This window comes from Scyliorhinus torazame, chromosome 6, assembly GCF_047496885.1.
Source record: "Scyliorhinus torazame isolate Kashiwa2021f chromosome 6, sScyTor2.1, whole genome shotgun sequence".
In the NCBI taxonomy this organism is placed as follows: domain Eukaryota; kingdom Metazoa; phylum Chordata; class Chondrichthyes; order Carcharhiniformes; family Scyliorhinidae; genus Scyliorhinus; species Scyliorhinus torazame.
In genome coordinates, this window is record NC_092712.1 from 69,836,251 (window position 1) to 69,908,339 (window position 72,089).

The window sequence follows — 72,089 nt, forward strand, 5'->3', positions numbered from 1 at the left end:
GGCCATGATAAATTGCCCTTAGTGTTCAAAAAGGTTTAGATGGGGTTACTGGGTTACAGGGATAGGGTGGAGGCGTGGGGTTTAGTGGGGTGCTCTTTCCAAGGGCCGGTGCAGACTCGATGGGCCAAATGGACTCCTTCTGCACTGTGAATTCTATGATTCAATCTTCTAGATCTTAAGTTCTGAAATGTCCTCTGAACCCCTTCACCTTACTCTCCTTCTTTAGATCCTTAAAATGTACTTCTTTAAACAAGTTTTTCATGACCTGCCATAATGTCTCTTTTTGTAGTCTGGTGTCAATCATCTGATAATGCTTATGTGGAGCAACTTGAAATGTTTTTCCACTTTAAAAATGTTATACAAAGGCCAGATAGTGTTGAATGCAGGCACAGAGGCGAACTGTGTGTGAATTCATGGTCTTGCTACCTTAGAATCTCTTGATGCTGACACTGAGAGAGTAAAATTCATCCATTTTCCGCCACGATTATCACTTATTTTATGACCACACACTCAAAAATGCGGTGTATGGATTTGGCACTGGACTAGTAATCCAGAGACCAGGGATAATATTCTGGGGATCTGGGTTTGAATCCCACCATGGCAGATGGTGATATTGGAATCCAATAATAACTGGAATTAAAAGCCTAATGATGACCATGAAACCATTATCAATTGTCATTAAAAAAAAACACCTTGTCATGATATGCAGATATGTAACCAAAGAACACTCAGAATAGGCCACAACCAATGGGCAGTCAGGCACCCAGAAGTGGCATCACCACAAGGGGGCATGACATAAACACTCTAAAAGGGATGAGGCACTCACACTCTTCCTCTTTCCACAGACAGACATCTAGAGAGTTAGACAGGGTTGATCAGCAGCATCACACCCCAGCACGTGGCTTAGAGCAAGCTGGTACAGTTAGACTGAGTTACTACAGTTAGATTAGCAGAGAGTCGAACTCATTTGAGAACTGTGTTAATAGTTCAATAAACACGTTGAACTCATTTCAGAGTCTGGAGCATCCTTTAGTTAAGACTGCATCAAGTAGCAGCCTGTGTTATCTGAAGCAGCATAACACAACACACCTGGTCTGGCCGAAATGTGACTCCAGATCTACAGCAATGTGTGATTGACTCTTAAGCACTCTCAGAAATGGCCCAGCAAGCCAATCAGTTCAAGGGCAGTTAGGAATGGGCAATAAATACTGGCCCAGCCAGCAACACCCATATCCCATGAGTGAAGAAAATAACAATTGATGGCCAGCGAGCAAACCATCGTATTCATTGCATCCAGGTGACAATTAAGAATTGCTTATCGGGATCTAATGTTGATGAGACTGGGAGCCATTTCCGTCAAAGTTTGGTGAGTTACATTCTGTTCTCAGAACAAACTGCATATGTAGGAAGTTATGTAGAAGGCTGCCTTTGAGACGAAGGAACGAGTGTACAGTGTATCATGTTCATTCCAACCGTGACCTTTTTTCCCTTCACTCATGTCAAATATTTGAACAAGAAGCAGATGGTATCTGACCCATCTGCAATGCAGCTTGTGAAAGGTAGATTTAATGTACAATAGAGCTTGATTGTGGAAACTGAGCCAGGAAAAGGGCAGACTGCTCTGCAGCTAAAGGTTACTGGTGATTTCGAGAGAATCTCAGACTTGGCATGACTGCTGCTGGTGAAGAATCTATGAAATATGAATCAGGGTTATGATGTTTAATCTTGTGAAATAAATGACTGATGCCCTATTTCATGGCAGGGATGGTGACAAATTAAACAAAGAAATTTTCATTCAAGCACACAGTTGTACAGTTCCGACACACAGGGGCATTTAAGCATCGGATTAATGGTTCTAATATCAGCCTGTGACAAATCATAATCTGTCATTTGTTCATCTAAATGGATCAGTTTAGTACCTCGCAATTCACCAAGCACCAGGATTTAGCTTGCGTAAATGGTATACTTAAGTTGTAATACAGTATTTACAAGGCAGTGCTTTTAAACCTAGCTTGTCCTCAGAATGCTTTATATGTATTCATGTACAGCACACAATATATGCGAGCGTTCAATTGAATTCAGCCTTTATATTTCAGAGCTTCTTTGAATTTGAGCAAACAGCCCAATTATTAAGAAGCAAAGTGTTCTTTTCCCTGACTGTGCCGACCTTGGATATATACTCACAGAATAGGGTGTTGTCTTGCGCAATAAATGCTGCACCAGCTGAAGTATACAAAAGGGACATGTGCAGATTTCTGATTCAACAGGGGATGGTGAGCTATTCATTGAGTCAAGGCTAAATTCTTTGTTGAGTCACATTTCTGCAGGGAACAGTCAAGGAGAGGCGTTAAAACCATCCCGAGTGGATATCAGAAGGGGAGGGGGGGGCTGTGGTGCAAGTAACCAATGATTAAACCCGGCAAAACGGCCCCTCTGCCAGTCAGGAACGTGTGACTCTGACAGGACGGTGAAAGACAAGTTCGGGAAGCAGCAGATGAGGAATCAATATCGGTAGAAATAACTACAACGAGAAAAAAAACACTTTTGTCAGAAGCATTTTAAGTTTGTATTGGAAAACAGTCAAGCTGAATTAAATTCAGGTTAGTACAATTGCAAACTTCAAAGTGGAAACGGCGCCGGTGTTACAACTGCTGTGGATACTGAGGCATTTCCAATTGGGAAAGAGGCAGCAGTTCATAGCAAAATTAACTCTGAGAAACATCATCCAATTCTCAAGATCAGAACAAAATCATAAATGAAGCAAATCACTGAACCCCTCTTAACTCACCCGTCCAGAAAGACCCTCACGTTCCCCTCACTCATCCCTTCCAATTGTTCCTTAAACGATTCCGCATTTTTGCATCCATTATCCCTATGCCAGACGTTAGTCACTCTTTGCATAAAATGTTTGTGTTTATAAATTTCCCAATATTCAGGTGAAGCTATGCTGGGGGAAACAAAGGTGTCGCATGTCATGATATGTAGACATGCAGATAATGATCTACAGACAGGCACAGACAGGCAGCTAATGAACACAGAGAACAGGACATGACCAATGAGCAGGCAGGACACTCAGGGGTGGTATCTCACTATAAAAGACATGAGGCACTCACACTCGGGCTCTTTCCACTGATGAACATCTACAGAGTGAGTCAGAGTGTATTTACAGTATCAGACTTCCAGCACATGGCTAAGAGCTAGTCTGGTTCAGTCAGACAGAGTAACCACACTTAGGTTAGCAGAGAGTCGAACTCATAGAAAACTGTGCTAACTGTGCTACTGGTTCAATAAATCAGATTGAACTAACTTCAAGGTCTGGAGTATCTTTGGTTAAAGCTGCATCCAGTTGCAGCCTGTGTTATCCCAGAGTACATAACACATCACCGCATAGGAGACTGTTGAATAAGTTAAGAGCCCATGGTGTTAAGGGCAAGATCCTGGCATGGATAAAGGATTGGCTGACTGGCAGAAGGCAGAGAGTGAGGATAAAGGGGTCTTTTTCAGGATGGCAGCCGGTGTGCCTCAGGGGTCTGTGCTGGGACCACAGCTTTTCACAATATACATTAATGATCTGGAAGAAGGAACTAAAAGCACGGTTGCTAAGTTTGCAGATAATACAAAGATCTGGGGCGGGATTCTCCAACCCCCCGCCGGGTCGGAGAATCGCCGGGGGCTGCCGTGAATCCCGCCCCCGCCGGTTGTCGAATTCTCCGGCACCGGTATTTGGCGGGGGTGGGAATCGCGCCGCGCCGTTTGGCGGGCCCCCCCCCGGCGATTCTCCGGCCACAATGGGCCAAAGTCCCGCTGCTGGAATGCCTGTCCCACCGGCGAGAATCAAACCACCTCTCTTACCGGTGGGACAAGGCAGTGCGGGCGGGCTCCGAGGTCCTGGGGGGTGCGCGGGGCGATCTGGTCCTTGGGGGTGCCCCCACAGTGGCCTGGCCCGCGATCGAGGCCCACCGATCCGCGGGCGGGCCTGTACCGTGGGGGCACTCTTTTCCTTCCGCCTTCGCCATGGTCTCCACTATGGCGGAGGCGGAAGAGACCCCCTCCACTGCGCATGCGCGGGGATGCCGTGAGCAGCCGCTGACGCTCCCGCGCATGCGCCGCATGGCAAAGTCAGTTTCGCGCCAGCTGGCGGAGCACCAAAGGCCTTTCCCGCCAGCTGGCGGGGCGGAAATCAGTCCGGCGTGGGCCCCTCAAGGTTAGGGCTCGGCCCCTCAAGATGCGGAGGATTCTGCACCTTTGGGGCGGCGCGATGCCGGACTGATTCGCGCCGTTTTTGCCGCCGGTCGGCGGACATCACGCCGATTGCGGAGAATCCCACCTCTGTAGAGGGTCAGGTAGTATTGAAGAAGCAAGGGGACTGCAGAAGGATTTGGATAAGCTCGGAGAGTGGGCAATAAAGTGGCAGATGATATACAATGTGGAAAAGTGTGAGATTATGCACTTTGGAAGGAGGAATTTAGGCATAGACTATTTTCTAAATGGGGAAATGCTTCAGAAATCAGAAGCACAAAGGGATTTGGGAGTCCTTGTTCACGAGTCTTTTAAGGTTAATGTCCAGGTTCAGTCGGCAGTTAAGAAGGCAAATGCAATGTTAGCATTCATGTCGAGAGGGCTAGAATACAAGACCAGGGATGTACTTCTGAGGCTGGATAAGGCTCTGGTCAGACCCCATTTGGAGTATTGTGAGCAGTTTTGGGCCCCGTATCGAAGGAAGGATGTGCTGGTCTTGGAAAGGGTCCAAAGGAGGTTCACAAGAATGATCCCTGGAATGAAGAACTTGTCGTATGAGGAACGGTTGAGGACTCTGGGTCTGCACGCGTTGGAGTGAAGAAGGATGAGGGGGGACCTTATTGAAATTTACAGGATACTGCGAGGCCTGGATAGAGTGGACGTGGAGAGGATGTTTCCAAATGTAAGAAAAACTAGAACCAGAGGACACCACCTCAGACTAAAGGGACGATCTTTTAAAACAGAGGTGAGGAGGAATTTCTTCAGCCAGAGGGTGGTGAATCTGTGGAACTCTTTGCCACAGAAGGCTGTGGAGTTCCAAATCACTGAGTGTCTTTAAGACAGAGATAGATAATTTCTTGATTAATAAGGGGATCGGGGTAATGGGGAGAAGGCAGGAGAATGGGGATGAGGAAAATATCAGCCATGATTGAATGGCGGAGCAGACTCGATGGGCCGAGTGGCCTAATTCTGCTTCTGTGTCTTATGGTCTAAGTCCAGGCCTTGGCCTTACAAGACTCAACCCAAATGAGACAGTCGGTGCAGAACAACAATCAATTGGCCAATGGAATGTTAAGTTAGATGGCTAATTCAGTTGAATATAAGTCGCAGGAACGAATGATTTAACTTTATGGAGCTCTGGTCAAACCAAAACTTGAATAGCACATCCAGTCCGAGTCACCAGAAAACAAGGGATTAATTCAAATACAATACAATACAAGCAACGTCAGATCACTGCCTGGTTTTAAACAGCCACAATTATGAGGAAAGAATGGGAAATTTTGGGCTTTTTTGCAGACTAGAAAGGAAGCGATTGGGGATGATCTTACAGAGACATTGATGATTATCAAGGCACTGTATAAAGAAAATACGGAATCTGATTTTAAATTAAACAGCCAGGCTGGAACTGTAATAACAGTTCCTTAATCATAGAATCCCTACAATGCCATTCGGCCCAGCGAGTCTGCACCGGCCCTCTGAAAGAGCACCCTCGGCCCAAATCCCACACTATCCCTGTAACCCCACCTAGGGCCAATTTAGAATGGCCAATCCACCTAATCTGCACATCTTTGGACTGTGGGAGGAAACCGGAACACCCTTGGAAACCGATGCAGACACAGGGAGAAAACTCCACACAGACAGTCCCCGAGATCAGAATCAAACTCAAGTACCTGGCGCTGTGAGGCAGCAGTGCTAACCACTGATTCTTCAGTACATAGAACATACAGTCCAGAAAGAGGCCATTCGCCCCATCGAGTCTGCACTGGCCCACTTAAGCCCTCACTTCCACCCTATCCCCCAAACCCAATAACTCCTCCTAACATTTTGGACACTAAGGGTAATTTAGCATGGCCAATCCACCTAACCTGCACCTCTTTGGACTGTGGGAGGAAACCGGAGCACCCGGAGGAAACCCACGCAGACACGGGGAGAACGTGCAGACTCCGCACAGACAGTGACCCAGCGGCAAATCAAATCTGGGACCCTGGAACTGTGAAGCCACAGTGCTAACCACTGTGCTACCGTGCTGCCCGATGATTCAAATGATTCAGATGAAGAGGCCTTTATTCCTTTTCGAAAAAAGTGTCATAAATGTCATAGTGGTAGATTTTCCTGGTCAGCGTGTGCACAACAGCGCATCAACAGTAGTACACAGGCACACTCTTGTGTTTTGGACACGATAGATAAATGCAGCAGTTCAAGGCAGCAGCGCATCAACACCTTCTCAAGGACGATGAGGGATGGGCAATAAATTCTGGCACAGCCAGTGACGTTCGCGGCCCACGAATGCATTTAATAAAGGATAATAAAGCAGATATGCAGTAACTAGGAGAGAACATGCCAGAGATAACATTAAAGCACTTCTAACCTATGCAAAGAAAAATGTTGGATTCCACCCTCTCAAACAATGTGGATTATCAGCAGTCGTCAAGTATTTCTCAATTTACTGCACGTGTGTTTACCCGAAGAAAACCTCCTGATTTTTGACTTTGTTATTGCTAAATCATAATGCTCAAAATTGGAAGCAGTGGTAGGTAATCTATGCAATTGCTTTGAGTTGATATGCCGCGAGAATGAAATAGAGAACTCCCAAGAGCATTACTAACCACTTACATTTGCGTAACCCTCTCGAGTGGTAATTTCAACTTTAAAAAAGAAGCATATAATGTTCACCACGCGTTATGAATTGTGAGAATGATTTTCCACCGATTTCCGGTGCTATAATTAACACAGCAGAATTTGACATACATCTTACACCTTATTAGCAATTACAGAGGGAAACATTGGCCCAGAGTTTGCAGTCAGTGGCGAACAAATGGTGCCAGCTATTCGTTACACTTCCAGTCACCCACAGATGTTCTGTGGGCTTATGCACTGGAACCTGCTGTGGTTTGGAAGCCATTGAGCACAGCATCCTCGACAAGTGACCTGGGGCCTGTGTGAAGAGGGCACACAACCATGTATCTCCTTAACCAATCAAATTGAAGAATCTTTACTTTGACAGATAAATTAGATCTGCCCCCAAAACGATCGCATGGATTGTGGTACGCGATTAATCTGCACCCCTTCATCCCAATGGAGGCAATATACAAACTTGGTGCTGTTGAATGGCAAGTTCAGACAAGGCGAGCACCATTTAAAATTATCCTGTACTTCCAAAGGAAAACCAGCAGGCCTTAAAGGGGAGGTGCGTTCTGGCTGGAACTGGTTCTGGGCATGGTTGGGGAAGAATGTCTGACCTGTAAGAAGGTTGACTACAGTTCAACAGGGGAAAGTAAGGTCTACGACGCTGTAGCAGAGCTCCAGGGGCTGGTTTAGCACAGGGCTAAATAGCTGGCTTTTAAAGCAGACCAAGGCAGGCCAGCAGCACAGTTCAATTCCCGTACCAGCCTCCCCGAACAGGTGCCGGAATGTGGCGACTAGGGGCTTTTCACAGTAACTTAATTGAACCTACTTGTGACAATAAGTGATTTTCATTTCATTTCAGGTGCAGGAAGTGGAGAGGGGGAGAGATGTTCTCTATCTAAAGGAGATGCTGCAGACACGCTTGGAGCAGGCAGTGGATGCAGAGAGCCATGGCAGTTAATGACAGCAGTGTAGCTCCGAGAGCCAGTGCATGTAATGCAGCAAAATGGTTAATGAGCTTGCACAAATGGTCAGGGCCAATGAATGAATCCTCAAATGCCATAATCTTACAAATGAACCATTAAATTCACACGCTTCTTAAAGCTCCACACCCATTCGCCTAGCAACAAGCTCGATCAAGCACAGCTCATACTTAACATTCATAACTTTGCCTGTCCCTCACACACTTAGCACTGCTGCAAGCCATACATCAGTGATCAGGTTTCAGAGTTCATTGAGCCACGCTTGCAGGTAAAGGAAAATCACAGACATTTAAAGGGACCTTGCAGCTGATCACAGCACTGTCAACTTTGTGTCTCCACTCCACAGCTGCCATTGTTGTCTTGAAGCTTGTGGTCCCAATTGGGGGCTGTGACCCGCAGGTTGGCAATCCCTGCCCACAACCAAGACATCCACAAGGGGCTGGCTTAGCACACTGGGCTAAAGAGCTGGCTTTTAAAGCAGACCAAGGCAGGCCAGCAGCACGGTTCAATTCCTGTACCAGCCTCCCCGAACAGGCGCCGGAATGTGGCGACTAGAGGCTTTTCACAGTAACTCCATTTGAAGCCTACTTGTGACAATAAGCGATTTTCATTTTCATTTTTCACATTGTCCAAAGGCACTACACCCCATGTTTACTGAGCGACTTCTCTCCTGCAGGTCAGGTGGGTTTATTACCGGAGACAGAAGCAGCTAACCAGCAGGGGACAGGTACAGCTGTATGTCCATTCACCCTTGGAGGCGATGGTGCTTACCATCATTGGATCAACCATGCCTGAGGGTGCGCCCAGCAACAGGGCTAAAATCATTGAAGATGATAATATTATCATACCTACTCCTCCTCAAATCCCATTTCTCTCTTATCTCACCAATTTAGGTGGCCAACTCCATAAACCATTTGCAGATCCATTCATCCTACAAATCTGAGAGATGATGTTGCAACTATCACGGCACCAACAAGTCACTCAACATTTGGTTGCCATGGTGGATGCTGTCACGCAAAAGAGGCTTGTATCCATGCAAGCCCAGGTTGCTGCTGCCATGGCTACGACGCTAGTGTCCAGATGGGCTTTCAACATGTCAGCGACGTCCTTCAAACATTGCTCGGGTAGTTGAAGCACTGCCCCATTGAATTATCAGTGGTACCATGGAGCACAAAACTGTTGTCCTTCCTCAAGGTGGTCCTCCCACCTCAGTCCCCTGCCAGAGACCTTACTGCTACCTGTCAGCCTACCGGCCCACACTGCTTCCACCTATGCCAAGCTAATGAAATCTGAAGCTGTGTCGATTTGAACCAAAGGTTCTCAGAAATGTACATGCACCGTGGATGATATATTTTTTGAAAAATGGTGGTTCGCACAATTGCTTCACAGCTCCAGGGTCCCAGGTTCGATTCCCAGCTTGGTTCACTGTCTGTGCGGAGTCTGCACGTTCTCCCCGTGTGTGCGTGGGTTTCCTCCGGGTGCTCCGGTTTCCTCCCACAGTCCAAAGATGTGCAGGTTCGGTGGATTGGTCATGCTAAAATTGCCCTTAGTGTCCAAAATTGCCCTTAGTGTTGGGTGGGGTTACTGGGTTATGGGGATAGGGTGGAGGTGTGAGATCGGGTAGGGTGCTCTTTCAAAAGAGCCGGTGCAGACTCGATGGGCCGAATGGCCTCCTTCTGCACTGTAAATTCTATGATTCTATGATTCTCTGAAAAGAACAAACCCCACCCCCCTCCCATATACATAAATAATAAATTAACAGCCTTCATCAACATAAAGGCAAATATACACGCCCACTCAAGAAAAATGAAAAAGGGCACTGAGCCCCCACCCCCCGGGTTGCTGCTGCTGCTGACCATCTTCTAACGTTCTGCCAGGAAGTCTAGAAACGGTTGCCACCGCCTGAAGAACCCTTGCACCGATCCCCTAAAGGCAAATTTCACCCTCTCCAATTTAATAAACCCCGCCATATCGTTGATCCAGGATTCCACGCTTGGGGGCCTCGCATCCTTCCACTGAAGAAGAATCCTTCGTCGGGCTACCAGGGACGCAAAGGCCAGAATACCGGCCTCTTTCGCCTCCTGCGCTCCCGGCTCTTCTGCCACCCCAAGTATTGCGAGCCCCCAGACCGGCTTGACCCTGGAACCTACCACTCTCGACACTGTCCTCGCTACACCCTTCCAAAAGTCCTCCAGCGCTGGGCTCGTCCAGAACATGTGCGTGTGGTTTGCTGGGCTCCCTGAGCACCTAACACACCTGTCCTCGCACCCAAAGAACCGGCTTATCCTTGCCCCAGTCATGTGAGCCTTATGCAGCACCTTAAATTGTATAAGGCTGAGCCTCGCGTAAGAGGAGGAAGTGTTCACTCTCCCTAGGGCATCCGCCCACGTCCCCTCGTCAATCTCCTCGCCCAACTCCTCCTCCCACTTACCTTTAGCTCCTCCACCGAGGCCTCCTCCTCCTCCTGCATCACCTGATACGTTGCCGAAATCCTCCCCTCTCCAACCCACACCCCCGACAGCACCCTGTCCTGGACCCTGTGTGGCGGCAACAGTGGGAACTCCAACACCTGCAGCCGAACAAACGCCCTTACCTGCATATACCTGAAGGTGTTCCCCCGGGGGGGAGCCCAAACTTCTCCTCCAGCTCACCCAGGCTCGCGAACTTCCCGTCCACAAACAGGTCCCCCATCCTTCTAATACCTGCCCTGTGCCAGCTCAGGAACCCTCCGTCCATCCTCCCCGGGACAAACCGGTGGTTCTCCTGAATCGGGGCCCATACCGAGGCCCCCACTCCCCCCTGTGACGTTTCCATTGCCCCCAGATTTGAGGGTAGCCGCCACCACCGGGCTCGTGATATACCTCGCTGGAGGAAGGGGCAGCGGCGCCGTCACTAGCGCCTCAAGGCTTGTGCCCACACAGGACGCCATCTCCTGCCTCTTCCATGCCGCCTCAACCCCCTCCATCACCCACTTATGCACCATCGCCACGTTGGCGGCCCAATAATACCCACAGAGGTTAGGAAGCGCCAACCATCCTCTATCTCTGCACCGCTCCAGGAACACCCTTCCAAAAGTCCTCCAGGAAGACCTCGGGGTCTTCTGCGCCCACACAAACCCTATAATTCTCCTGTTAACCCGCCTGAAGAAGGCCTTAGAAATCAGGATGGGGAGGCATTGGAACAGGAACAAAAACCTCGGGAACACCGTCATTTTAACTGACTGCACTCTACCCGCCAGGGAGAGTGGCAAGCACGTCCCACCTCTTAAACTCATCCTCCATCTGCTCCACCAGCCTCGTGAAGTTATGCTTATGTAGGGCCCCCCAGCTCCTAGTCACCTGGACCCACAGGTACCTGAAACTCCTCTCCGCCCTTTTTAGCGAGAGCTCGCCAATCCCCCTCTCCTGGTCTCCTGGGTGCACCATGAACAACGCGCTCTTCCCCATATTAAGCTTGTACCCGGAGAAATCTCCAAACTTCCTAAGGATCCTCATCACCTCCGGCATTCCCCCCACCGGTTCCGCCACATACAGCAGCAAATCATCCACATAGAGCGACACCCGATGCTCCTCCCCACCCCGCACCAGCCCCCTCCAGTTCCTCGACTCCCTCAATGCCATGGCCAGGGGTTCAGTCGCCAGTGCAAAGAGCAGGGTGGACAGGGGACACCCCTGCCTCGTCCCCCGGTGTAACCGGAAATACTCTGACCTCCTTCTGTTCATGGCCACACGTGCCACCGGGGCCTCATATAACAGCCTCACCCACCTGACGAACCCCTCCCCGAACCTTTTCAACACTTCCCACAGGTACCCCCATTCCACCCTATCAAAGGCCTTCTCCGCATCCATCGTCGCCACTATCTCCGCCTCCACTTCCATCGCCGGCATCATTATAACATTCAAGAGCCTCTGTACATTAGTATTCAACTGCCTCCCTTTCACGAACCCCGTCTGATCCTCGTGTATGACCTGTGGCACACAGTCCTCTATCCTCATGGCCAAAATCTTTACCAGCAACTTTGCATCTACATTTAGGAGTGAGATCGGCCTATATTACCCACACTGTAGGGGATCGTTGTCCCGCTTCAGGATCAGGGAAATCAGTGCTCGAGACATCGTCGGGGGCAGAGACCCCACTTCCCTTGCCTCATTGAATGTCCGTACCAACAGCGGGCCCAGCAGGTCCGAATACTTCTTGTAAAATTCAACCCGGAACCCGGTGCCTTCCCCGCCTGCATGTTCCCTATCCCTTAGACCAACTCCTCCAACCCAACCGGCACACCCAACCACACCACCTGCCCCTCCTCCACCCTCGGAAACCTCAGCAGGTCCAGGAAGCGACCCATCCCTCCCTCCTCCAGTGGGGGCTCAGAACGGTACAGTTCCTCGTAGAAGTCCCTGAAGACCCCATTGATACCCACCGCACTTCACACCGTACTCCCTCCTCCATCCCTAACTCCCCTGATCGCCCGAGGTGCCTCTCGCTTCTGACGCTGGTGCGCCAGCATCCGGCTCGCCTTTTCTCCGTATTCATATACCGCCCCCTGTGGTCAACAAATCGAATTCAGCCTGGAGGCTACGCTGCTCCCTAAGCAATCCCTCTTCCAGGGCCTTCACGTACCTCCTGCCCACTCTCACCATCTCCCCCACCAACCTCTCCCTCTCTCTCCTCTCCCCCCTCTCCTTGTGTGCCCTAATGGAGATCAGCTCTCCTCTGACCACCGCCTTCAGCGCCTCCCAGATCACCCCTACTTGCACCTCCCCATTGTCATTAGCCTCCAGGTACCTCTCTATACAACCCCGGACCCGCCCGCTCACCTCCTCGTCCGCCAGCAACCCCACCTCTAGGCGCCACAGCAGGCGCTGGTCTCTCTCCTTCCCCAACTCGAGGTCCACCCAGTGCAGAACATGATCAGAAATGGCTATCGCCGAGTACTCCGTATACTCCACCCTCGGAATCAGCGCTCTGCTCATGACAAAAAAGTCAATCCAGGAGTAGGCCTTGTGGACATGGGAGAAGAATGAAAATTCCCTGGCCCCCGGCCTCGCAAACCTCCATGGGTCCACCCCTCCCACCTGGTCCATGAACCCCCTCAGCACCTTGGCCGCCGCCAGACTCCTGCCCGTCCTAGACCTAGAGCGATCCAGTACCAGGTCCAGCACCGTGTTGAAATCCCCCTCCAATATCAGGCCCCCTTTCTCCAGGTCCGGAATCCGGCCCAGCATACGCCGCATGAACCCCGCATCATCCCAATTTGGGGCATATACATTGACCAACACCACCCGCTCCCCCTGCAGCTTGCCATTGTCTGCCACAATGCTCGACGCCTCGAACGACACTCTCTTCCCCACCAAGATTGCCACCCCTTGATTTTTTTGCATCCAAACCCGAATGAAACACCTGCCCTACCCACCCCTTTCTCAACCTTACCTGATCCGCCACCCTCAGGTGCGTCTCCTGAAGCATGGCCACATCTGCCTTCAGCCCCTGCTGGTGTGCGAACACCCGGGCCCGCTTGACCGGCCCATTCAGTCCCGTTACATTCCAGGTTATCAGCCGGATCAGGGGGCTACTCACCCCCCTCCCCCGCCGACTAGCCAAAGCCCTTCCTAGGCCAGCCACGTGCCCGCGCCCCCCGCACGACCCTTTCCCCGCAGCCGCAGACCCCCGCCCCGACCGCCTCTACCAACTCCAGCTCCCCCTTGGCCATTCCTGCAGCAACCCAGTTCCCCCCCACCCCCCCCCCTCACCCAGCTAGGTCCCCCCTAGCTGCATTGCCCCCCCCATTGCACTCCCGTACGTCAGCTGACTCCTGCTGACCCCGGCCACTCCCGCCGCTCCCTCGACCTCCCCCCCCGCCCCCCAGTGTGGAACTTCCCCTCCCCCCCCTTGTCCACCAGCCGGCTCTCATCCATTCCACTCCCAGCGCGGGAGAAAAGCCCGCGCTTCCCAGCTCCGGCCCCGCCCCTTCAACCCTAAGCAAGGGAAAAGCCCGCGTTTTCCACTCACCCAGCCCCGCCTCCTCTGGCGCAGCTCCCTTTCCAGGCCCGGTCCCACTACCTCCAACTCAGGCCTCCCCCCTCCCGCGGGGCCCCATCTCCCCTACCGACCATCAACCCCCCAAGCAGTTTACCTGTCCCCCCCGACGAGCCCACCTGGCAGACCTAATCAAAACAATGCCCAATCAACCCCCGAAAAACAAAGAACTCCCCCTCGAAACACAACACAACAATCCCCAACCATTCCTCCACCGCGACCCCTCGTCCCCGACCCTTAGTCCGAGTCCAGTTTTTCGGCCTGAACAAAGGCCCACCCCTCCTCCGGGGACTCAAAATAATGGTGTCGGTCCTTATAGGTGACCCACAGATGCGCCGGCTGCAGCATACCGAACTTCACCCCCTTCCTGTGCAGCACTGCCTTCGCCTGGCTGTAACCGGCCCTCTTCTTCGCCACCTCCGCGCTCCAATCCTGGTAGATCCGGACCTCCGTGTTCTCCCACCTGCTGCTCCGCTCCTTCTTGGCCCACCTTAACACACACTCCCGATCAGCAAACCGGTGGAACCGCATCAGCACTGCCCGCAGCGGCTCGCTGGGCCTGGGCCTTCTCGCCAGCACTCAGTGGGCCCCCTCCAGCTCCAAGGGCCCCTGAAAGGCCCCCGCTCCCATCAGCGAATTCAGCGTGGTGACCACGTAGGCCCCCACGTCCGATCCCTCCAGCCCCTCCGGGAGACCCAGGATCCGCAGGTTCTTCCGTCTCGCCAGTTCTCCATCTCCTCGAACCTCGCCTGCCATTTCTTGTGGAGCGCCTCGTGCGCCTCCACCTTCACCGCCAGGCACAGAACCTCGTCCTCGTTCTCCGAGACCTTCGGCCGGACCTCCCGGATTTCCGCCCCTTGGGCCGTCTGGGTCTCCAGCAGCTTATCAATTGAAGCCTTCATTGGCTCCAGCAGCTCTGCTTTCAGTTCCTTATAACAGTGCTGGAGAAGCTCCTGCTGCTCTTGCGCCCACTGCCTCCACGCTGCCATCTTGGTCCTCCTCCCTCGCACCTTTCTTTGCTTTAATGCCACATTTTTAATCACCCCGCTCCTGGTCCAATCCATACACTATCGGGGGAATGTTGCTGTCCCCTTCCTATCCCGGGAAACGTCGAACAAATGTCGTTACGGGCCCTAAAAAGAGCCCAAAAGTCCGTGCGACTTAGCTCCGCATAGCCGCAACCGGAAGTCACTGTGGATGATATTTTGTAACAATTGCAGCAGCTACAATTTCAGAAATATCAGCACTATGCAACCACATTTTGCGCCTGCAAAGTCTAAACCAGGAAGCGGCAGTTATTATATTTTATGTAGTGTCAAAATTATTGACAGAAAACAAACTAAAAAGAGGAAAACAGGAAGAGAGGGAGCGACACGGTGGTGCAGTGGTTAGCACTGCTGCCTCACGGCGCCAAGGCCCGAGATCGATCCCGGCCTCGGGTCACTGTCTGTGTGAAGTTTGTCCATTCTCCCCGTGTCTGTGTGGGTCTCACCCCCACAACCCACAGATGTGCAGGGTAGATAAATTGGCCACGCTAAATTGCCCCGTATTGGAAAAAAAACTTTATAAAGAAAAAAAAGAGAAAAGAGAGCTGAGATGAAGAGAGAGAGATAATGGTATATGATAATATATCACAATCTTTATTGTCACAAGTAGGCTTACATTAACACTGCATTGAAGTTACTGTGAAAAGCCCCTAGTCTGCACGCTGATCGGGTACACGGAGGGAGAATTCAGAATGTCCAAATTACCTAACAGCATGGGCGGGATTCTCTCAGCCCGGGGCCGGGCCGGAGAATCGCCTCGACCGACGCGAACCGCGCCACGCCGCCTCGATTCTCCGCAGAACGGAGCCCTCCTCTATGAGGCCCCGCCGGCGATTCTCCGCCCGGGATGGGCCAAACAGCCGTACGGAAAAACCCGAGTCCCGCCGGCGCCGTTTTAACCTGCTCTAAGCCGGCGGGACCTCAGTGTGGAAAAGTCCGGGGGCGGCCTGTGGGGGGGAGGGGGCTTCCGACCCCGGGGGGGGCCTCCGCTGTGGCCTGGCCCGCGATCGGGGCCCACTGATCGGCAGGCCGGCTCGCAGGCTGGGGGCTCCTTTCTTCCACGCCGGCCCCTATAGCCCTTTGCCATGTTGCATCGGGGCCGGCACGGAGAAGGGAGCCACTGCGCATGTGCACGTTGGCGCCGGTGCCACTGCGCATGCACGCTATGGCGCTGGTGTCACTGCACATGCGCGGACCCCGCGGCGCCATTTGACGCTGGAATCAGTAGCTGGAGCGGCGAGGGTCACTCCAGTGCCATGCTGGCCCCCTGTAGGGACCAGAATTGCTGATCTTTAGGCCATGTTGACGCCGTCGGGAAACGCGGCGGCATTTACGATGGCATCAACACTTAGCCTCACAATCAGACATGTCTTTCGGGACTTGCGGGAGGATCCTGGCGCCGTGAAGCCAAAGTGCTAACCACTATGCTACCGTGCTGATGTAAAAGAGACAAAAGGAAAGTTTTTATTTATTCTACAATAACAATTGAAATCTAAAGGTATAAGTGATCACATTTTCAGTTGTTAATTTTCAGTGCCAGAGAGGTTGTTTTGCTATAAGTAAGATGTAACATGTCATAAAAAATTTACCCATGCGGGCAAGGAGAAGTTCCATCTCTTTTTGATGTCTTTACTATCTGCAACTTTGTGCTCTTTCATGTGTTTCAATGCCGAGCCTCTCGGTTCGACACTGATGTAGTGAGCTGGCCAACTCAACAGCAACTTGCTGATTTCCGTCTTGAACCACAGTGGTTCCTTCATTCACCAAATCCTGACCCTAGTGTTCATTTCCGACGGACTGTCCGGCCTAGTTCTGCTCATTGCTTAATCCCGAGAAATCAATCAGAGACTACTATCACAGCATAAAAAAATAAATTCCACACCCAAACTACTTCCAGTAATGTTGGACCGAATAACCAGATTTCAATACAAGTGTCCACTTTTGACACTATTGGCAAACTTCATGATTATAATTGAGCAGCTGATACATGAGGGTGTGTAATGTAGGTTTATAATTACCAATCTGTGCCCAGTTGCTGAGTATTAATAATGATGGTGTATCCAACTTGCCTTCAACATTGTTGATAGACATTCATCAACATCCCTAATTCTCCAGCTGTTCCTCGATAGAATTGTAATTGATCTCCGTGTAGTCTTTTTGGAGCTATATTCTATCAGGCACCACAGCAACACGAGAGGAAAGGAAAGGGATGGAGAAAACACCCCTTCAAAACCCAGCCTCACATCTTAATGGTACAGCAGAACAATTCATCAATGTTTCCTCCTTGAAAAGATGGCAGCTGTTTGTGCACATGAATTATAAATAGCAAATGTATTGATGTTCAGCAGTAGGCTGTATTCATTTTCCATATTGCATTTTGATTGATTGCCTGATTGTTTGTGTCTGCATGCCTGATGATCTACGATATATATATATTATATACATATATCTCCAACCAGTGTGATATATCGGTGCTCTTCATCATCTGCGATGATTCCAACACAGGCATTGAACTTCAGTGACAACCTTGCAAATAGCTGACATTTTATGTTCCGCTGAAATACTGAAGAACATCCTTAGTTGTGACTGCCCACACAGCTGAAAAGCGTGCCAGCACCCAGGGGATGAAATTCCATGGCAGCTGTGCGAAAAGGGCACAGAGCAACTCAGGAGCCCATTTTTCACCACGTCCCATATTCTTTCCAGTGAGCTTCCCAGAACGATAGCTCAAACTCCTTTCACGTTTACTTGGGTTTGAAATTAAAAATCTTGGCAACATTTTCCAAGTCAATGGAAAATTAAAAACTGGCTGCCAATTCATCGCGAGCCTGTTTTTGTGTTCTTGGCACAGACCAATTTCACCTCCCCACCTCTCAATATTCTCCAGGCCGCTAAAATGAATAATGACAATGGGTGAGATTACTAGAAGGGCACTGGAATCTTTTGGAGACCTGGTGCAGCATAGACTACGACAACAAGGTAGGAAAGAGCTGGGAAGAAGAATTATTCAGAGATCAGCCAGTTTTCCCTCCTAAAGATGGCACCTGTTTACGCAGACATATTATAAATAATCTAATTATACCCATATTATTTGTGACTATCGTACAGATCTGAATCTAAAAGATGTGTGGTAACGTGCTCCACTTCACTCTGCCTCTTAGTTTTACAGGTGTATGAGAATGTACTTAGGTTTTCTATAATTTTTGAAATGGGATATAAACTTGGGGGCCATGAATACAGGGAAAATTGGAAGATATTTTTTAGCGTGGAGTACCATAAATCGTGGCATATAAATCGACCCAGCATATAAAATAACCCCAATTTGTTAAATCCCGGGGGCAAAATTTTCCGGCCTCTCCCACTAGCTGGATTTTCCATTCCCGCCAAAATCAATGGACTTTTGAACAGCTCGTAGCGTTTTCTAGCACTGCCCACCCCATTTATTATCATATACCCGGCATATAATTTGCCCCCTCCCCTTCCCCCTTTTCAGCCACTGCATGCTATACAAACATCAGTTGTCAGCCTTAATTTTGAACCCCAGAAATGCATGTTTTACATAGTTTGTTACTGGGTGAAAGGGATAAAGCAGGTGATAGGGGCTGTGTGGGAGTTTAACACGTGTCCGTTCTTTATACAATCATAGAATCACTGAATTTACAGTGCAGAAGGAGGACATTCAGCCCAACGGGTCTGCATCGGCCCTTGGAACGGGCAATCTACTTAAACCCACGCCTCCACCCTACCCCATAACCCAGTAACTACACTTAAACTTTTGGACACGAAGGGGCAATTTAGCATGGCTAATCTGTCTAACCTGCACATCTGTGGGTTGAGGGAGGAAATTGGAGCACCCGGAGGAAACCCAGGCAGACACGGAGAAAAAGTGCAAACTCCACAATCAGATATCGATGACAATTGAAAGTGGGACCACCCACACTTTCATACTCAGCATGTAAGTCAACCCTCATTCTTAGATGTATTTTTCGAAGCTTCAAAGGTCGGGTTAGACACCGACATCTACAGAGGTAAGAACCACCGTGGTTGACAACATGGAAGATAACCATCCATCTTATTTTCTCTTCTTTGGAGCAACTCAAGAGGAACCCCACTGCCCTCCCTTCTAATATTTTGCTGTGTTTCAAATGTAAACTTATTGTACTTTCCCATTAAAAGATGGTCTCTGCTTCAATTTAACCTTGTGGAAAAGCGCTCCATGCCCAGATAACATGAGGAATTTACCAAGAAACTCTCCTTCCACTCTTTTAGAATGTAGAATACTTTACTGAAAAGTTGAGACAGAGCCTGGAACAGCACTGAAAGAGGAATTGGTGACTACTCGAGAAGTAAGGATCTAAAAGGGCACAGAGAAAGGGCAGGGAAATGATTTACAACACATAGCAGAACACACAGAGCGCACTAAGTGTCATTGCTTCCATGTTGTAATTGTGATCTGAGCACTATCATTGGTTTAATCATTGGGTTATGGAGGTATGTACATGTGAGCATATTATGGCAAATAGAACGGAGCCATTAGACTCCCTTATAAGGAGGGAGGCTTATAATTCTTCAAAAGGTGCTGGGGCAAAAGCCATGGTCCTTGCAAGACAATTTGGATTGCAGCTAATCAATGGATCCATAAAACAAAAGGATCAAACATATTTTTAACCTTTTTTTGCTAATTAGAAACCCATTTTTTGTGGGGACTGTGGTAGTTGGATGTGAAGTTGGACGTGCACGAATTAAAGCAATATTCTTCTGGGCAACACACATCATGCCCTTTCAATTTTGCGCAAGAATGTGTTCTTCATTAATTCCCGAGCTCTTACTTTGAACATCAATGGAAGCACAGTGTTTGTTTCATGTTTCACACATGAAGCTTCAGATTGTTTATTGGGCCTAGCAGGATGCAGCTGAACTGTTGAGTGTGGGGCAAAAGCAATCTTATCAGAAATCAGTAACAAAAGAAGCAATTAACTGTGCTGATCAGAACTTTACCTTAGGAATTTGCTGTGTCTGAAGAAAAATGTTTCACAGAAGATGATAGGAATGCGTGCAAGAAAGTGGTGTTATTCTTCTCTGTGCTATGCTGCACCTAGATAGCTGGCAGGAAGCAGAAGGCATCTGGTGCTTTGATGGCAATAGGCCTAATTTATTGTAATGCAGCCTAATTTATGAGTTTTGACATGGGTGCCTGCCAGAATAGTCATGTTGGTACTCTCCTTTTCACTGTTCGATTTTTCTTCTCTTCATACTTCTCTTTTTATATTCCAGATTCTTTTCCTCTCATCTTTGGTCTTTTTGTTTTCTTATTTCTAGATTTCTGCCCCAACTCCTTTTTTTTTAAATTCCAGCTTTTCCCTGATTATTTTCTATCTTCCTCTCCTCAGGGCAATGACCCATTCCTCAGGCACCCTCTGCCAAAGTCGACATGCTTGGGGAGTAGAAACCTCATGCTGACCTTTAACCTGAGTGCAATCTGCAGTGGGCGGGAAACCCCCGTGGAATGGGAGGCTCTGCTATTCAAATATGTGAAAAAGCTGCTTTTTTCACCCGAGTTCGGAACTCAACTGTGCATGCATGAATCTTAGGTTTCCCGGAACCCGCCAGAGTAAACAAGGTGAGAAGACAGCAAGATCTGAAGGGGCTGAGTAATTGACAGGCAAGGAATGTTTTAAATACTTGAAATATGACAGCTGCTTTTTTTGCCCAAGTGAAAAGCTTTTGCCCGCAGGGCCTGTTCCGAGTGTGCTTTCACTACTTTGGATGTGATTTCCATCACTTTGGAAACAGTTTCGACTACTTTGTAGCTTATCACCTGTGACCTGCATTTCTCAACTATTCAACTTCAGATCAGCAATCTTTCACATGCTGGTGTCACGGTTCCTGATTTCTGGTATGCGTGGCTTATCTTATCTAAAGAGACTTGCAGTCATATCCTGGTAAAATCAAATTACTGCGGATGCAGTCATACTCTGGTAGTTGCTTCAAGCTGGTTTATTATCACTGTCTCTAAGATGGGTTACAGAGGACGGTGTCCCGTCCTCTCTCCCAAGTGTCTAGCACAGTGGGCAGCACAGCAGCACAGTGGGTATCACTGTTCCTTCGCACTCCAGGGTCCTAGGTTCAATTCCCAGCTTGAGTCACTGTCTGTGCGGAATCTGCACGTTCTCCCCGTGACTACGTGGGTTTCCTCCGGGTTCTCCAGTTTCCTCCCACAAGTCCCGAAAGACGTGCTTGTTAGGTGAATTGGACATTCTGAATTCTCCCTCTGTGTACCCGAACAGGGGCCGGAATGTGGCGACTCGGGGCTTTTCACAGTTCTTTCATTGCAGTGTTAATGTAAGCCTACTTGTGATGATAAAGATTATTATTATTATTAGCACATGACTGCATACCAGTGCTCCGGGTCTGGAATGCGCTGCCTGGGAGTGTGGTGGAGGCAGGTTCATTCGAGGCAGCCAAGAGGACATTGTGGTAGTCTGTGTAGAGGTATTACGGTACCTGGTAATGTGGAACACCGTTGTTAGATATTGTATGTTTCCTATTGGACAAGCTGTATGGTAGCTCCGCCCTACTAGACGGAGTATAAGAGCCCGTGCCGCCCCAGCAGCCTTCATTCTGTACCTGAGCTGCTGGGGGAAACATCTAGCTTAGTAAAGCCTTCAGTTGGACTACAAACTCGCTTTAGTGGTCATTGATTGTGCATCAATTTAATAAGCTAGATTAAAAGGATGGAGCTCCGAATCAAGCTGGTGTGTTTGCAAATCATCCCCCACGCGGCGAACTCAGCGACAATCTTCAAGCATTGGCTGGCGTGTTTTAAAGGATATCACGGAACGGCCGAAAACACACCCACTGGAGAACAGAAAATGCAAGTCCTGCACCTGAGGATGAGCCCGGAAATTAACACCCTCATCGAGGAAACGGAAGACTTCGATGCAGCAATAGAGCTGCTAAAAGGACATTATATTCGCCCAGTAAACCAGGTCTACGCCCGACATCTGCAAGCAATGAGGCGACAAATGCCTGGGGAATCGCTGGAAGAATTCCACCATGCACTCCTGGTGTTGGGGAGAAACTGCAGCTGCCCCCAAGTTTCGGCGAGCGACCACACAGAACTCTTGATCCGGGACGCTTTCGTGGCAGGTATGCTGTCCTCCCAAATCCGCCAGCGATTGCGGGAAAAAGACACTCTAGGCCTCAAGGAGGCACGGGCCCTTGCAGGCTCCCTGGATGTGCCCTCCAGAAACGCCCGTGCTTACGTTCCCGACTGGGCGGCAGCCCCCTGGGCAGTGTGGAACGCCTCCGCAGCCGACCCCAAAACATCCCCCATCCCCCCACAAACCTGTGCTGCAAGGTGGCCTGGCAACCCCGGGGGGCCCTGCTGCTACTTTTGCGGGCAGGCCAAGCACCCCCGGCAGCGCTGCCCGACCCGCGCATCCACCTGCAAGGGATGCGGTAATAAGGGCCACTTCGTGGTGGTATGCCAGGCCCGTGCGGTCTCCGGCAGCGAATGCGGACCGCCACCACACACCTCTCCACGGTCCCCGTGCGGCCAGCAGACACCGCCATCTTCCTACTCCAGGGCCACATGCGGCCCACGGGTGCCACCATCTTGTCCCGCGGACGCCACATTCAATGGATGGGAGCCGCCATTTTTGCACCCCCAGCCATGTGCGACCAATGGGAGCCGCCATCTTGGATGGACTCCCATGACCCCAGCTCAGATGACCACATACCGCCCGAAGAGAACACTCAACTGCTGAGATTAGCCTGGGTGATCCTGGATCAGTCCCGGCCTCGAACACTCTCAACTGCTACAACAACTGTACTAATCAACGGGCATGAGACGTCCTGCTTAATTGACACTGGGAGCACGGAGAGCTTCATACACCCCGACACGGTAAGGCGCTGTTCTTTCCTCATCCGCCCCGTTAATCAAAAAATCTCCCTGGACTCCGGTTCCCACTCAGTAGAGATAAAGGTTTTTTTTGTAGCAAACCTCACAGTCCAGGGAAGGGAGTTTAAAAATTATCGGCTCTACATCCTTCCCCACCTCTGCGCTGCCACACTCCTAGGTTTAGACTTCCAGTGTAATCTTCGAAGTCTAACTTTCAAATTCGGCGGCCCTCTGCCCCCCCTCACTGTCTGCGGCCTCGCGACCCTCAAGGTCAATCCATCTTCCCTGTTTGCGATCCTCACCCCGGATTGCAAACCAGTCGCCACCAAGAGCAGACGGTACAGTGCCCAGGATCGGATCTTTATTAGGTCAGAGGTCCAAAGGCTACTGAGGGAAGGAGTCATTGAAGCTAGCAACAGTCCCTGGAGAGCTCAAGTAGTGGTGGTAAAGACCAGGAAGAAGCATATAGGATGGTCATCGACTACAGTCAGACAATCAACAGGTTTATGCAGCTGGACGCGTACCCTCTTCCCCGCATATCCGACCTGGTAAACAGAATTGCGCATTACAAGGTCTTCTCCACAGTGGATCTTAAGTCTGCCTACCACCAGCTCCCCATCCACATTAGTGACGGCAAACACACTGCCTTCGAGGAAGATGGGTGGCTCTACCACTTCTTCAGGGTTCCCTTCGGTGTCACCAACGGGGTCTCGGTCTTCCAGCGCGAGATGGACCGAATGGTTGACTGGTACGGTTTACGGGTAGCGTTCCCGTATCTCGATAATGTCACCATCTGCGGCCACGACCAGCAGGACCACGACACCAACCTAAAATTCCTCCAGACCGCAATGATCCTTAACCTTACATACAACAAGGATAAATGCGTGTTTAGCAACGACCGCCTAGCCATCCTCGGCTACGTAGTGCAAAATGGAGTTATAGGCCCCGACCCTGAATGCATGCACCCCCTTATGGAGTTCCCCCACCCTCACTGCTCCAAGGCCCTGAAGCGCTGCCTAGGGTTTTTCTCCTACTATGCCTAGTGGGTCCCCAACTATGCGGACAAGGCCCTTCCCCTGATTCAATCCACAGCTTTTCCCCTGTCGATAGAGGCCCGCCAGGCCTTCAGCCGCATCAAAGCAGACATTGCAAAGTCCACGATGCACGCCATCGACGAGTCTCTCCCCTTCCAGGTGCAGAGAGACCCGTCTGACGTAGATCTGGCGGCCACCTTCAACCAAGCGAGCAGACCCGTGGCCTTCGTCTCATGTACCCTCCATGCTTCCGAAACCCGCCACTCCTCAGTCGAAAAGGAGGCCCAGGCCATAGTAGAAGCTGTGCGACATTGGAGGCATTACCTGGCCGGCAGGAGATTCACTCTCCTCACTGACCAATGGTCGGTTGCTTTCATGTTCGATAATGCACAGCGGGGCAAGATAAAAAACATTAAGATCTTGCGGTGGAGGATCGAACTCTCCACCTACAACTACGAGATCTTGTATCGTCCCGGGAAGCTAAATGAGCCTCCTGATGCCCTGTCCCGCGGCACATGTGCCAACGCACAAGTGGACCTCCTCCGAGCCCTCCAGGAGGACCTCTGCCACCCAGGGGTCACTCGCTTTTTCCACATCATTAAGGCCCGCAACCTGCCCTACTCCATCGATGAGGTCAGGACAGCCAGCAGGGACTGCCAAATCTGCGCGGAGTGTAAACCGCACTTCTACCGGCCAGAGAAAGCGCACCTGATAAAGGCTTCCCGTCCTTTTGAACGCCTTAGCATGGACTTCAAAGGCCCCCTCCCCTCCACCTACCGCAACACGTACTTCCTGAATGTGATTGACGAGTACTCCCGGTTACCATTCGCCATTCCCTGCCCCGACATGACCGCAACCACCGTCATCAAGGCCCTCCATAGCATCTTTGCACTGTTCGGGTTCCCCGCTTACATACATAGTGATAGGGGGTCCTCCTTTATGAGCGATGAATTGCGTCAATTCCTGCTCAGCAAGGGCATCGCCTCGAGCAGGACGACCAGTTACAACCCCCGGGATAACGGACAGGTAGAGAGGGAGAACGGAAAGGTCTGGAAGACCGTCCTACTGGCCCTACGGTCCAGAAATCTCCCAGTCTCCCGCTGGTAGGAAGTCCTCCCGGATGCCCTCCACTCCTTCCGGTACCTGCTTTGTACCACAACCAACCAAACACCTCACGAACGTCTCCTTGTCTTCCCCAGGAAATCCTCCTCTGGGACCTCGCTCCCGAAATTGCTGGCAGCTTCCGGACCCATCCTCCTCCGAAAACAAGTGTGGGTGCACAAGTCGGACCCGTTGGTCGAGAGGGTCCATCTTCTCCACGCTAACCCCCAGTACGCCTATGTGGCGTACCCCGACGGCCGACAAGATACGGTCTCTCTACGAGACCTAGTGCCCGCTGGAGCCCCACGCACACCCCAGCCACCAGTCCCACCCTCCCTTCCACCAGTGCACCTTACAGGAGGGTCGGTCTTTCCGCCGGCCCCGTCTAGCCCCTCCCACCCACCGACGCACCCCGCAGACGCTCCCTTCCCAGGTCAACCGTTTTCCCCACCAGCGCCGTCTAGGGGTGTTGAAGCTGCCACAGAGATCGAGGCCACGCTCCCGGAGTCCCAGACGCCCGAACCTCCACCGGAGTCACCACCGAAGCTTCGACGATCACAGAGGACGACCAGGGCCCCCGATCGACTGATTGCTTCATTTTAAAATGCATAGTTAATTATGAATCATAAATTGTAAATAGTAAATAGAATTGTAAATAGTTACAAAACGCTGTACGGAGGTATTACGGTACCTCCATTACTATAATTTCTACCACGTTACCATGCTGTAATGTCAGGCCACCACCCTCGTCGGACTCTTTTTTTAACAGGGGGTGAATGTGGTATTCTGTGAAGAGGTATTACAGTACCTGGTAATGCTGGAACACCATTGGTAGAGATTGTATGCTTCCTATTGGTCAAGCTGTATGGTAGCTCTGCCCTGCTCGGCGGGGTATAAGAGCCCATGCCGCCCCAGCAGCCTTCATTCTATACCTCAGCTGCTGGGGGAAACATCTAGCTTATTAAAGCCTTCAGTTGGACTACAACCTCGCTTTAGTGGTCATTGATCGTGCATCAGACATTAGATGATTATTTGAATAGAAACAATGTGCAGGGGTATGGGGAAAAGGCAGGGAAATGGCACTAAGTCATGATGCTCATTCGGAGAGCCGATGCAGACACAATGGACCAAATGGCATCCTCCTGTGCCGTAACAATTCTGTGAATAAAAATAAAGCCTGGGATTTGTTGTTTAATGACCTTGGAAACTTCTGGTACAACTTTTAATCCTTGGTGTATTTGTTACTTATTCTGCAAGTTCATTAGCGTCCTCCTGGAATTTGCCACAGTCCATCTCTCCCACTTTTAGTGCCATCTATAAAAATCGTGTTTTAGATTCCAAAGTCCAAGGTAAATCGTAAACAGCAACGATCCTAGCACTGATCCTTGTGGGACATCATACCCATTTTTTGCCACTCTGAATAACTTACCCTTTACTCCCACTCTCTGCTCTCTGTCTTTAACCAAGCTAGCAATCCATTCCGCCCCTTGTCCCCTAACTCCAGCTTCCCTGACCCTGTCCATTATGAGGCACCTTATCGAAGGCCTTTTGAAAATCCAGATAAATTACACAGACTGCATTATTATTGTCTATGCTCTCTATGACCTCTTCACAGAATTTAATCACGTTGGTCAAACAAGATTTTTCCTTAAAAAATCTGACTATATTGTCATAACCACAAATCATAGCCCTGAATTACATATGGACGTATTGAACTTTCAAATCAGACATACGTTTTAAAAAGGGCCTTACAAGCTAATGTTGGCTGAGAATATAAATTATGAGAATGCAAACCAGTGACTGTCTGCAAAGTTCCTGAGTGGATTATAGCCAGCCCTGAGAGAGGGACAATGGAATATCATACCCTTTTCCAGACAGATATTGTAAAGAAGCAGCAATTCAGAAACTGACTGTAATCTCCCGTGGAGATAGCGGGAGCTGATTATCATCGCAGCAGGAATCATCCCCTGTGAGTGATGCTCCAGATCTCTTTGGGGTTTTCCCCTTCCAGGAATACACAAAAATAGGGGTTAAAAACCAAGTGCAACTCTGTGTGCTACACTGATATTCTTGTTCCACTGTGCTAGTGTGCACTGTGAGAGTTACAGCTAACAACACTGATTGGGTGCCTCGACTGTTTGCAGGATAAAAAAAAAGTCTCTCTCTCTCTCTCTCTGATTGCAGGATGTGTGGCGGTGCACCGCAGATGCATCTGTCTATGACAGTATCAGTCGGAATGATCACCGCACAGTCCTTGTGGAGACAAAGTCCCATCTTCACATTGAGGATACCCTCCATTGCATTGTGTGGCACTACTGTCATGGGATAGGTTAAGAACAGAGCCAGCAACTCAAGACTCACATCCATGACACACTGTGGGCCACCAGCAGCAGCAGAATTGTATTCAGCCACAATCTGTAATCTTGTAGACTAGCATACACCCTATTCTACCAAGGATCAAGCCTGGTTCAATGAAGACTTTTAAAAAATTTGTTCATGGGATGTGGGCATTGCAGGCCGGGCCAGCATTTATTGCCCAACTCTAATTGCCCAAGAGGGGGGCAGTTAAGAGTCAACTTCTGTGGGCCTGGAGTCACATGCAGGCCAGACCAGGTGAGGACGGCAGATTCTCTTCCCCAAAGGACATTCGTGAACCAGATGGTTTTTTACGGCAATCGGCAATGGTTTCATGGGGCGGGATTCTCCGACCCCCCGCCGGGTCAGAGAATCGCTGGGGGCTGGCGTGAATCCCGCCCCCGCCGGTTGCCGAATTCTCCGGCACCGGATATTTGGCAGGGGCGGGAATCGCGGCGCGCCAGTTGGCGCCCCCCCCCCCCCCCCCCCCCCCCCCCCGGCGATTCTCCAGCCCGGATGGGCCGAAGTCCCGCTGCTGGAATGCCTGTCCCGCCGGCGTGGATTAAACCATCTCTCTTACCGGCGGGACAAGGCGGCGCGGGCAGTCTCCGGAGTCCTGGGGGGGCGCGGGGCGATCTGGCCCCGGGGGGTGCCCCCACGGTCGCCTGGCCCGTGATCGGGGCCCACCGATCCGCGGGCGGGCCTGTGCCGTGGGGGCACTCTTTTCCTTCCACCTTCGCCATGGTCTCCACCATGGCGGAGGCGGACGAGACCCCCTCCACTGTGCATGCGCGGGGATACCGTGAGCGGCCGCTGATGCTCCCGCGCATGCGCCGCCCGGCAAAGTCAGTTTCGCTGGCGGGGCGAAAATCAGTCCGGCGCGGGCCGAGCCCCTCGAGGTTAGGGCTCGGCCGCTCAAGATGCGGAGGATTCCGCACCTTTGGGGCGGCGCGATGCCGGACTGATTCGCGCCGTTTATGGCGCCGGTCGGCGGACATCGCGCCAATTGCGGAGAATTCTGCCCAAGGCCACCATTAGACTGTTAGTTCCAGATTTTTATTGAATTCAAATTTCACCATTTGCATTGGCGGGATTTGAACCTGGGTCCCCAGTGCATTACCCTGGGTTTCCGGTTTACCAGTCCAGTGACAATACCACAGCGTCCCGAGTGCAGGAGGGTATGCCAGGAGGAACAACAGGCATAGCTAAAAATGTGGTGTCAATCTGGTGAAGCTACAAGTACAAGACCACTTCCATGCCAAACAACATAAACAGCAAGTAACAGACAGAACTAAGCAGTCCAACAACCAACAGGTCTGATCTAAGCTCTGCAGTCCTGCCACATACAGTCGTGAATGGTGGTGGATAATTAAACAACACACTCGGGAGGAGGCTCCACAAATATCCCCATGCTCAATGACGGAGGAGCCCAGCACATTTGGGCAAAGACAATGCTGAAGCATTCGCAATAATCTTCAGCCAGAGGTGTTGAATGGCTGAAGGCACAGGATGACAATAATCTTTATTAACACTTCAATTAAGTTACTGTGAAAATTCCCTAGTCTCCAATGCCTGTTCGGTACACAGCGGGAGAATTCAGAATGTCCAATTCACCTATCAGCATGTCTTTTGGGACTTATGAGAGGAAACCGGAGCACCTGAAGGAAACCCACGCAGACACGGGGAGAACGTGCAGACTCCGCACAGACTGTGACCCAAGCTGGGAATCGAACCTGGGATCCGGGCGCTGTGAGGCAACAGTGTTCACCAATGTGCTACCGTGCCGCTCTTATACTGCAAAGGCTATGGACCCTCACAATATTCCAGCAATAGTACTGAAGACTTGTGCTCCAGAATTTGCCGCACCCCTAGCCAAGCTGTTCCAGTTCAGCTACAACAGTGGCACCTACTTGGCAATGTGGAAAAGTGCCCAGGTGTGTCCTGGACACAAAAAGTAGGAAAATCCAACCTAGTCAATTGCCACCCAATCAGTCTATTCTTGATCATCAATAAAGTGATGGAAGGAGTCATCAACAGTGCCATCAACCAGCACTTTGCAATGATCTGCTCACTGACACTCATTTTGGGTTCCACTAGGTTCACTGAGCTCCTGACCTCATTACAGCTTTGGTTCAAACATGGACAAATGAGCTGAATGCCAGAGGACAGATGAGAGTGACTGCCCTTGACATCATGGCAGCATTTGACCGAGTATGGCATGAAGGAGCCCTGGTAAAACTGGAGTCAATGGGAATCAGGGGGAAAACTATCCACTGGTTGCACTCATACCCAACACAAAAGAAGATGGTTGTGGTTGTTGTAGGTCAGTCATCTCAGTCCTGGGCCATCACTGCAGGAGTTCCTCAGCATAGTGCACTGGGCCCAACCATCTTCAGCTGCTTCAACAATGACCTTCCTTCCAATATAAGGCCAGGTGTGGGGATGTTCATTGATGATTGCACAGCAGAGTGATGTTCAGCATCACTCTCGACACCTCAGACACTGAAGCAGTCCAAATGCAAATTCAGCAAGACCTGAACGATATCCAGGCTTGGGCTGACAAGTGGCAAGTTACATTCGCACCATACAAGTGCCAGACAATGACCATGAGAATCCAGCCATCACCCTTGACATTCAATGGCATTACTATCATTGAATCCCCGATGATCAACATCCTGGAGGTCACCATTGATCAGAAAATGAGGGACATATACTGTGACTACAAGAGCAGGTCAGAGGCTGGGAATCCTGCTGCGCATAACTCACCTCCTGACTCCCCAAAGCCTGTCCACCACCTACAAGGCACAAGTCAGGAGTGTGATGTAATGCTCCCCACTTACTTGAATGAGTTCAGCTCCAACAACACTCAAGAAGCTCAACGCCATCCAGGACAAAGCAGCTTGTTTGATTGGCATCCCTTCTACAAACATTCATTCCCTCCACCAAAGACACACAGTAGCAGCAGTATGTACCATCTACAAGATGCACTGCAGGGACTCACCAAGGATCCTTCGGCACCACCTTCCAAACCCACAACCACTACCATCTGGAACGACAACAGCAGCAGATAGATGGAAACACCACCACCTGGAAGTTCTCCTCCAAGTCACTGGCTATCCTGACTTGGAAATGTATCGCCGTTCCTTCACTGTCGCTATGTCAAAATCCTGGAACTCTCTCCCTAATAGCACAGTGGGTGCACCTACAGCACATGAATTGCATCAAATGTTTAAGAAGTAATTGTAACGTAACGAGCGATATGTGTGTAAGGTTATCAAAATTGAATGTAAGAAAGTCAAGGGAATGTGTAACTCTGATGGAAATGTACAGTCAAGACAATTCGAAATGTTCTGTAATGTTTATGATAGATTTTATGAATAAAGTATATTTTTTGAAAACAAAAAAACATGAAATGCGTCGGTTCAAGAAGGCAGGTCACCACCACCTTCTCAAAGGCCATTAGGAATGAGCAATAAATGCTGGCCTAGCCAGCGAAGCCCACATCCCACAACAGTGAATAATGTTTAAAAAGCAAGTTAAGTCAACAAAGCCACAACTGAAAAGAAAGCGGTACAATTCTTCTCAGCGAAACCCCAGAACCAGGAATCTCAAAACCAACTAATCAGAGCTCCCGGATCCACGCAACTTAACGACTGCAACATCTCAGCATCTACTCCTCACGGACAAGGCTGTTTCGTACATGGTTATGTAACTTTTACTTTTGGAAACATTTCTCCTTTCTAACCCACTTAGCACTATTGCTTCACAGCACCAGGATCCCAGGTTCGATTCCTGCTTGAGTCAATGTCTGTGCGGAATCTGCACGTTCTCCCCGTGTCTGCGTGGGTTTCCTCCAGGTGTTCCGGTTTCCTCCCACAAGACATGCTTGTTAGATGAATTGGACATTCTGAATTCTCCCGCAATGTACCCGAACAGGTGTCGGAATGTAGCGACTAGGGGGTTTCCACAGTAACTTCATTGCCGTGTTAATGTAAGCCTACTTGAGACAATAATAAAGATTATTGTTATTATTATTATTATAAACCCATATGTATGTATGAGCGTGCGGTTTTATTATGTTACTCATGTTTTAGTAACTGGTAAACTAATTATTTCTTTAACTCAAGTAAGCCTGGTTCAATTGCCTCATTTTAAAACATAAATATATTTGAACTAGGAACGCGTATCCACAAGGAAAGGGATCCTTTTTCAGTCAACCTTGTTCCAACCACCCAAAGGCAGGGGGTGAATAGAGAAGGGGGCCAATTCATCCCTCCTCACCTCGGGACATAACAATTTGGGAGTATCCCATCCGGAATCATAACAAATTGGGGCTCGTGTTGAGCTAGTTCCCACACAGGAGACGGAGGGTATCAAATTATGAATCTTCGCCCGGGGATTGGTCATATCAATATATGACTGTATTTTCCATTTCTAGATGTTATACTCTCTTATTTAGTATGGATTCCATTATATTTCCAACAAACAATATTAGACCAGTCTATAATTCCCTGACATCTTCTGTCTCCCTTCTTAAATATAGATGGCACATTCTTCTGGCAATACGGCGTCTTCGAATGAATGATTACATATATTAAATATGTATAGCAATACCTCTGCTATCTCTTTTAAAATATGTGGATGCAATTGGGCCCAAAGGAGTTATCCACTTTGAGATTGTTTACCTTGACTACCTGTTCTATCTCTCTGATAAACACTGAAGCAAAATGATTGTTCAATATCTATCACCGCTTTATTATTATCTGTGTTATTATCTTTTCTATCCCTTAATGGTCCTATAATTCCCAAAATGACCTTCCATTTTTTTATTGATGTGCCAGTAAAATATTTTATTATTTTGCTTAAGTTGCTCGATAATTTTATTTCATAGTTCTTTTCTCCTTTCTCAATTGTTTTGTTTCCTTCTCTCTCAATCTCTTTTTATTCTTTTTTATCATGTGCTTCTATGCAGCCATTGTACTTAATGTGTGCTTCTTTCCTCGCTCTCAATTGTTCCCTTACGTCTTTTATTTATTCACGGGTCTCACTGTTGTTCACTTTGTCCTTTCCTATGCGTGGAATATATTTTTCCTGCACTCTGTTGACCGTTGAATCAAATATGGCGTTCTACATCCCACAGCTTGGACGAAGGGTCATTCATCTCAAATCAGCAGTTCTGTTTCCATCTCCATAGAAGCTGTCAGACCAGCAGAGATTCTCCAGCAATTTTCAGTTTTTGCTTCAGATGCCAGCGTCCGCAGTAATCTGCTTTTTCAGCATACAAACAGAAAAAAATCCTAGAGAAACAACAACAAAACGGCCCCACCAATGTGCAACTTAAAACATGGACTCGCAAGTTAAAAACATAAAGCAAGAAACAAACCAAATACCCCCCCCTTAATGTTCAACGGCGACCAATTCCCGAAATGGGTATGATGAACAAACCCCATGAATTGTAGAACCCCTCCTTCGCCTCCCTTAACTCAAACTTCGCCTTCTCCAGGGCCTGTACGACCAACACTCCACCGCGACATTGTACTTTTTTAACAGCAGGGAAATCAAGGCCTGTCCCAATGTCTGCGGCAGACCCCACTACCTATCGCCTCCTCAAACGTTCCCACCATCTGTGGCGCCACTTGTCCTTAAACTTCTTTTAGCACTCCACTGGGAACCCATCCGGCCCTGATGCTTTCCCTGACTGCATCCTCCCGATTACTTCTTTTACCTCCTGCTCCCCCATTGGCCCTCCCCCAACCTTGGGTACTCCAACCCGTCCAGGAACTCCCTCATCTCCTGCTCCTCTCCCAGCGGCTCCGACCTATACAGCCTCTCGTAAAGCTCCTCAAAAAATGTATTAATCTGCTCCGGGGCCATCACTAACTTCCCCATCTTATCCTGCACCTGGACTATCTTCCTTGCTGCTGGCCAGCCAAAATACACCCTGCCATCTCCCCATATTTGTAGACTGCCCATCTCGACCATCTCAATTGGTGCATCACCTTTCCTGTGGACAATCGATCAAATTTTGCCTGACGCTCCTTCCTCATGTCCAGGAGGGTCGGGTCCGGGACCCCCGCATATCTCCTACCACCTCCAAAATAATCTCCTTTATCAACTTTTGGCGCTCCTCCCTCTCCTTCTTGTCCACCTTAGCCTTCAATAAAATCACCTCCCTACTGCCTTCAGAGCCTCCCAAACCACCATCTGCGAAATGTCCCGTGTGCTATTGAATCCCACATACTCCTCAATCACCTTCCCAATTTTACCACAAAAACCCCCAGCAACCTCATATCCATTCTCCACCCCGGCATCTGGGCTATCCACTTCTTTAAGACCACATCCACCCAATGTGGCGCACGGTCCGAGATTGCTATCGCAGAATACTCCGACTCCTTGACTCCAGCCAACCTATGCTTGCCCCTGCCCAGGCCCCCATCTTCCTAATCCCCTCCCCCATGCTCAGACCCTGAAAACAAAAGTGAAACAAACAAAATCAGTCCAAAAACCATGCCCCAGAAAACCACCATGACCCCACAGTTCACTAACCTCCTACCCGCTGTACCCCATACCACAGGGTACACTACCCATCCCCACTGACCAACCCCAAAAAACAAACACCCAACCATTCCCCTCCCTCGTACTAAACAACTTATCATCCTTAAACAACAGACAAGTAATGAAACTATATTCCCGCATTTCACCCCCCTTCCTTCAGTCCAAAGCCAAACTCCAGTCCCATTCTCATTTTAACCCCAGTCCTTCAGCCTTCACGAACGCCTCCATGAGGCAAAGTCCTTCGAGTTGTAGGTGACTCTCAGCTTCGCCGGATAGACCACGCCGAACCTCACACCATTGCAGTAGAATACCACCTTGACCCGACTGTAGGCCGCCTGCCTTCTCGCCAGCTCCACGGTTACATCCTGGTTACATATGAATACCAACTCTTTCCCACTGCACCTCAGGCCTTTGTTTCGCCCAACTCAGGATCTTCTCCTTAGCGTGGTAATTATGAAAGCAAACTATGACCGCCCTTGGCGGCTCATTTGTCTTCGGCTTGGCACTGAGTGACCGATGAGCCCTGTCCGGTTTCGGGGAGTGACCAGTGTGGAATATTTGCACATGTGCATGGCTGTATGTCCTGCAACAATGCACCCTCAGAAGCAACAAGCTTATTTAAGGAATCACCCTTATGGAAGTTCTGCAACACATTTTCCATGCACAAAGGCCTGGAAAACTAAATAACATGATTTAGTTATGGCAAAGTCACAATATTTATAATCATGATGCTAACCCTTTAATTCCATCATTGATGAAACAAAGTCAATGTTTGTTTATCAGATATCTATTTGTATTCTGTCACCAGCGAGCTGTAAGCTCCCTGTCTCCCTGTCTCCATCTGAGAGGAATACAGATATGCCACTTATCTCCAGGGCCCCCTCCTCTACTCTCCCCTGCCTTTGTGTTTGTACTTCCTTCTCCTACAAGCAACAAAATAGACCTGCGAGTGAGTGAAGGTCCTGTGGTCACCCAATGATGAGACATATCCATTGTGTAAGGGTTTCAGTTAATGGCAATGATAGATGGATTAATGGGCAAGTGATAAAGTGTATAGAAAGTGCATACTCTGTGCTGCTGAAAGTTAAGTGGGTGTGAGGGGTGGAATCTTGGAAAACACTTGGTCAGACAGAGTGAAATGTCGGAATGACACCAATGGGCTCGACCACAGAATATTGGGGGCGATTCTCCGATATGGCGGCCAAGTGTTCGCGCCATCGTGAACGCCGTCGTGTTTCACGACGGTGCGATCAGGGCCTGGATACGACCTATTCTGGTCCCCACAGGGGGCCAGCACGGCGTGGAGCGGTTCACGCCGCTCCAGCCTCCGTACACAGCGGCAAATGAGCGCTGCGCCAACCCGCGCATGCGCAGTTGGGCCAGCTCAATCCTGCGGATGCGCTGTTGGGCCACTCCATCCTGCGCATATGCGGGGAACTTCTTACGCGCGCCGGCCCCGACCCAACATGGGGTCAGTATTCAGGGGCCGGCCGCGCCGGAAAGTAGGCCCAGGGGGGGCAGAGGCCGGCACTCCGATCGGTGGGCCCCAATCGCGGGCCAGACACCATCGGAGCTACCCCCCCGGTGAGGGAGCCCCCTCCCCCGCCTCACAGGCCGCCCCCCGAGCATTCCCACAGAGTTCCCACCAGCAGCGACCAGGGGTGAACGGCGCCGGCGGGACTCTGTCGTGTCGGGTTGGCCGCTCGGCCCATTCGAGCCGGAGAATCGGTGGCTCCGCCGATTCCAGCGGCCCGCGGCCGGCGGCGCCGCGCCAAACGTGCAGGCGCAAATGGCGCCGATTCTCCGCACCTCAGAGAATCGCGCGCCAGCGTCGGGGCGTCATGGTGCGGTTGCTCTGATTCTCCGGCGCGGGGCTCGGAGAATCGCCCCCGTTCCCTCAATTTCTTACCTGGTTAGTTCATTCAATCACTTCATGAATTGGATCCAGCACTCCTGTTTCTTACCTCCCCACCTATCTCCAACTATGCTTTCTCAGTGAGAGCAGCAGGTTTCTACACGTTGTCCCTTCTGCTCCTGATGATTAATTCCACTTACTCGAGATATTGACCTTGTTCTATGCTGACCAACCCTCCTGAACAGCTCCCATTTCCATTGTCCTTTTAAATAGAGCTACAATTGCATCCTGTGGGTGTGCAGCTTGGAGACATGAGAGGTAAAAATGAAATTGAGTTGAGATTGAAGATTCTGAACTGCTCAGATGACTTCTGGTTTCACCCATAAAATTCTACCCCACTCTGCAACATCACTCCGAGGCTGCCTACAGATTAATTTGATTTGATTTATTGGGCAGCACAGTAGCACAGTGGCTAGCACAGTTGCTTCACAGCTCCAGGTTCGATTCCCGGCTTGGGTCACTGTCTGTGCAGAGTCTGCACGTTCTCCCCATGTCTGCGTGGGTTTCCTCCGGGTGCTCCGGTTTCCTCCCACAGTCCAAAGATGTGCAGACCATGCTAAATTGCCCTTAGTGTCCAAAAAGGTTGGGTAGGGTTACAGGGATAGGATGGAGGTGCGGGCTTAGTTAGGGTGCTCTTTCCAAGGGCCGGTGCAGACTCGATGGGCTGAATGGCCTCCTTCTGCACTGTAAATTCTATGATCTATTGTGACGTATACCGAGGTCATCTCAGTAGACTAATGCTGCTTTCTCCCCATAATCCTTGATCCCATTCACCTCAAGTGTCATATCTTTCTGCCTCTTGAATGTATTCAATGTCTTAGCCTCAGCTACTTCATGTAGTAATGAATTCCACAGGCTCAGCACTCTTTGGGTGAAGAAATGTCTCCTCGTCTCTGTCCTAAATGGTCTATCCCGAATCCTCAGACATTGACCCCTGAACACACCCACCATCGGGAACATCCTCCCTGCATCCACCCTATCTCGTCCTGATAGAATTTTATAAGTCTCTATGAGATCCCCCCTCATTCATCTGAACACCAGTAAAAACAATCCTAACCTATCTCTGCTCATGCGTCAGTCCCACCACCCCCGGAATCAGCCTGGTAAGCCTTCGCTGCACACCCTCGAGAGCAAGAACATCCTTCCTCAGAGAAGGAGACCAAAACTGCACACAATATTCTAAGTGTGGCCCTGTATAATTGCAACAAAACATCCCTGCACCTGTACTCAAAACCTCTCGCAATGAAGGCCAACATACCTTTTGCCTTCTTTGCCGCTTGCTGCACCTGTACGCTTACCTTCAGCGACTGGTGCACAATGGCACCCAAGTCCTGCTGCACTCTCCCCTCTCCCAAGTTACAGCCATTCAGGTAGTAATCAGCCTTCTTGTTTTGGCTTCCAAAGTAAATAATCTCACATTTATACAAATTAAACTGCATCTGTCCACCCACAACTTGTCCAGATCATGCTGAAGGATTTCTGCATCCTCGTTACAGTTCACCCTCCCATCCAACTTGGTATCATCTGCAAACTTTGAGATGTTACATTTTGATTGCTCGCCCAAATCATTAATATATATTGTGAATAGCTGGGGTCCCAGCACCGATCCCTGTGGCACGCCACTAGTCACTGCCTGCCAATTTGAAAGGGACCTGTTAATTCCTTATTTTAGCTTCCTTTCTGTCAACCAGTTATCTATCCATCTCAATACACTTTCCCCAATCCCACCTGTTTTAATCTTGCATGATAATCTCTTCTGTGGAATTTTGTCAAACGCCTTCTGAAAGTTCAAATATACCACATCGGCTGGCCCCCCTTGTCAACTGTACTAGTTACATCTTCAAAGACTTCCAATAGATTTGACAAGCATGATTTCCCCTTCTTAAATCCATGTTGACTCTGTCTGATCCTGCCACTGTTTTCGAAATGCTCTGCTATAAAGTCCTTGATAATGGATCGAGAATGTTCCCCACTACCGATGTTCAGCTTCCTGGTCTATAATTCACTGCTTTCTCGCTACCTCCCTTTTTGAATATTGGAATGACATTAGCTACCCTCCAATTTGCAGGGACTGTTCCAGAGTTTATAGAATCCTGGAAGATGACCACCAATGCATCCACTATTTCTAAGGCCACTTCCTTAAGTACTCTGGGATGTAGATTATCAGCCCCTGGGGATTTATCAGCCTTCAATCCCATCATTTCCACAGTACCATTTCTCTACTAATTTTGATCTCCCTCAATTCTTCCCTCTCACTAAATCTTGCATTCTCCAACATTTTGGTATCTGATTTGTGTCCTCTTTTGTGAAGACAGAACCAAAGTATGTATTCAAATGCTCAGCCATTTCTTTGTCCCCTATTATACGTTCCCCCATTTCTGCTTGTAGGGGACCTACATTCATCTTCACCAATCTTTTTCTCTTCATGTACTTATAGAAACTCTTGGGGGTCAGTCTTTATTTTCCCTGAAAGCTTTCTATTGTACTGTATTTGCCCCTTCTTAATCAATCCCTTGGTCCTTTTTTGCTGAATTCAAAACTGCTCCCAATCCTCAGACCAATTATTTTTCTTGGCCAATCTGGCTGCTTCTTATTTGTATCGGATACTATCTCTAATTTCCTTTGTCAGCCATAGATTGACCCTCTTACCCATTTTGCTTTTGTGCCAGACAGGAATAAACTATTGTTGCAGTTCCTCCATGTATTCCTTGAATGTTCACCATTGTCTATTTACTGTCATCCCTTTAAGTAACTCTCCCCAATCTATCAAGGCCAACTCACACCTCATTGCTTCATAGTTTCCTTTATTCAGATTCAGCACTCTAGTCTCCGAATCAACTACTTCACTCTCCATCTTGATAAAAAATTCCATCATGTTATGGTCGCTGATCCCCAAAGAGTCTCGCACAGCTAGATTGGTAATGATTCACTTCTCATTACACAGTAGCCAGTCTAAGACGACCTGCTCTCTAGTTGGTTCCTCCACATATTGGTCAAGAAAACCATCTTGTATACACTCCAGGAATTCCTCCTCAATGTTACTGTGGCTAATTTGATTTTCCCAATCTATGTGCAGATTAAAATCACCCATGATCACAGATATTTCCTTATCACATGCGTCTCACTGAAAAAGCATGAAAAAGCATGAAAAACCATGAAGAAATATGAAAAAACATGAAAAAACATAGGACATACATAAATGCACAATGTAAATACATAGATACAGGTATCGGATGAAGCATACAGAGTGTAATACTACTCAGTAGAGAAGGTGAGTGAAGAGATCGGATCAGTCCGTAAGAGGGTCATTCAGAGTTTGGTAACAGCGGGGAAGAAACTGTTTTGGAATCTGTTACATAGAACATAGAACAGTACAGCACAGAACAGGCGCTTCGGCCCTCGATGTTGTGCCGAGCATTGTCCGAAATCAAGATCAAGCTATCCCACTCCCTGTCATTCTGGTGTGCTCCATGTGCCTATCCAATAACCGCTTGAAAGTTCCTAAATGTCCGACTCTGCTATCACAGCAGGCAGTCCATTCCACACCCTAACTACTCTCTGAGTAAAGAACCTACCTCGGACATCCTTCCTATATCTCCCACCCTGAATCTTATAGTTATGCCCGCTTGTAACAGCTACATCCACCCGAGGAAATAATCTCTGAACGTCCACTCTATCTATCCCCCTCATTATCTTATAAACCTCTATTAAGTCGCCTCTCACCCTCCTCCACTCCAAAGAGAAAAGCCCTAGCTCCCTCAACCTTTCCTCATAAGACCTATCCTGCAAACCAGGCAGCATCCTGGTAAATCTCTTTTGCACCCTTTCCAATGCTTCCGCATCCTTCCTATAATGAGGTGACCAGAACTGCACACAATACTCCAAATGTGGTCTCACCAGGGTCATGTATAGTTGCAGCATAACCCCGTCGTGGCTCTTAAACTCAAGCCCCCTGTTAATAAATGCTAACACATTATAAGCCTTCTTCACGGCTCTATCCACTTGAGTGACAACCTTCAGAGATCTGTGGACATGAACCCCAAGATCTCTCTGTTCCTCCACATTCCTCAGAACCCTGCCGTTGACCCTGTAATCCGCATTCAAATTTTTTTCTAAATGAATTAATCACCTCGCACTTATCAGGGTTAAACACCAACTGCCATTTTTCGGCCCAGCTCTGCATCCTATCAATGTCTCTTTGCAGCCTACAACAGCCCTCCACCTCATCCACTACTCCACCAATCTTGGTGTCATCAACAAATTTACTGACCCACCCTTCGCCCCCTCCTCCAAGTCATTGATAAAAATCACAAATAGCAGAGGACCCAGCACTTGGGTACACCGCTGGTAACTGGTCTCCAGTCTGAAAATTTTCCATCCACCACCACCCTCTGTCTTCTATGTGATAGCCAGTTACTTATCCAATTGGCCAAATTTCCCTCGATCCCACACCGTACTTTCTTCATGAGCAGACCATGGGGATCCTTATCAAACGCCTTACTAAAATCCATTTATACGACATCAACTGCTCTACCTTCATCTACACACTTAGTTACCTCCTCAAAAAATTCAATCAAATTCGTAAGGCAAGATCTACCCTTCACAAATCCGTGTTGACTATCCCGGATTAAGCTGCATCTTTCCAAATGGTCATAAATCCTATCCTTCAGGACCTTTTCCATTATCTTCCCAACCACCGAAGTAAGACTGACTGGCCTATAATTAGCAGGGTCATTCCTATTCCCTTTCTTAAACAGAGGAACAACATTCGCCACTCTCCATTCCTTTGGCAATATCCCCGTGGACAACGAGGACCCAAAGATCAAAGCCAAATGCTCTGCAATCTCATCCTTTGCCTCCCAAAGAATCCTTGGGTATATCCCATCTGGCCCAGGGGACTTGTCGACCCTCAGGTTTTTCAAAATTGCTAATACATCCTTCCTCAGAACATCTATTTCCTCCATCCTACCCGCCTGAAACACACTCTCATCCTCAAAAACATGGCCCCTCTCCTTTGTGAACACTGAAGAAAAGTATTCATTCAATGCCTCTCCTATTTCTTCTGACTCCATGCACAAGTTTCCACTACTGTCCTTGAACCGCCCGACCCTCACCCTAGTCATTCTTTTATTTCTCACATAAGAGTAAAAAGCCTTGGGGTTTTCCTTGATCCGACCCGCCAAGGACTTCTCATGTCCCCTCCTAGCTCTCCTAAGCCCTTTTTTCAGCTCATTCCTTGCTACCTTGAAACCCTAAAGCGACCCTACTGAACCTTGTTTTCTCATCCTTACATACTCTTCCTTTTTCCTCTTGACAAGATATTCAACCTCTTTTGTGAACCATGGTTCCCTCACACGGCCATTTCCTCCCTGCCTGACAGGAACATGCTTACCAAGGACACGCAGTATTTGTTCCTTGAACAAGCTCCACTTTTCATTTGTGACTTTCCCTGACCGTTTCTGTTCCCATCCTATGCTCCCTAATTCTTGCCTAATCGCATCATAATTACCCCTCCCCCAATTATAAACCTTGCCCTGCCGTATGGCCCTATCTCTCCATTGCAATAGTGAAAGACACTTGGCCCGGTTCATTACCCAGTACCAAATCCAATGTGGCCCCCCCTCTTGTCGATCTATCCACATATTATGTCAGGAAACCCTCCTGCACACACTGTACAAAAACTGCCCCATCCGAACTGTTCGACCTATAGAGGTTCCAATCAATATTTGGTTAGTGCGTGTTCTTTTGTATCTCCTGCACAATTGAAGGCATTGGAAGAGAGAATAATCCAGGTGGGAAGGGTCTTTGATTATGCTGCCTGATTTCCAAAGGCAGCGGGAGGTGCAGACAGAGTCAATAGATGGGAGGCAGTTTTGCGTGATGGACTGGGCTGTGTTCACGACCCGCTTACGGTTTTAGCCAGAGCAGTTGTCATACCAGGCTGTGATGCAGCCAGATAGGATGCCTTCTATGGTGCACTTATAAAAATTGGTAAGAGTCAATGCTATTGGCTCAGTGGGCTAGACAGCTGATTTGTGATGCAGAACAAAGCCAGCAGTGTGGGGTCAGTTCCTGTACCGGCTGAGAATTTTGAAGTCTCACTCTGTGTACCCAAACAAGCACCAGAATGTGATGACTAGGGGCTTTTCACATTAACTTCGTTGCACTGTTAATGTAAGCCTACTTGTGACAATAAAGATTATTATTATTATTTAATATATTCTCATTGTGTGTATGCATTCTTGTGTGTGTGTGTATATATTATATATATATGTGCAAATATTCCATCATATTCTCTCAGCTGGGTGCTTCAATTACAGATGCTTGTTGTCTACATTTGATCAGATCCCAATACAATGCATTCCTAAAATTAATCGGAACATCGAAACACAAATTGACTGTAGACAGCAGATTGCTCCAATACTAGTATTGTCGCAGTACAAAAAAACACCTGGTATGAGAACTGAGCCAAGGTGCAATAACTCTGTGAGTCTGTATTAAAGAAGGACACCAATATGATGAACACAAAAGTCCTAAGAAAACATGCAATTGGCATGGGAACAAATAATAACAGTTACGCTGAATCACACCAATTCATTTTGTTATTTACAATGTTCAGGATTTTTCTTCAAGCTGCCATTTAGAAAGTACCCCGAGAGACTGAGTAATGCACTGGGTTAGTACACTATAGGGCCTGGAGTTAAAGCAAGTTCTGACTGATGAGATGACATTCTTCTCTCTTTGCTGCATGTCAGGAATCTGCAGGAAATATGTCCGCTAAGGCTCTGGCAGGAAAGCATCCACGGCACCAAAATGCCCTACTTTGGAATAATTCGTCAACCTCACTCAGAAAGGTAATAAGAGTGTTGGTGTGGAAAAAGGGAATGTTGCACCGATGCATTGAAGGATTTTCTTCTGAAGTGGATTGAATCTTGGGACTTTGAATACATGGATGGCTATGCTGTACCTACCTTGGAAGCTTTTGATACTGGCATTGAGTGTTTGAAGTACCAATATGTGATGAGAGTAGGAAGCTTTGTCTGGTTAGACTTGTATACGTCATTAATTAATATTGTTGGACAAAGGGTTAAGTTAAGTATTTTCTTAATAATAATAATAATAATAATAATCACTTATTGCCACAAGTAGGCTTCAATGAAGTTACTGTGAAACATCCCTAGTCGCCACATTCCGGCGCCTGTTCGGGGAGGCCGGTACGGAAATTGAACCCGCGCTGCTGCCTTGTTCTGCATTACAAGCCAGCTGTTTAACCCACTGTGCTAAACCAGCCTCTCTTGAGATGAAACTGGTGGCTTGGAATTGATTAACCTGTTCATCCTGCATGCCAACCTTTCTCACTTTGCCTTGACAAGAGGAGCATAAACAGGAGCAAGGAGTTGTTGGAACGAATGACCTGTTCTGTGGTATTTAACCATAGAATAAAAAACAACAAAGATAGTCTCCTCTTCTCCAATGTACCATCCCCTGATTCTGTTGGCTAATTCAATACAGTAGGGAGCAGACTTTTGAGGAGCAGGAAATAATAATTACGGGTGAGAACTGGATGCAGAAGTTCCGCCCAAATTTTCAACAAATCCAATTTTTGCCACCAAAGCGAAGGGAGAGGGTCATAGTTTACACAGGAGGGAAACCTGAACTCAGCAGGCCATTTGAACTTAGTGTTGAGTTCAAAAAGGCACCATTTTAGCTGATTCAAACCTACAGTCTGGGAGTCACACATTTATGCACTAGACGTAAATGCTCTTGAAGGGTAGAAAAGATCTGATTAAGTGTCATGATCTGAAGGGATTTTTTTATTACCTTAATCCATAAAATGAAAAAAGACTGAAATGCTCAGTGAGATTTAAAGACAAAATCTTCTGCTGGACTACTTTGATTGACAGGCCATCTGGGGTAGGTTGGAGAAAAAATACCATTTTGTCATGCAGTTTCAATAGAATTCTTTATTTACATTTTCCCAAGCCCTATTCTAGTGTCATTATCAATACTTAGTTAAGTGCCTAAAGCTCTAATTATCACAGCAGATACTAATGACTTCACAGTTTGAGTTACAATTTAAAAAGGCAAGTAAAAGATTTATTGCATTTGATTTGGGGTGTGAATAAAAGTGTGTTTGTTTTTATAAGTGATTAACCACTTGAGGATATTTAGTCTTTGAATGGTTGCAGCTTCAACAACACTCAAGAGGCTTGACACCATCCAAGATAAAGCAGCCTGCTTTATTGGCATCCCCATCCACCACCTTAAACATTCATTCCATCCATGTGCCACTGACACATAATATCAGTGGTGTGTACCTTCTACAAGTTGCACTGTAGCAATTCACCAAAGCTCCTTCATCAGGACAACCCATGACCTTGACAACCTAGAAAAACAACAGCAGCAGGCACAAGGGAACACCATCACCTGCAAGTTCCCTTTCAAGTCATACCACCATCCTGACTTGAACATATTGCTCTTCCTTCACGGTAAAAATCCGAGAATTCTCTCCCTAAATGCATTTTGGATGTACCTATAAAAGATGGACTGCAGTGATTGAAGAAGGTGGCTCACTACTACATTCTCAAAGACTGTTTGGGATGGGCAGGAAATGCTGTCCTTACCACTAATAGGGTGGCACTGTAGCACAGTGGTTAGTACTGTAGCTTCACAGCACCATGGTCCCAGGTTCGATTCCCAGCTTGGGTCACTGTCTGTGCGGAGTCTGCACATTCTCCCTGTGTCTGCTCCGGTTTCCTCCGGGTGCTCTGGTTTCCTCCCACAGTCCTGAAAGACGTGCTGCGAGGTGAATTGGTCATTCTGAATTCTCCTTCAGTGTACCCGAACAGGCGCCGGAATGTGGCGACTAGGGGCTTTTCACAGTAACTTCATTGTTAATGTAAGCCCACTTGTGACAATAAAGATTATTATTATTGTTGAAACAAATAAAAACTTATTATGCACAGGACCATTGCAGACATCAGAGGAGTCTCTTTCTATCCATCAGTCGGGTCTCCAAACGCTGTGAAATTATCCAAAACACAGCAGTAAAGATTCTTACTCTGCCCCCTGACAAGTCAGAGAGAAATGCATACTAAAAAAAATCAGCCAGCGTGCTCACAGGAATATTTATGTGGATCCTGGTAAGGCCAGATGGCTTTAATGAAATTTACATTCAGACAGGCTCCAGAAAATGTTGAGATCCATGGAAGATGAATGGTACGGATATTAAAGCCTGCCAATACTTATGCATCATATCCCAGAATATATCACTACCTTCAGGAGGGGAATGGCGGTGGGGCAGGAGGGTGGTTGGGGGGGTGGGGGGGGGGGGGGGGGGGGGGGGGGTGAATACTGGAAAGAAATACAAATCCCAAAGCTGAATGGAGAACATTTCGCTGCTCTCATACACCTCCATGACTCTTCAATTCTGATTTTGTTTTCCCTCCTGTACCATTCACACTTCAGAATCGCCATAGCCAAATGATAACTGTCATTCAAAGGCAACTCATAAAAACCAATTAGAAACACACAGCTGGTCCTGGTCATGCCAAGTTTGTATCTTACCCCACGGTCTCTCATTCTTACAGAACTTGCTGCCTGATGTCCTATCTCAGGTTGCATCTCGCTCACATCCCACCTGCCACATGTCCATCCCTGCTGAGGCCTCTCTTTTTTCAGCTGTTTGACTGTGCAAATCCTGCATAAAAAACAACATTTGTTATTAAAATTAGTAACCGAGCATATTTGTGCTTAGTCTAGTTCTCACATGTGTCCAAGGCTTCAACAAATTACTAATAATTAGCACAAATGAGCAATATCACTCATAGTGCAGTTGTAATGCAATCTGAACATTGACATTAATGGCAATGCAAACACACATTTAGGTGACTGCGTACTAGTCCCAAATCAGGGCCAGCAGAACTTTATGAGTGGGGTGTTTCATACATTGCCCTTCGAACATAGCTGTCCAAATGCTGCAGAAAAATGTCATGTGGATCTGTACTGTTCTCTGTATGGCATTGTGGTTTCTCCTGTACCTAGAATGAAGACTACATCCTAAAACCCGAACTCAGGCCAGTTTAGTTCTGTTATATCTTGCTTTGTTGACATGCCTTGATGCGCCTCACAGGCTCGGGCATTTTCTAAACTAGAAGCAACACGAAACAACAATGTTGCAAAGCTGGCTAACTACTGCAAGAAACCTTCAGCCTACCAGCAACAAAACAGTCTCATGTATATTCCACCTCCACAATGCCAGCAACAAGAGAGAAGAGAACTCGACATCTCCTTTCATGGCAAGAGACTGAATCACAAACATCATCTCCTTTATCACGGTCTTACCCTTGTGCAACAGTGACATTCAGAAAACATATGATCAAAACGCAAAACCACCTCCTCAATAAACTTGTTAGCTCGTGCTAGAACCAGTCTAGTAGATACCCAGTTCAACACAACAATGCCTATCATCTTGAGTAACCTTCGATCAATTCAACTTCTCTGCCTCCCAGTACTCACAACAGACGGGAGTGAAACTCTGCCTCCCAGTCCTGAGCATCATCTCGCCCCTTCACTTAAGGAGTGAGATTACAACAAGAAAGCTCCTGGAGAAGGTTTACGTGAACCCAAATCTGATGTTATACAATGGACTTAACAATCCACCTGAAATGAAAAAATGAAATGAAAATCGCTTATTGTCACAAGTAGGCTTCAATGAAGTTACTGTGAAAAGCCCCTAGTTGCCACATTCCGGCGCCTGTTCGGGGAGGCTGGTATGGGAATTGAACCGTGCTGCTGGGCCTGCCTTGGTCTGCTTTAAAAGCCAGATATTTAGCCCAGTGTGCTAAACCAGCCCCAGTGCTGACCCCACCTACTGCTCACCTCCCATCACAGTAGCCTGGATGGCTAAGACCACCGTGCCAAGGAATAATGGCAGAGGCCCTGTCACAGCAGGAATGGAATCAGCACACCACCATTAAAAAACGCTCGCTCATCACAGATTCCACAGCCTGCCCACCCGACTTTAACCTGCCATGCCAACATTGGGCACTCCTGAACTATTTCCGCAGTCGCCAAGGACTTTGTGCAGCAAATTGGCCTGAGTGGGGCCTTGCAGGGAACCCAGACTGCAGCTGTGGTGCACCCCAATCAATGGCTCACATCATTGAAGACTGCCCCGGACAAAATTCTGCAGGGAGCTCCATTTAGCCACTGTGGAAGCCATTGCCCCGCTAACACTAGAAACAATGCCTTGCATTGTTGCAAACATGATGTTACTTTGAAGTGACACAAGTGGTCAGATTTTCCTCAGTCTATATCCTGAGTTATGTGTCACTTTCTGTGCATGGTGGGTACCTGTATCCATTGTTACAGCGCCAGAAGAGATCGCAGGAAATTTAAAGGAGCCCATTATCCCTGATGATTGTAGCAAATCATTTACTGAAATCAAGGCCTTTTGTGGAAAACCTATTGGGCTGATGTGGAGGAGAGTCAGATTCCCCCCTGTCATTGCCAGAAGTCTTCATGTAGTGGTTGCAGGGATTGATCATACGTAGGGCAGAAGGGAGAGTAATGGGATGAAAGCCTAGACCCTGCCTCTCCACTGGTATTAATAGGTGGCAGGTATCATAATATGGGTTTTACAGTTCCAAGAATGGCCATGCATGGTGTTGCTCCACCATGCAGGCTAGCTGCTTACAGAGTGTTCTTCTGGACTGTTCTCTGACCATGTGACTACATACATCACACTGTGGACTGTGCCACACTCCAGTCCCAGATTAATCCTTGCTCTGTTGAACATCTTACATTATAATGCATGGAGGCACATAGCATCATAACAGGTTGAAAAGGAGAGACCAGCAGTAATATTGGATTGGGACAATGGAAAGGAAAAGTAAGTTCAAGGCAAGGAATTCTTAATACCCTAATTTAACTTTACCCTTACTCCATTATAGTGTATTGAAAATTACTTTCTGTGATTTGTCCATTTAAGGGTATGATACCTACATGTACCAGCAGAGGGAGTCTACTAGGAAGTAAATAATAAGTAATAAAGGATCCAGGTTTGTAGCTCATTCTGTTCTAATTTTAAATGTCGCTGTCTGAAGATAATATTTCTGCCCAAGAACTTCACATCCAAGATAGATTTGTGTCAGGAAAGAGAGTGATATTCCAGGCAAAATACGATACAATGGCATAGTTATATGAGGTTTTAACAAGAGCTAAATAAAGCAGGTTATTAGGGGGAGTATGGATTGAATTTTTTACCCTGATTCTATCCCATATTACAACTAGCTTGGATTGCTTTGTGCTGTCATTCTATGGAAAAGAAGCATCTAATTTTGAGAGGCATTGTGGTTAACCACAAATTAGGAAATCACCACAAATGAAAATAAACAAAAGCCAAATTGTGCCTCAGTGTTAAATAAAATCTCAAATTAATGGGGTAGTTTATTTTCTTATTTCTTCCTTCTATTTATCTGAAGCTGAAAACTGCAGAGCCAAACTCTGATCTTAAACATGCCTATTCTGACAGTAAATATTTTGATTCCATTAAGGGTATAATTTCCTCTGATAGTGTACTGATGAATTCTTGTGTGTAACAAGCCTTGCTGTGCTATTTTAACAAAGCTGTTAGCTAGATAATTTTAAACAGTTTGGCCATTGATTAAGATAGCACAGAAATGGATTTTAAATGAATGCATTAGGTAGTGTCCTAATTGAGGGATGTTACGGGCAGATTCTCCATTCCTCAGTCTAACTGCTCCCGCCAGCGGAGAGTCAGGACTAGTCCCCATTGATGCTAGGAGCGTTGCCCAGATGCTATTTGCATACCTTGGTTTCCCTTTGCTTTGCAATCTTGGCCCGCCATTTTCAATTGGCACCCCAAAACCAACATCCAGCAGCAGGTCTCCCACTCTCCAATAACGCAAATGTTGAATCCCACGCACTGTCAAGGGGAGCACCCCTAACCCCTCACCAAGGAGGGGCATCCTTCGCCCCACCACAGGAATATCAGATCACCCTCCCTGCACAACACGCTCACATGAGGGTTGACCGACCAACCCCCCCCCCCCCAAACCTGACCACCTTCAGCTCCCCGCTTCAGAAAGCCCCCCCCCCACCCCCCCCCCCCCCCACCACCACCACCCCCCCCACCCCCCTCCCTTCAGGCCTCCCCCTTCAGTCCTCAACCCCTGACATTGCCAAAGGGGCATTGACCACTGGCACAATAGCACTGACACCATTGCAGTGATACCCTGGCCTGGTCCGATTAACTCTCAGGCGGGTCAAGGATGTGGGCTCACTGCTCCATTGCCCCTCTGTCGTTGTCAGGTTAGGATCAATAGAGGGTACTTGAGGTGCTTTCAAGTGTGAAGAGAAAGAATGGGTCTTTGTCTCCACAAGGACAGTGTGATGGTCACTTCTACCAATACTGTCATGGACAGATGCATCTGCAGCAGGCAGGTTGGTGAGGACGAGGTCAAGTATGTTTGTCCCTCTTGTTGGTTCCCTCACACCTGCTGCAGTCCAACTCTAGCAGCTATGACCTTTATGACATGGCTATCTCAGTCTGTAGTGGTACTACCAAGCCACCCTTGGTGATAGACATTGACTTCCCTCACCCGGAGTATATTCTGTATCCTTGTCCCCCTCAGTGCTTCCTCCCAGTGGTGTTCAACATGGAGGTGTACTGATTCATCAGTTGACGGTGGATGGTACGTGGTAATCAGCAGGAGGTTTCCTTGTCCATGTTTAACCTGAAGCATGGGGTCCAGAGTAGATGTTGAGGACTCCCAGGGCAACTCCCTCCTGACTATATACCACTGTGTCATCACCTCTGCTGGGTCGGTCCTGCTCTCCCAATTTTGGCACAAGCCCCCAGATGTTAGTGAGGGGAATTTTTGCAGGGTCGACAGAGATGGGTTTGTTGTTGTCGTTTCCGGTGCCTGGTTCAATGCCGGGTGGTCCGTCCGTTTTCATTCTTTTTTTGTGTTTTCAAAGCGGTTGAGTACAACTGAATGGCTTCCCAGGTCATTTCAGCCGGCATTTAAGGGACAACCACACTGCTGTGGGTCTGGAGTCACATGTAGGCCAGACCAGGTAAGGATGACAGATTTATTTTCCTTTCCTAAAGGACATTAGTGAACCAAATGGGTTTTTATGACAATCGACAATGGTTTCATGGTCATAATTAGACTTTTAGTCACAGATATTTTATTCAGTATAAATTTCATCACCTGCCATGGTGAGATTCGAACCTGGGTCCCCAGAGCATTACCCTGGGTCTCTGGATTACTAGTCCAGCGACAATACCATTCCGCCACCACCTCCTCTTGCTCTGTGCAATTGAATGAATGCCCAGCATTTCAAAGGATTTCAGGGGATTTAAAGCCTTTTCAAGTGTTGAGGACTTTCTAGGAAGTCTCTGATACTTCAAGAAGCAGTTTCGAAGGCATGTTAGAAAAGGGAAAGTGTCCCTGCATTGATTCTTTGCTGAACTGCCTGGACTGCTCATCAGCTGTCAGGCAGAGCAGTCCAGGGTGAGGAGGCCACTTCAGAGTTTAAAAGTCTCACCAGGACGATGCTGTTGAACAGAGAGCTGCCTGAGATCATCATTCCAAGGCAGATCTTCAGGTTGCCCAGGGCTGGAAGAGGCAGTCCAGATACAGGACGTTCATCCCATGAGAGGGTCCTGGAGTAAAGCCTTCACCCACAGCACGAGGCATACCCAACTTCCAGGAGCTTCTGGAACCCCCCTCTTCAGCCTGTCAGCAGCGGAGGGGCACATTAGCAATAGGATATAGCCTTGACGCCCCCCACCCCTTGAGGTCCACAGTGCCAGGGCTACACTTGGCCATACCTCGACCTAAGTCCACCCAGTGCACTTCCTGCTGTGGGGGTCAGACAAAATGCGAGGAGGTAGATTCAGGCTTCCAGCAAGTTAATTGCATGCTCATGCATGCAAATTAGCACTTTGCATGCTCCCATTGGCATGGGGCGGAGACTGGGGGCGGGTCTGCCTCCTGATGTCGATCCCATTTCGCAGCCGACGCTCCATTCTCCGCCTGATCGGTATCCCCGATCATAATTGCAGAGAACAGAGAATCCTGTCCAATGTCTTTAGAATTTGGGCAAAAGTTTCCACCTCAACACTGCAAATCTGAACCGTGATCGGGTGAAGAATCGGGCGCGCGGACTTTGTGTGTACCCCTTGGGATTGGGGTGGCCTGGATAAGACTGTCATTGCTGCAGTCTGTCTTTTCTATGCACCCTTTTGGTACTACTTACAGGCTCCTGACTGCTCACAGTGCTGCGTGCTGCCTGTATCCTTTAAATGCTCAGAAGGCCTCTGGTCATCTGGGAGCCCATCCGGCCACCTCACCTCTCCATGGTTCTCTACCCCTCTTCGATCAGAGGACTCACCAGTTACCCACATCCCTCCGGATCACCAGCTGTCTCTTCCTGGTGAGACTGGCAGCACTGACTGCCTCTGCCATCACCTCCCAGGAGATTTTCAGGGGACAGGCTGGAGTCTACGGCCCACGCAGGGGAAGAGGGTGTCCCTCCACTCCTCATTGGCATGGAGCTGTGGGTCACCTCGGACTCCCGACCTAGGAGGCAGGTCTTCTCTGAGTCATCTTGGTGGCTGCAGTGAGTGTGAGGTAAATGAACTGCATAAACGCAGCTCCAGCTGCCAGGCCCTTTCCCTGGACCGGGAATTGCTCGGAATTCGTGCCAACAGAGGGTTGGCTCATTAGCATCTCCTGAAGTTCTCCACAAATAGCACCTCCAATGGAAATGTGAACTGCAAGCAATTCAGTCAACACTTAGGGCACGCTCTAACGGAAAAGTTTCTAAGTGTCATTTGTGGAGCGTTTTGCTGTGAGGTTCCGCCGGCTTTCTCGACGAGTTTCCCACTGCTATCTAACCACACTTAGTCACTTCTTTGGGCCCCAGGGAATTATTCACCAGTTTAGCCCAGACTGAGAATTATTTTCATCACTAGGGAGCTGAACGTGATGGCCAGTTCAGATTCTCCGATAACGGGCCGCCATTTATAAACGGTGCCCCGATCTCTATGTGAGTTTGCACCTCCACCCATGGGCTATGTCACCTCCTCTCACATATCGGCATTACTTCACCCCCCCCCCCCAAGCAATGGAACCCTGCTATGGGGTCGCTGCCCTCACCCCTTCAGATTCCCCCACACCCATTCACAGGCTCCGCCATTCCAGGTGCCCCACCCTTCAACCCTCCAAACCACCCAGAAGCCCCTTCCTACCTGCCCTGCACCCCGTCCCCCCACCCTTCATACATCCCCTCCACCCTCTAGTCATGGGCGTGGCCCCCCTCAGGCCTTGACCCTTGGCAATATCACCCTGGCAACCAGGCATCCTTGGCAGGGTGGCAGTGCCACTGTACCAGCCTGGCAGTCCCAAGGTACCCATGTTCCAGGGCCCGGGAGACCCCCCCAGGTGCCATTCTGCCTGGTCCAAGTTTGTGCCGACCAGTACTGAACGGCGCCCGGCCGGGGCCTCCCTGGGAGGCCGGTACATCCCGGGAGACCGGTAGATCCTCCATGAGTGTGCCGAATTAGGTTAAAAACTTACTTAAGCGAGTGCGTCTTGGTAAAGCCCACTGTGCTTGATTTCCTGATTTTGACGTCTTGCGAGATCTGGATAGTTCCCGCGAGGCGTACCGGCTGCAGAGAAGCCCGCGGGAGGCTTCACCCGGCATCTACCGGCCGCGCCACGTTCGCCTCAACGGAACTGGTAGAACCCACCCCTAGTCTGCCATATGGAGAATTTCACCCTTTGGCTCCAACATTTTTTCCCTGTGTCAACAATGTTTTAAATCACTTTTTTAAAAATTCCAATTAGTCTTTTAGAAAGTTCACCAGATCGCCACTGTTGATTACCATGAGGTAATTTCCAATTGACTTTCCAGCAATGCAGTGAACAAGTGCACCTCTGCTACATTTTGGCTCATTTTGGACATGTGGGCTGCATCCTGCCTTACCACAGAGACTGGTGAGGATTCTTCTTCTCCTTTTTGAATTTTTGCAAATGTGCCTCAAGTGATCATTGCACAAAAATGCCTGAACTGACCATAATGTTTCGACAGTAGGTTGGCATGCGGCAGAGAAATGAGGAGCCAATTCCGGGTGACCTATCTCAAGGGAGTGTTTCAGTGCCCAAACCCTTGAGCTTGCCATTTACTAAAATCATGTCCCTTGCCTTGCAGGAACAGCAATGGATGAGCCCGGGCTTCCCAAGAGCAAAGCGCCTCTTTCAAACCTCAACAGCACCTCGGAGGAGATTTCAGAGGAGGACATCAAAGATACAAAGAAGAAAGAAAAGTACAGCACAGGAACAGACCCTTCGGCCCTCCAAGCCTGCGCTGACCATGCTGCCCGTCAAAACTAAAATCTTCTAAAAGAACAACATTACAGCTATTAACCATTGACCCTGTCTACACCCCCCGCTGCCTTGGGAAAGCAGGTAGCATAATCAAAGATCCCTCCCACCCGTGTTATTCTCTCTCCCAACCTCTTCCATCGGCAGGAGATACAAAAGTCTGCAAATACGCACTAACAGCTTCTTCCCCACTGTTACCAGACTCCTGAATGATCCTCTTATGGACTGATCTGATATCTCCACACATCTTCTCTACTGTTGTAGCACTACACTCATAGAATCATAGAATCATAGAATTTACAGTGGAGAAGGGGGCCATTCGGCCCATCGAGTCTGCACCGGCCCTTGGAAAGAGCACCCTACCTAAGCCCACACCTCCGCCCTATCCCCGTACCTCCACCCTATCCCCACACCTCCACCCTATCCCTGTAACCCCACCTAACCTTTTTTTGGACACTGAAGGCAATTTAGCATGGCCAATCTACCTAACCTGCACATCTTTGTTCTGTGGCAGGAAACCGGAGCACCCAGAGGAAACCCACGCAGACATGGAGTTAATGTGCAGACTCCACACAGATAGTGACCCAAGCCAGGAATCGAACCTGGGACCCTGGAGCTGTGAAGCAACTGTGCTAACCACTGTGCTACCATGCTTCATCTGATGTCTATGTCTGTGTATTTCATTGTGTATTCATTGTATGTCCTATCTGCCTGGACTGCATGCAGAATAATACTTTTCACTTTACCTTGGTACATGTGACAATAAATCTAAATCAAATCAAATCAAAACCGCACGATCTACCATCGCAGAGATAAGTACCTCAGTGAGCAATCTTAGTGCACAGGCCCCTGTGTCACTATCTGGTCAGCACCATACTGCTTTGGCTGCACATCAGGTGCAGGATGGTGGTGCAAGATGTTGTGGCGCCGCTGGTCAACAAGTCTCCTAATAGGCGAACCTGGAAGTGACCAGGCATCCCTGGACCTCCTGCCCTGGCACAGCCTGACTGCCTGTCCTCCTTCCTCCGAATCCTCCTTGGGCTCCCTCGACTGCTCCTCCTCCTTATCAGGGAAGTGGCACGTTCTTCCTTGTCCTCTTCCAGCATTTGGCCCCACTGCTGCGCCAAGTTGTGGAGGGCACAGCACAGCACAACAATGCAGGAGACCTTCTGGGGGGTGTACTGAAATGCAACCCTGGACCAGCTGAGGCAGCAGAAGTGCATCCTTAGGACCCCAATGCACTATTCTCTCGCTGACCAGGTGGCAATGCGTACCTCATTACACCAGGACTCCACATCGGTCTGAGGCCTCCGCACTGACATCATCAGCCATGACCTCAAGGGGTATCCCTTGTCCCCCACGAGCCATCCTGGCAGTCTGGGGTGGTCATCGAAGACTCTGCGGATCTGCGAGTGCCCCTGTACGAAGCTGTTCTGCATTCACCCAGGGAAGTGTGCACAGACGTGCATAATGGTCATGTGGTAGTCACAGACAAGTTGCACATTCAAGGAGTGGAATTCTTTGTGATTGACAAAGGGCAGTCCCTGATGCGATTGTGCTCTCAGGTCCAAATGTGTCCCATTGATGGCCCCTCAACCTGCAGCAGTCCAGTGATGGAAATAAATACCAACTTGATGGGCCCGATTGAGGTCAAAGTTAATGTACTCAGAGACCCAGGCATAAAGAGCATCTGTGACCAGCCGGATGCCCTTGTGGGCTGATAATTGCAAGATTCCACCCAGGTCACTGGTCAAACTCTGGTATGTTCCAATGGCAAAAAGGTTCAGGGCTGCAGTGACTTTCATGGCGACAGAGCGAGTGCCCTCTTCCTCCACGTGGCCAAGGGGTGATAGGCTGTGGCAGAGGTGTCGCACTGTCTCCTTGTTGAGACAGAGATTCCTGCGGCACATGTTGTCTGGCAGCTCCAGAAAGGACGTGCGGGTCCTATAAACCTGAAGTCTTCTACTCCGATGCCATCGAGCCCCTCTTTCTCCTGGCTCAGGCTTCTCTCTGGCTTAGGCATCTCTGAGTCGATGGAGTCTGGTCACCTCCAGTGATGTGATGAGAATAAGAGTCAACTCTGCAGGCTCCATTCCAAAACAAATCTGTAATCTGTGAGGGTTGGGAGAAAGAGAAAGACAGTTAATTAGGTGATCCATCCCATTACCCTTACTCTCTCCCAGCAGCCCTTGTCCTCCTGGTCCATGAAGCTGACTAGCTGACTATCCTACACCGTAGCCAGCGCTACCTCAGTTCTCTGCTGTCTATCATCGTTTGACCAGCCACAGGACTATCTTCACCCCAACAGAATCACCTATAGACACAGATCTGGTTGTTCCCTCCTTTATTATCAGCAGCAATGAGGTTCATAATTGTTTGGGGGAAATAAATACCTGTATGAACCTTGAGGGTTGTTGGATTCCCAGAACATTTGGGCAGTCGAAGCTCCAAGGCTCGACACAATCCCTCCCAATGCCCTGCACCCAGTCTGCATCCCTTGACACTTAAGGTTTCAACACCTCTCCTTAACTGTGAGACTGTGGGCAGCTAACTTTGCTGAGGGTTAAATAACGATGTCCACTTAGTAGCACGAGCAAGACTCTCAGGAATTTTAGAGGCCGCAACTACTCTCTGAGACAGGGAAAGGTTACATTAATAGGCACTGATCATACTCAGGCTTAATCATCTCTTTTCTCATTTGTGTCACGCCTTAATACTTAACTCTCCTGGGCAGCGACTGCATTATCTCTGAGTGAATGCGTAGAGGCGGGGAACACCTCCACCCCCCCTTCCCAACCAACCCCCGTCTCATCATCACTGTCTTGCTTTCTCTCTCGGGGTCACATTCAGCCAGCCACCTTCAGTCTCATCACTCATAACTCCCTTTCCCCCACTTCATGAGCTCCGCTCCCCCAATCTGCCCACACCCAGGCCATTGGCAACTGCTATCTGTGTGTCCATTCTCACTTCTTTGGCACAATTAGGACACCCCAACATTTGTGAAGATACCGGACAAGAACCCCAAAGAATTTTTTTAAATTTGTAGAACAGCGAGGAAAGTATACTTCACCCCCAGAGTGATGACTCTGACCAATAGCTATCTTTTATGTTAAAACAAACTTCAATTTAAACACAGAATCAATCACAATAATATCAAAGAAAATAGCTGTACAATTATTAATTGACCAGTTCGTAAAAACAAGGAAACACTTAAATTTACCATCTACACCTGCAACTAACTCCAATTAAGCAACACAATACAGTTCAAATGCCACTTATAAATGAAGTTAACAAACAGATTACTTGATTAGTTGTGTAGAGACCTTTGGAGAGAGAGACCCTTTCAGGAGTAGAACCAGTGCACTTCTGCTCAACCTAGCAGCATTTGGCAAAACTGCTGTTAAGCTAAAAAAGATCCCTGTGTCTTGTCAGACTCAAATCCTATGGTAAACTGCAAAGCTACAGAGAGACCTGCTCCTCCCATTAATTACATCATCCGTATCCAACAAAGATGTCACATGACCCCCTCATAAATTATGTACTATCTGCGGAATCTCCAGCAATCATAACAATATCTCAATTAGCTCTTTATCTGTAATCAACTAAATGGTTGGAATGAATGATGCCCTCGCATTTTACTACTTCTTAATTGCAGCTTTAGCAGACACATGGTCTGGATAACTTAAACTAGGTTCTTTATTAATATTACTGCAACGAATATATACCTTAAACCAGGCTTTTCATAACACACTGCCACAAATATAAAATATGACACATAACAATTTCTATGTTCATCACAGCACACATGCTTTAAAATCATTACTGGCAGTGAGAAGGGTTTCAGGCAAAAGGCATTGCTCTAGAATCTCTGAGGACAGTCAGCAGTTGCGTAAATAAGGAGTTTTTTCATTCGCTCTGACCTTTGAAGTGCTCTGTCAACAAATAGTCTTTCACCCACCCTGGGTTGTGAGTTACTTTTAAACCAGAGAGGCTGCAAGTTTGCTTCTCGGCTGCTTTCTGGGTTTAAAACAAACACACAGCAGACTTAATAGCAACGCAGAGCAATGAAGACCCAAGCCTGGGGAGACGCCTGACCTGCCCCAGCACCCTTGAACGACCCCCCCCCCCCCCCCACACCACAGCTGTCCAGCGGTTTCATTACCCTCACGCACCATGGTACAAGGTGGAGAGCGTTACTGACTTCCTTCCTTTCCCTGAGTCCATGGCATCCGGTCTACATTTTTATAGAGCAGTAGTAACTTGCACACACGTGACACGTGCTGGTGGGCAGGAAGATTCAGTGAGGCCAGAACAGCTGACTTTAAACCTGCTAATGAGATTAAAATGGATTCAAATGCATTCAGATCAGGTTCATGCCATTTCTTTGTGTGAACCTGATTACATCAGTGAGGAAGGCCCGGGAAAATCGCGTTCGGAATTCTTGCCGCCACAATTCCAGTTATTGGCCCCTCCCAAGATTTAGCGGCCATAGCAGGATTTGGGCCTGTGGCGAACGGGCCTGGAAAACTGCAATCAACATTGACTGAGAGAGCAAGTGCTCGGTCTGCGTCCAATCAAACATAAATATTTATTTTGTCTTTACCACTTAAAGTTGATGACAGTGCCATTAATATGTGAATAATTAAGCATTTTCTCCAACTTGTTATGAAATTTTGTGTGTATATTAAATGTATTCGATCTTATTCAAGGGCCATAGTTAGTGAACACGCCCAATTTCAATTTGTGGCCCACTGAGATTAAGGAGCGTCGCTCATGTGGCCCACTCACTGGCTTAGGTTGCCCATCACTGCCTTAAGTATTTTATTCTTCATGGGATATGTTCATGTCTGACAAGGTTAACATTTGTTGCCAACACCTAATGCCTTGAATTAGCAGCTTGGCTTGTTAGGCATTTCAGAGGACAGTTAAGACTTTCTTCTGTAAAGGGCATTCTTGAAGTAGATGGGGGTTTTACAACAATCATTACTGACACTCGAGCTTTTAATACCAGTTTTTAAATTAATTAATGAATGATTACAGTGGTGGGATTTGAACGTATGTCCCCAGGGCATTACCAGTCCAATGATATTGCCACTACAACACTTTTTCTTACATCTCAATTTAGCCTCTTTTCTGTCAATAGATGCCAGATCAAGTCTGCATCACATTGCTGGCAACCGAGATATGCTGCCAAAGCTTTCAATCTTGCATTCATCAGGACAGATTGACAGGAATAATGATTGTAAAGGGAACAACAATTTTTACTGCTTGAAAAAGAAGTGCACTTCGGTTGGCGAGTGGTCTTTGATTGGTAGAAGTGGAGAATGCACCAGAGAATGGCTGTCCCCCAAGTTTTTGTTTAGTTGATAAAGGTGCAATTCGTGGACATGCTCCTTCTATCTGCAAAGGATCGAGTATATGTATGTTCTAGCACATGTAAGTGACCACACTGTGAGCCCAATTGATAGTGCGATGAATGGAGGAGTTTAGGAATATTGGCTTTAAATACTGCTGAAATGTAAGGGTTAAAAGCCTGGGTGGTAATGTGTTTGCCTGCAGTGATCATGCTTTTAAAAGTGATTTGGTTTTGGAGGGCCTGGGAGTTTTTAGGAGCCAGAAGGTGAAACTGATCAGAGGAATGGTCTGGATTCTCCGGTCGTCGACGCCCAAATCAGGTTTGGCAATTGGCCGGAGAATCAAAGTTCCCAACCGAATCGGGAGTGGCGCTGCTTTCGCAATGCTCCGCCCCCTCCAAAGCAGCGTTCTTGGAGAATACGCCTCGCAATGTATCGACGGCCTCAGGACATTGCCTGAGGCCCGCCCCCTGATGCTCCGCCACCGACTGACCGGATTCCCGACGGCGTCGGTTGCGTGTGGTCTCATCCGTCAGGAACTCAGCGTGGCGGCTGTGGACTCAGTCCAGCGCCGCCACAGTCAGGGGAGGGCCGATCCGTGGGCATGGGGGTCTTTATCGGGGACTGGGGCACTGTGGGGGGGTGGACCGGGGCACGTGAGCCGGCCAAAGGGGGGCACTGCTTCATGGGCCGGGTTCGCGAGCGGCCTCCAACATGTAGCATGGCGCGGCCGCTGCAAGCTGCTGCCACGTGCATGCGCGGCCTGTATCGGCAGCTAGAGCCGGGTGCTCTACGCTGCCATCATGCTAGCCCCCGGCCAAACGGAGGATCGGTGACCATTTTACGCCATTTTGCCTGGCGTAAAACGCCACCATTCCCATGCTGGAGTGGGGACATAGCCTCAGAATCGGAGAATCCGGCCCATGGTTTTCAGCCTGGGCTAATACACTATGGTTGGACTGGGGAAAGTCCCTGGGGAGTCAATGTGCTTTCAGCCAGGAGAGATCAGTTGTTTTACAGCTTGGGGAGATGATGTCATTGCTGGGTGGAGCTAAGGGATGCAGAGGCATTTTGGAAAAACTTTGGAGAGGAGTTCAAGTGTGATCTATCTGATACTGAGTCCACAATTCTCTCACAGTAAGATAGTTAGAAAAAGAGTAATACTATTTAAAGCAGAGCAGACTTACCTGAGGACAAGGAAGAAGCTGAAACCCGCCAGGTGAACCAGCTTTTTGAAGATTCTCAGCCAGAGTCTGAAGGGGGTCTAACAGGACCAATATCCTGGTCACTGTTGGGATTGTAATGACAGTATGTATCGTTTTGAAACAATACTCATGTTTTGTACTACCAAACAGCTATTAGCATCACGTTGGCTACTGCAGGTCACAAAGTAATTCTTTAAAAGGGATTTGTTTTACCACATTTCTCAGATATGTGATTGGGTGCCTAAAAATGTAACACCCTTTAGCATTCTTCCCCTTCCAGCTTTGATCCCTGAATCCCATCATACTGATCGGTGTTAGTCATCTGAAAAACCACCCCTCTGCATTGGGGTGAAGTGATTGAAGCCAGTACCTGAATTGGCTGTAATTTGATAATATTGCTCATACTGACTCAGTTTCAGATTTGGGATTTAGCTCTTTACATAATTCCTGGAAGAGACCATCTGGTCATCATCACATTGCTGGGTTTTTTTTCGGCGGGGGGGGGGGGGGAGGTGCTTGCATTGCACAAATTGGCTGCTGTGCTTTCTACATTACCACTACCACTACACTTCAAAAGGATGTTATTGGCCGTAAGTGCTTTGAATGAACAGTGCTTGCGGACAGCAAGTCTATTTTTCCCTTTGTTAATTAATTTTTTCCCCCAGAGGATTCTTATCAAGAATCAGTGCATGTAAATGATGGAAACATTTTGCGTGACACAAGGTGTTCCCACTGGGAAGCTTCTGATAGGAATTCCCCCTCCCCCTCAGTATCAGTGGTGACGCCATAGTGGTGCTTCCTGAATATTGCAATTCACAAGGCTTCATTGTCATTAACTTCATTTGGAGATGGGGAGAATGCTTTGGAATGCACTTGCTGTAGGCCATAAATGATCTCACTTTGAGCCTTGTTGACAGTCTGGCTTGCAAACCCAGGCCTGGTCCAAATTACCATCTGCTCAGCATTTCGAGCATATCAGTTCGAAACATTCCCACTCTCCCGCCTATGCTCTCCTCTTTAAATAAAGCACAGAGTTTCGGGCATACTCTCTGCATTACTGTTGATTAGAAAATTAGAATGTCGATTGACTAACTCGTTTGACACATCAGGGTTAAAAAATGTATTATTCCTGTCTTTGGACACAGACGTTCCGATTCACTGTTTGCCCCTGCCCCATCCTGTTGAGGTAGTTGGCATGTAAACCTAGTGCTGCCTCATTTAAATGATCATTGTGTTCAGCTGAGTGCAATTCGTGGTGCTGGTTGGCTGAATGTTCAACAGGAGGCTACCAGCATGAATGGCCAGAACATCTTTCAGCTAATCTGCACCTCTGAAAGGCAGTCTTCCCTTCTTAAAAGGGAGCTGCATTCCTTACACAGAGACTACTGCTGACTGCCTGTATCATAAGTGGCTGTACGGAGGACAAAAAGTGGAGCAACAGCGAATACAGAGGACTTCCAGGTTCCCCGATGCATCACTGGTGGCCTTAGTTGACAGGGAGAAAGGCGTCGGGGATGATTCTCTTGTTTTGATTCTGAGCCCACCCGCCAGCCGGAAACCAGAGTGTATGCCGCTGGTGCTAGGAGCGACACTCACATGCCATTCAATGGCCCTTTGAAACTTTTTTTCAGAGGGTCGGGTTTTATTATGGGCTTGAGAGCACCTCTCTCTTTCTGAACTTGCTGAACAACCTGAAACCTTCTGACAAGCCCAGCTCCTCAGAGATCGGGGCACTGTTTAAATGTTGCAACCCCTCCAGAGCACTGGCAAGGCCCTCCCCCCCACAATCGCTGACAAGGTACCCAAACCCAAGTGAGAGACACCCCGTTATGGGCTCCACCCCCCCCCCCCCTCCTCAGTTCTCCCCCTTCAGGCTGTGCCCCCTGGAGTTCCAACCTGAAACTTTGGATGCCATGGGTGGTAACAGAGTGAGTATCCCCCCTATATTTGACTCCAGGGTCGATGGTAGCCATGATGTGGAGATGCAGGCGCTGGACTGGGGTGAGCACAGTAACAAGTCTGACAACACCAGATTAAAGTTCAACAGGATTATTTGCAATCACGAGCTTCTTCAACGGGTGAAGGAGATATGCTCCGAATGCTTGTGATTCTTACTGACTCCAGGGAGACAAGGGGGCTCCTTCAAAGGAGGTGATGGTTGGGGGACGTATGTTGGGCTGGAGGGGCTCAAGTCCGGGGTCTTTCCTGGGATGGTGTTCGTTTGGCTTGTCTTCTGATCTGTATCCTTGAAAAGCATTAAACTGTCTTTCAGCAGTTCAAGTTTCAGTTTACATAGAACATAGAACATACAGTGCAGGAGGCCATTCGGCCCATCATGTCTGCACTGATCGACTTTAAGCCCTCACTTCCACCCTATCCCCGTAACTCAATACCCCTCCTATCCTTTTTTTGGGATAGTAAGGGCAATTTAGCATGTCCAATCCATCTAACCTGCGCGTCTTTGGACTGTGGGAGGAAACCGGAGCAGCCAGAGGAAACCCACGCAGACACGGGGAGAACGTGCAAACTCCACACAGGCAGTCACCCAAGGTCGGAATCGAACCCGGGACCCTGGCGCGGTCAGTGAGGCAGCAGTGCTAACCACTGTGCCGCTCCTATAGAGGAGTGTTCAGGAGAGACAGAGGAAACCCACGCAGACACGGGGAGAACATGCAGACTCCGCATAGACAGTGACCCAGCGTGGAATTGAACCTGGACCTTGGTGCTGTGAAGCCACAGTGCTAACCACTGTGCTACTGTGCTGCCTTAAAATCTTCCTTAGTGTGTTGGTACCTTTTGATGTCTTTCCCAGAATGTCAATATCAATGATCTGTCAGAAGAAAGTGAAAGTCTTCTCTCTATAGCTTAAAACCTTTAACCTCTCTCCCAGCATGTCAAATCAACGATCTGTCAGAAGAAGGTAAAAGTCTTCACTTTAATGTGGTGGAAACCTTTGAAGTGCTTTTTTCGCAGTCAATTTCATCGTTCTTTAACTTTCCCAAGTCTCTGTGTATGCTTAGAAGCCTAAAAGCTTTGAGCTGCATTGTTTACATTTAATTTATGGTTATTGCCTTTTAAAGGTCTCTTGATTGGCAGACCAGGCTATTTCAAAGAAAGGCTAACAAAGAACAAAGAACAAAGAAATGTACAGCACAGGAACAGGCCCTTCGGCCCTCCAAGCCCGCGCCGACCATACTGCCCGACTAAACTACAATCTTCTACACTTCCTGGGTCCGTATCCTTCTATTCCCATCCTATTCATATATTTGTCAAGATGCCCCTTAAATGTCCCTATCGTCCCTGCTTCCACTACCTCCTCCGGTAGCGAGTTCCAGGCACCCACTACCCTCTGCGTAAAAAACTTGCCTCGTACATCTACTCTAAACCTTGGCCCTCTCACCTTAAACCTATGCCCCCTAGTAATTGACCCCTCTACCCTGGGGAAAAGCCTCTGACTATCCACTCTGTCTATGCCCCTCATAATTTTGTATACCTCTATCAGGTCGCCCCTCAACCTCCTTCGTTCCAGAGAGAACAAACCGAGTTTATTCAATCGCTCCTCATAGCTTATGCCCTCCATACCAGGCAACATTCTGGTAAATCTCTTCTGCACCCTCTCTAAAGCCTCCACATCCTTCTGGTAGTGTGGCGACCAGAATTGAACACTATACTCCAAGTGTGGCCTAACTAAGGTTCTATACAGCTGCAACATGACTTGCCAATTCTTATACTCAATGCCCCGGCCAATGAAGGCAAGCATGCCGTATGCCTTCTTGACTACCTTCTCCACCTGTGTTGCCCCTTTCAATGACCTGTGGACCTGTACTCCTAGATCTCTTTGACTTTCAATACTCTTGAGGGTTCTACCATTCACTGTATATTCCCTACCTGCATTAGCCCTTCCAAAATGCATTACCTCACATTTGTCCGGATTAAACTCCATCTGCCATCTCTCCACCCAAGTCTCCAGACAATCTAAATCCTGCTGTATCCTCAGACAGTCCTCATCGCTATCCGCAATTCCACCAACCTTTGTGTCGTCTGCAAACTTACTAATCAGACCAGTTACATTTTCCTCCAAATCATTTATATATACTACAAAGAGCAAAGGTCCCAGCACTGATCCCTGTGGAACACCACTGGTCACAGCCCTCCAATTAGAAAAGCATCCCTCCATTGCTACCCTCTGCCTTCTACTGTTGCCTATTTATATAGCTCTGTAGGGGTCCATTAATTCTCAAGCACTTCCTCTTTTAAGCAGCTGTTTTCCTACCCGCAGTTTTTTAAAGAGGCTGGGTCTTTGTTCTGAAGCTTCCTAGAAAGATCAGTGGCGGGGTTCTCCACTGGCAGGATGCTCCAATTTGCCGGCAGCTCGGGGGTTTCCTGACAGCGTGGGGCTGCTGCACAATGGGAAACCGCATCCCACTGCAGGTACTCTGTCGGAGTCTTGTCCCTGTCATCAATCAACTTAAGTGAAGTTAACTATGGGCTACCTAATTATCGATCCTTCAGCCTTGGAAGCCATTTCTACTGGTTCCATCTAATCCCCCAAGTTTAATGGATCCAAAAGAACAACCAAAACTTCTCTGTAATCCCTCATCCTTGGAGCCATTCGGATAAATCTTTTCTGAATTCTGTACAAAGGGTTCACATCCTTCAGGGGCCAAACTGTTTAATATTAATTTTGCAAAACTTTTTGTCTTTTGTACTCTATATCCCTATTTATAAAACTCACTGAAAATGCAGATTTCAGTATGATACCCTTTACACCGCAGCTTTGTCAGGCACTTACACACAACTTGGCCATTCACATTATGCAACCAGCTCTACTTCTTTGAAAATGGGCGTAAATGATATCCAGCCAACAACATCCAAAATACTTCAGCTTTACAAGCACCGTAAATGACATTCCTATGTATGAATGAAACTAAAAGAAAGAATAACTAATAAAATTAACCATTAAAAAGTAACTAATGAATTTTTTTTTTCACTTAGGAGGCAGAGCTAAAGGGAAATAGAGTAGGCCTCAAGTCTTGGTCACAATGAACGGGGCGGAGACTGGGTTTGAGCTGCGGAGTTGGTTTTAACTCACACCAATCTTGTTCTCCTCTGGTGGTGTAAATCCTCAGCTGACGGGGGAATTCATCCACACGTGGGGGCAGAGTGGGTTACCTGTTGCCCTTGGTTTTCCTTCTGTCCTGGACACAGAACATAATTGCAAGCTGGGACCATTTCACATTCAGAATGATTCAGATTCACAGAAGAGGCCCTTTGGCCCATCGTGCCTACACCGACCCGTGATAAACACCTGACCTGCCAACCTAATCCCATTTGTCAGCACTTGGCCATAGCCTTGAATGTTATGATGTGTCAAGGGCTCATCCAGGTACTTTTAAAAGGATGGGAGGCACACTTTTTGATTTATAGACACAAAGTTCATAGACAAGAGAGCTATCCAACATATGGCCTAGTTGAGTAATAACACCTAAGTACCCAGAATTTCCCATTCAACTCAAATCAATTCAATTGGGATTGTATCCGATTCTTAAAATGGCAGCTTTGTTCACTCATGTCTGGATGAGAAGGCTGTAGTTTGTACACTTAAGTGCAAATCAAAATTGCCATAGGTTATTAAGTAAGCACAGCTGGAGTGGCCTCCTTCCGATGGAATATTGAACATTCCTATCTGCTTGCTTTTAGCAAAGAAATTCAAAGAAAACTAGAGAATTCTTCAAGTGCAACATTCCTCCTGCAACCAACATCAAAAACAAAAAGACACATTAACAGATCAGATAACACCATCAAACACGGGATACTGTTTCTCGTTTCAAGGTCTCAACTCCTAGTCATTGAGATCAAATAGACAGAAGATGAAAGTCGGACAAATAAGATTAGATAACAAAAGGGAAGTAAACCCCAAATGCCACTGAGACAAAAGAAAAAAAAGATGCAATATTTGAAATTGAGAACTTTTTTTTAGTCAACGCACTGATTTCATTTGTGAATTTGATTCAGAAATTAATAGTGAGAAAAAAAGGACACAATCTAAAAATGTGCAGGTTAGGTGGTTAGGCCATGATAAAATTGAACCTTAGTGTCCAAAGCTGTGTAGGTTAGGTGGATTGGTCATGATTAATGGACGGAGTTATGGGGATAGGTTGGGGGAGGGGCCTACGTAGAGTGCTCTTTAGGAGGGTCAGGTCTATGAACTATGCCTCTAAGAGTCAAAAAGTAATAATAATAATAATAACCTTTTATTGTCACAAGTATGAAGTTAATGTGAAAAGCCCCTAGTCGCCACATTTCGGCGCCTGTTCGGATAAGCTGGTACGGGAACTGAGCCCGCGCTGCTGGCCTTGTTCTGCATTACAAACCAGTTGCCTAGCCCACTGAGCTAAACCGGCCCAGCCCCTTCTTTTCTTTGTTTTCTCTTGCCAATTTCCTCCCCATATATTTGAATCAGAAAGTTGGCGAATTTGCTTGGATATGAGTCCAAGGGCACCAAGCACCCGTCATTGCCAATCAGAGCACATTGTCCATGTCTAAGCTTTGTTAGCTAGTGTGAGGTTATCAAGGGAAACAGAGTTAGTACAATTCGGCTCTCATCTAAAGTATGAAGGAGATAGCGATCTGGAGCAGGAACAGGTGGATTTCCCAGCTAGCCCAGGTGAGTTATAACTCCCCATCCTGCTTTCCCAATTTACAGCAACCAACTTGGCACAGACTGGGATTGAGCATTCTTGCGAGACCAATCCGCCTTGTTTATGGAGTCTCCCTTTTATAATAAATTGTGTTCAAGTGTTGCTAGCCTGATCGTCTGCAATGCCTTGTGCCCTCCCTTGTCAATTCTATTGGTAGCAACCTCCTTTATTAGTATGAGCATGGCAATAAGGAACGGCCTACTCCTCGCACTCTCCCTTCAGCTAGATGTGAGCTTCCCCTGTGGAAAGAGTAAAAGTGTCTGCCTGGTTGAAGGGTTTTGTGAGATCTGTGAAGAAGCTGAGCATAGTGTGAAGCGAGGCACAAACTGAAAATGTGGGTAAGAGAGAAAAATTGTTGTAAGGACAGGAACAGGTCCAGTGTGTGAAAGCACCAGCTTCTCAGCCCTTTTGGCTAAGATCAAACCCAAAATCAGGTGTAATGCCTTTTCTTGGCAGCTTGGATTTAGTATGTCTCTCCTGTCGAGACCATGAATTGGATTCAATCTGAATTTGAATTGGTTTTTGGGGCAAGCAAGCAGAAAGATTAGGGGCTTTCCCCGTATACTCTGTGCATTGGCTTTGTACCACTGAGAGAGGAATACAATTTTTTAAAAAGCACTTGGAATGAAGCATCCCATTGTGCTTGAGTTAGGGCTTTATATTCCCTGATATTTGTAACTTTCTTTTCCAATTAACGGGCAATTTAGCATGGCCACCTTTCACATCTTTGGGCTGTGGGGATGAGACCCACACAGACAAGGGGAGAATGTGCAAGCTCCACATGGACAGTGACCCGGTGCCAATATCAAGCCTGGGTCCTCAGCACCGTGAGGCAGCAGTGCTAATCACTGTGCCACCGTCCCGCCACCAGAAATCTATAACATTATTATCATAGTTCTCAAGATATTAATGGGAACTGAACGAGAGGCAACTTATTTCCACTTGTTGAGGAGTCTGGAACAATAGTTTTAAAATAAGAGCCAAATCATTCAGAAGTGAATTTAGGCAATGCCTTCACACACAAAGGGATGATGTAAGATTCCAAAGATGTGCGGGTTAGGTGGATTGGCCATGCTAAATTGCTCCTTAGTATCCAGGGATGTGTAGGTTAGGTTAACAGCCTAACAGCGTTAGGGGACGGGACGGCGGAGTCGGTCAAGTGGGTGATGCACTATCAATTATGACGAGACGAGAGTAGAATGTAATCAAGGCTTTATTACACAGAGATGTGTGGCCTTTTGCAGCAGCTTACGAAATGGCTGCTGTTTGGAGAACAAAAACATTTATACTCCATCTACTGGGCGGAGCCAGCAGGCAGGGATCTACCCCAGTACCTGTAGTACCTTTATATACAATATAATACAACAGTGGTGACTACCACATTCACCCCCTGTTAAAAATGAGTCCAGCGGGGTGGTGGAAAACTATATACATACAGATTGGTTTTAAAATTACAGAGAAGGTTACAAATTTAGACGATCAGGCGCCTTCATCTGTCGTTGAGACCGCCGCAGTGCTGGTGGCGACTCAGGCGTCAGCTTGGTCTTCAGTGACTCCGGGAGCGTGTTGAGATCCTCTCCATCCCCGGGTGGGAGCAAAGGGAGTGATGTATGGGGTATGCTGGGTCTGCGAGGACTGCATTTACCAGAGCAGTGAGAGAGACAGGCTACCAACACTTGTAGAAGTACAACTCTATTTTATTTAGCTATGAGCTGTTAAACATACTTGCACTGTGGGTTGACACTATGTTAGGTTGACTGGAGGCCTGATGCTAACCTGACCAGACTATACTGCTAGCACATGGTAGATGTTCGTGTTACTGATCACGGGCTCTGGCTGTCTCAGAGGCTGCATCCCGAATGAGCGGGAAAACTAGTGCCCTCTGGCGATAAAGTGGCCGTGTCCTGTCTGGTGATTGCCTGCAGTGTTCTGTGTGTTGATTGGTCTTTCAATGTGTCAGTCAGTATCTGTCTCTGCACCATCATATACTCGTGTGTATATTATGACATCTCCCCCTTTGTGAAAAAAAAAATGTGTACGTGGCAATAAATAGTGTGGTATGTGAATGTTTCTGACTATGTGGAGAATATGTGAGCATATTTACAAGATTATATACAAAAATTCTAACATATTTACATGGGAAGGTGTCTAGTGCAGATAGACTGTATGTAACAAAACACGGGACATGAATAACAGTATGTACAAACAAGCGAACAAATAACCAGGGTAACGAAACAATCAGTCCATGAGTTTAGAGAGTTCATAAATTCAGGCAGTTCATAAATTCAGTCTCTGTGGTGGGCGACGAATTCTGGTTGACCGCCGCAAGGGTGGGTCAGGGGCCGCCTGCTCTGGAACGGGCGGCACTGTGTCAGTTGCAGAGGGTGGCAACAGAAGAGGCAGATCTGCGAGCTCTTGGACGGGCCTGTCCTGAGGGCGAGGCAGGGCATCACGATCTGGCGGCGAGCGTGGAAGGAGCCGCAGTGCCCGCCTATTTCGGCGAAGAAAAGAGCCATCCTGCATATGAACCAGGAACAACCTGGGGGCCACTTGCTTGATTACCACCGCGGCGGCAGACTAGCCACCTTCAGGAAGTTGTTCACGAACCTGGTCATCAGGAACGAGAGCAGGGAGATCTGTGGCGCAGGTGTTGTACACCGGCTTGTGTTGGGCCCGAGACAGTTGCATTCGACGCAGGACCGGAATGTTGTCCGAGTCTGGGGCCTGTATTGCAGGCACCATCGTTCGTAATGTGCGGTTCATTAACAATTGAGCTGGTGACAGGCCAGTGGACAATGGAGTTGACCTGTAGGCAAGTAGTGCGAGGTAAAAGTCGGATCCCGCATCGGCTGCTTTGCACAGGAGTCTTTTGACAACATGTACCCCCTTCTCAGCTTTGCCATTCGACTGGGGGTTGTGGGGACTTGAGATGGTGTGCGTGAAATTATACCGCCGGGCAAAGTTGGACCACTCCTGACTAGCAAAACACGGGCCATTATCACACATGACCGTGAGTGGGATACCATGGCAAGCAAAAGTCTCCTTACACGCACGGATGACCACTGTCGACGTGAGGTCATGCAGCCTAACTACCTCTGGGTAGTTAGAGAAGTAGTCCACTATGAGGACATAGTCCCGGCCTAGTGCATGGAAAAGATCAATGCCAACCTTGGTCCAGGGGGACGACACCAGTTCATGTGGCTGCAAGGTCTCCTTTGGCTGAGCTGGCTGGAACCGTTGGCATGTCGGGCAGTTGAGAACGGCGTTGTCGATGTCATGGTTGATGCCAGGCCAGTACACTGCCTCACGGGCTGCCGTCGGCAGTTCTCCACCCCCAGGTGACCCTCATGGAGCTGCTCAAGGACGAGCTCCCGCATACTGTGCGGGATGACGATCCTGTCCAACTTTAGCAGAATTCCATCTACCACTGCCAGGTCATCTTTGGCCTTGGCCCTTGAGCCATCCATCTGTAAGATAGCGCATGACGCGTTGGAGCTAAGGATCATTGGCTGTTTCAAGATGAATCTGGATGAGTCATTCGTCCTTGGCGGGCAAGTTAGATGCGCAGAACTCAACATGAGCATCAATTTGGCACACAAAGCCCGACGGCTCGCAGGGCATAGTGACAGAACGGGAGAGTGCATCAGCGACGATGAGCTCCTTACCCGGGGTGTAGACCAGTTCAAAGTTATACCGCCTGAGTTTAAGGAGTATGCGTTGCAGGTGCGGCGTTGTATCATTAAGGTCCTTCAGTATAATGTTGACCAGTGGCCGGTGGTCCGTTTCGACCGTAAATTTGGGCAGTCCATAGACATAGTCGTGGAATTTGACAATTCCCGTGAGAAGGCCCAGGCATTCTTTTTCGATTTACGCATAGCGTTGCTCGGTGGACGTCATTGCACGCGATGCGTATGCGACTGGAGCCCATGAGGAGGCGTCGTCCCGTTGGAGGAGCACTGCTCCAATTCCGGACTGGCTCACATCAGTGGAGATCTTCGTCTCTTTGGCAGGGTGGAAGAATGCCAATACCGGGGCCTTGGTGAGTTTCGCCTTGAGTTCACGCCACTCTTGCTCGTGGGCGGGGAGCCATTGGAATTCGGTTGTCTTCTTCATCAGATTGCGGAGAGCCGTGGTGTGGGATGCGAGGTTGGGGATGAACTTCCCCAGGAAGTTGACCATGCCCAGGAAGCGGAGGACCGCCTTCTTGTCCTCCGGTGTCTTCCTGGCATTGTTTGCCGACACCTTGTCTGCATCCGGCTGCACACCAAACTGTGATATGATGTCACCGAGGAATTTTAGTTCTGTTTGACCAAAGGAGCATTTGGCTCTGTTGAGGCAGAGGCCATGCTCATGGATTCTCCAGCAGACGTGTTGGAGGCGATCAATGTGCTCCTGTGCGCTGGTAGACCAGACAATGATGTCGTCTACATATACCCGCACCCCTTCGATGCCCTCCATCATCTGTTCCATTATTTGGTGGGACACCTCCGAGACTGAGATGATGCCAAACGGCATCCGGTTGTAACAAAACCGGCCAAATGGGGTGTTAAAGGTGCAGAGCTTCCGACTAGATGCGTCGAGTTGGATCTGCCAGAATCCCTTGGATGCGTCTAGCTTTGTGAAAAATTTGGCGAGAGCCATCTCGCAGGTGAATTCTTTGTGCTTTGGAATAAGGTAGTGTTCCCTCATGATGTTCTGGTTCAGATCTTTGGGATCGATGCAGATGTGTAGTTCTCCGGATGGTTTCTTTACACACACCATGGAGCTGACCCAGTCGGTTGGTTCTGTTACTTTAGATATGACGCCCTGGTCCTGGAGGTCCTGCAGCTGCTGCTTGAGGCGGTGCTTGAGGGGCGCCGGTAGACGGCGAGGTGCATGAACCACAGGCGTGGCACTTGGTTTTAAAAGAATTTTGTACATGTATGGGAGTGTGCCCATGCCCTTGAAAACGCTGTGGTATCGAGTGATGATGTTCTTCAGTTGTGTTTGAAAGTCGGCGTCCGGTGATGCTGAAGCCTCAGCGGGTGATATGGAGTGAACTCTTTGGACGAGGTTTAGGATTTTGCACACCTGAGCACCGAGCAGGGAAGCTTTAGTGGCCCTTACAATCTCGAAGGGTAGGGTGGCCTTTAAGGAATGGTGCGACACCGCAAGCTGGCATGAGCCGCTGGCAGCAATGGCATTGCCATTGTAGTCGAGAAGCTGGCAGGCGGATGGAAGGATGGTCGGCTTAATGTGGAGGCTGTCCTGGTCAGACCGCGCAATGAGGTTGGCTGAAGCGCCAGTGTCCAGCCTGAATCGGATGCGAGATTTGTTGACCATGAGGGTGGCACACCACTCATCATCCGGATCAATGCTCATCACTGGGAAGGGCTTGGCCTTTTTCTTTTGAAGCACTGTGTGCTTGGTGATGATGCCCACCTGGAATGGGGATTTGAGATCCTCGGTGTCAGGGTCTGGAACCATGTCGGAGTCGGAATCGGTGACCGGTTGTTGTACGGTTCGGACGTTCCTGCGCTGCTGGTGGGAGCGACGGGAGGCAGGTGCTTGAGCAGACTTGCACAGGGCTGCGTAGTGGCCAAGCTTGCCACATTGGAGACAGCGTCGAGATCTCGCG

The 72,089-nt window shown here is 48.4% G+C and overlaps 1 long non-coding RNA gene across 1 annotated transcript; it reads left to right on the forward strand.

Moving 5' to 3' along the window:
- The first annotated feature begins 20,482 nt into the window (after positions 1–20,482).
- LOC140425713 (uncharacterized) lies at positions 20,483–53,940 on the forward strand. Its single transcript, XR_011947944.1, has 3 exons — positions 20,483–20,549; positions 49,797–49,895; positions 53,040–53,940. It is a non-coding gene; the product is annotated as an uncharacterized lncRNA (long non-coding RNA).
- Positions 53,941–72,089: the final 18,149 nt, after the last annotated feature.